The sequence below is a fragment of the Schistocerca serialis genome, chromosome 3 (genome assembly GCF_023864345.2).
Source record: "Schistocerca serialis cubense isolate TAMUIC-IGC-003099 chromosome 3, iqSchSeri2.2, whole genome shotgun sequence".
Classification (NCBI taxonomy): Eukaryota; Metazoa; Arthropoda; class Insecta; order Orthoptera; family Acrididae; genus Schistocerca; species Schistocerca serialis.
In genome coordinates, this window is record NC_064640.1 from 736,838,949 (window position 1) to 736,911,037 (window position 72,089).

The following is a 72,089-nucleotide window of genomic DNA, read 5'->3' on the forward strand; positions in this document are numbered from 1 at the left end:
ATTGATCGGGTGTTCGGTAGAAATTGTCGGTTGTTCCGTAGTAACAGGCAGTTGTCCCTTAGCGAGTGTCAGTTGTTTCTTAGCAGTTGTCAAGCAATGTGGAAAACAATAAATCAGAAATGACTGATTGTGCTTAATATGTGATATATCATTATTATTATATTGTACAAACAGAAATATTATTATACATCACGTTTTTGAACAGAACATTTCGAGACAAACATTTTCTGAATTTCACTTCCCACGTAACATGGTACTTTTGCAACACAGTTTCGTTGTAAAGAACATGGTGGAGGTCTCTAGTCATATTGGATTACAGATTACTTACCTACTTAGATCTTAGATAGATAATAGATTGCTTAACTTTATTTCAAACTTTACTCCTATTAGTTAACAATCCACAATTTGGTAACATGATTACAAGGCTACGTTACCGAGAGATCACTAAAAACAAAATTTGCAGTTTTCCAAGAATAAACTGAAATACCTAGATGGATAATTAGGACTTACGTACCTCCATTATTCTTATATCTTATGTATTCGTTTGTGTTCGGCAATGACGTGAGGTTGGTGGTAAGAGACTTTTGTGTTTTCGTATGCGAACGGTGTGAAGGATTAGTTATTAATAATTGTGTGAGGTTTTGAACCAGTGAGCATAATTGTTTATGGCATAGTAAGTCACTTACAAACTGCGAAATTACCGACTGATATCGCTCTGTTCTGACAGCAGCAGTTTGGTGTTTGTATCTTGCATCAGGCACTGACAAGCTGACCTCAGAGTGGTTCTGTGTTGAGTTTGGTAACTTTGTGTGTTCATAGTCAGCCATCTGCCACGATTTGAGAAATTAATTTTTGATCACTTGCGAGTGTTTCCGCAACGACTTGTAGTTGGTTCTGTTTTCCTCGCATGCAAACCGAGTGGAGGAACAGTTACTGATAATTCGTCTATCTGTTTTTTTGTGTTAGCTATTCTCTTTTGAGACTGTTGACCTTGTGGAATCCGATGGAAATATTATATTGATGATATGACCGGTGAATTTACTGATGGGAGAAATGAATTTTGCACGTCTTACGGGAGAAAATAACCAGTAAGTCAGCCTCCTGTATAGAGTTGCATCTTGACCATCTGTAGTTAAACGTGGTTTGTCATAAGCGGATGCAACACTGTTGTCTGAATGGTCACTCAGTCGGGTGTGTCCATGTTTGGACTGCCCGAGAACTTGTGGTTTGCGAGTGCTGGCAGTTCGTGTGTTGAAGGAACACATGCGAATCCATTTTTGTTGCATTGTACAGCTGTTTGCATTGAGTATCCTCATCGTGTGTTTTTTCTTTTTTTAATATTATTGGTTGTGTTTATTGAACACACGACTGCGTATACATCTTAAGTGGTTACCTTGTTGACTAGCGTCTGCTTTGGGTTGATTATTCTCAAATGGTTCTAAGGAAAGAAGTATGTGCGTTGTCGCTGATCATCCACTTGCTAAGGCCGTATTACGAGACGTCAACAGCAAAATTCTACAAAGGTAGCTGTTCTGATTCTAGCAATGATAAATCAGTGTAGGGCGCTGAACACTAGCAAAGCTAATGCTGTATACTTGTGTTCTAATGTCAGTGTGACCACGCCAGTGTTTGTCTGGCACACAACCCCACAACCCACTTTCTGTTCTATTTTTTGGTCAGGATGTGGTGTCCCAAGGCAGGTGAATACTATTTTCAGCTCCTGACCTACTTATTTCCTCATACCCTTCTTTTTTTAAGCTAATGATAACTTATCTCCTGGGACACATACAGGATTCAGTTCTATTTTTAACCCATGACCTACTTGTTTCCTCAGACAATTCCCTTTTTTTTAAATAATGACTACTTATCTCTTGGGACACATCAAGGATTCTGTTCTGTTTTTAGTCCATGACCTACTTACTTCCTGGGTGACACATCCAGATCATATATCAGTTTTATTTTTAGCCCTTGATCTATGTGTTTCAGGGTACACACTGTTTTCAGCCCATTGGAGTCATAAAATAGGGAGAAAAACGTGTTGTTTTCAAGTTTGATTACGGCCACCGGAGAGGCAGCAGCTCCGAAAAATTAGTGTGATACCACGTATCCACTGGGTGGCGGTTATAAAATCAAGCATTAGGGCGCACCCAAACCAGTCTAGCAATCAAAAATGGTGGTAGCTCTGCAATTAGCGCTGGAGAGTTGCTCCAGCCAGTTTGAAAGAGTAGCTGATCAACAGACGTTTCGGAATTATTTTCCTTTGTCGTCATTTCATTTTCCATCACCCCACATAGACTGGGGGGGGGGGGGGGGACGTAGGCTGTCAGTGGTACTTGAAACCCACTCTACAGCCAAGCGACAAGTGAAGACTAACTAAAAAGAAAATAAATACCAACATACAGGTGAGATATTCAAAATCAGTTAAAATATTTTAAAAGTTAAAAATGGATGTTTTCACATATAAGAGATATGACTTCCATTGTTTTTGGTTAAAAAGAGCAATAATAAAAGATATAAACGACACACAATGAGAATATATTTAAAACCATGACTCAGAACACTGATGGTTCAAATGGCTCTTAGCACTATGGGACTTAACTGCTGAGGTCATCAGTCCCCTAGACTTAGAACTACTTAAACCTAACTAACCTAAGGACATAACACACATCCAGTCCCAAGGCAGGATTCGAACCTGCGACCATAGCAGCAGCGTGGTTTCGGACTGAAGCGCCTAGAACTGCTCCTCCACAGCGGCCGGCAACACCGATGGTAAAAGCAAGCATTGCACTACTGTCACTAAAACTGGAACGACCTGCTCTGTCATGTTTACTGTTGAGTAAGTTCAAAACTTTCTATATTTGAAGTCTTTACTTAATAATCGTTGGGTGCATTTGTACTCAGGTTTTTACAGCATTTCTTGACTGATTTGAATTGGTATGGTTTGAATGTTGTCAGCCAGTGGTGATGGTTGGAAGGAGATCACTCTTGTGTAAAATAATTTTTTATTGTATACATTTAATTTTTTTTTTAAAGTTCTGCCGGGCGAGTTCAGCACAGAGCGGACTACCTGTGGGCTGGTGTGCCAATATGAATGTCAACAAGGCATACTACCGACGTAACAGAAAACAGGGTATGAAATTAGCATTGCCACACAAACCCTGAGCGAAGAAGGCAGGAACGCAAACATTGCAGTGCCACATAACAAGATAGTGTGAAGGGCGCCACTGCAAAATCAAATGTAGGAAGAAATACCCGAGCTCAATGACCCAGAATAGTTATTGAATTACTAAAGCAAGACAAGGAGAGCTGATGGGACCGATAAACGAGGGCAAATGCGCTCAGACACCCAAAGCGAATCTGAGTCCTTTAAAAAATAAGGCTTTCGGAGCTGAAAGACACATTCAATTGTGGCGCCAATCTGTTCGCATCGCTAGAACCAGAGAGAAAGTCAGTTTCAGAGAAACTGGGACAAGATGATCGACGATGGTCTTCCTGCTACCTGCCTGGTGACTTGAACACCGAGATGCAACCAACATGATGTACACTATAGCTGTGGTGTTTTTAGATTAGATTAGATTAGATGCAGTTTTAGTTCCATAGACCCAAAATATGAGATGATTCTCGTAGGTGTTGAACATGTCAAAGTATGACACAAAGACATAAAACATTTGATTATTATACTTACTACCCTGATCATTTGTCACGAGATAGTGGAAGTAGGCTAATACAATGCAGTAAACTGGAACAGCCAATACTTACAGAATTAACACGCTGTCAGAATGAAACACTGTTATGCACTATTAATAAATTTATCATACACAAAATACCTAATGTTGACTGCTGTGACCAAGTGTTGTCAAAACTGAAATCTAACATATTTTTATTTAGGCTGACTTTACAGTGTCTGTTAAGATATTCATCTACGGAGAAGAAGGAGTTGCCTATCAAAAAGTCTTTCAAACTCTGCTTAAACTGTGCTTTATCTGAAAGCAAGTTTTTAATGGTTTCAGGAAATTTATTGAAAATGTGTGTTCCTGAATAATGGACCTCTTTCTGGACCAAGGTAAGTGATTTAAGTCTTTGTGTAGACTGTTCTTATTCCTAGTATTGATACTATGTATTGGGCTATTGGTTGGAAATAGAGATGTATTACTTGCAACAAAATTTCATTAAGGAATAAATACACTTAGAAGCAGTGGTTAGAACAACAGATTTCTACAAGATGTTCTTTAATTTACACCACAAATGATTCTTATCACACACTTTTGCACCATAAAAACTTTTGCTCGGTTTGTTGGGTTGGAGCAGAATGTCATCCCATATGACATAATAGAATGAAAGTAACAAGAGTGGGCAAGTTTTTTTATATTTATATCTCCTATATCTGTCATCATTCTCATGGCAAATACAGACTTGTTTAGGCGCTTAAGGAGTTCTTTGGTATGCTCTTCTCATTGGAATTTGTTATAGAGTTGTAATCCCAGAAATTTAACACTGTTAACCTCTTCGATATGCATGTCTTCATATGTTATACTCATGCTGGAAGAAATCTGTTACAGGTTCTGAACTGCATATAGTGGGTCTTCTCAAAGGTTAATGACAATGAAACAGCTTTGAACCACTTCTTAATGTCAGTGAAAATTTGAATAGGATCTGTTTCTAAATTTGTACTTGACTTGCTACTTATTGCAATATTTGTATCATCTGAAAACAAAACAAACTTAGCATCTTGCAATGTAACAGAGGAGAGATCATTAATGTACACAAGAAAAAGCAGTGGACCCAAGATGGAACATTGAGGGACATCACATGTAGTTAATTCTCAGTCAGATGACGACTGACTGCTTACTGCACAGGTATTTCGCAACGATACCCTTTGTTTCCTGTTAGATAGATAAGACTCAAACCATTTCGCAGCATTGCCACTGACACCATAATATTCTAATTTACTCAAGAGAATGCTGTAGTTCACCAGTCAAAGGGTTTTGACAGGTCACAGAAAATGCCAATAGCGTCTAATTTATTATCTAATGAATGAAGTACATTCTCACTGTAAGTTTAAATAGCTTTCTTTACATCAGAATTGTTCAGAAATCCAAACTGTGACTTGGACAATACATTATCTGCAGTCAGATGCTTAAGGAGATGCTTGAACACAACCTTTTCAAATAATTTTGAGAAAGCTGGCAAAAGTGAGATTTGTCGATATTTTGATGGTCTCTCTTTATCTCCCTTCTTGTAAAGAGACTTAACTTCAGCATATTTTAGCCAGTTTGTAAATGTTCCACTGATAAGAGATTGATTACACAAATAACTTAAGATAGGACTCAACTCACATGAGCACTCTTTGATTAACTTTGTAGATATGTTATCATACCCACTGGAATACTTAGATTTTAAAGATTTTATAATGAATGCTACTTCTTTAGCACACATGAGTGTCATTTCCATTTTACTGAAGTTATTTTTAAAGGCTGGTCTCAGACACTCCATTGCACTGTTCACCGAACCTCATAATACCAAGCTGTCAGTAACAGAAATGAAGTACTTATTTAAGAGATCTGCAACGCTAGATGTACTTGTTAGCAAGGTCTCATTTATTTTTAGAGCAATGTCTCATACAGTTTTTATTTGGTTACCTGATGTAATTACCTTTTTCTCATAATAAAGCTGCTTCGTTTTCTGGATCACTTGGTTCAATATTTTGCAGTATTCTTTGTAATACATTACAATTCTAACATCAGAGCTGTTCCTAGATAGTGCATACAGTCTCCTTTTTGTCCTACATGATATATTTATTCCTTGTGTAATCAACAGTTTAATTTTTGACTTATGTGTGATTTGAGCTACCCTTAGGGAAAACAATTTTCAAAAGTGGATGCAACTTTATTAATGAATGCTTTGCATTTTCCATTTCAGTGAGACGTATTGTAAACATCTATTCAGTCCATGTCTTTGAGCAATTTCCTCAATTTCTCAATTTTTTACTTATTTATTAACCTCCTCTACTATGCTTTAATAAACTCCTGGAAATGGAAAAAAGAACACATTGACACCGGTGCGTCAGACCCACCATACTTGCTCCGGACACTGCGAGAGGGCTGTACAAGCAATGATCACACGCACGGCACAGCGGACACACCAGGAACCGCGGTGTTGGCCGTCGAATGGCGCTAGCTGCGCAGCATTTGTGCACCTCCGCCGTCAGTGTCAGCCAGTTTGCCGTGGCATACGGAGCTCCATCGCAGTCTTTAACACTGGTAGCATGCCGCGACAGCGTGGACGTGAACCGTATGTGCAGTTGACGGACTTTGAGCAAGGGCGTATAGTGGGCATGCGGGAGGCCGGGTGGACGTACCGCCGAATTGCTCAACACGTGGGGCGTGTGGTCTCCACAGTACATCGATGTTGTCGCCAGTGGTCGGCGGAAGGTGCACGTGCCCGTCGACCTGGGACCGGACCGCAGCGACGCACGGATGCACGCCAAGACCGTAGGATCCTACGCAGTGCCGTAGGGGACCGCACCGCCACTTCCCAGCAAATTAGGGACACTGTTGCTCCTGGGGTATCGGCGAGGACCATTCGCAACCGTCTCCATGAAGCTGGGCTACGGTCCCGCACACCGTTAGGCCGTCTTCCGCTCACGCCCCAACATCGTGTAGCCCGCCTCCAGTGGTGTCGCGACAGGCGTGAATGGAGGGACGAATGGAGACGTGTCGTCTTCAGCGATGAATGTCGCTTCTGCCTTGCTGCCAATGATGGTCGTATGCGTGTTTGGCGCCGTGCAGGTGAGCGCCACAATCAGGACTGCATACGACCGAGGCACACAGGGCCAACACCCGGCATCATGGAGTGGGGAGCGATCTCCTACACTGGCCGTACACCACTGGTGATCGTCGAGGGGACACTGAACAGTGCACGGTACATCCAAACCGTCATCGAACACATCGTTCTACCATTCCTAGACCGGCACGGGAACTTGCTGTTCCAACAGGACAATGCACGTCCGCATGTATCCCGTGCCACCCAACGTGCTCTAGAAGGTGTAAGTCAACTACCCTGGCCAGCAAGATCTCCGGATCTGTCCCCCATTGAGCATGTTTGGGACTGGATGAAGCGTCGTCTCACGCGGTCTGCACGTCCAGCACGAACGCTGGTCCAACTGAGGCGCCAGGTGGAAATGGCATGGCAAGCCGTTCCACAGGACTACATCCAGCATCTCTACGATCCTCTCCATGGGAGAATAGCAGCCTGCATTGCTGCGAAAGGTGGATATACACTGTACTAGTGCCGACATTGTGCATGCTCTGTTGCCTGTGTCTATGTGCCTGTGGTTCTGTCAGTGTGATCATGTGATGTATCTGACCGCAGGAATGTGTCAATAAAGTTTCCCCTTCCTGGGACAATGAATTCACGGTGTTCTTATTTCAATTTCCAGGAGTGTAGGTTGGAAATGCTCACAAATTTGTGTTTTTACGTCATTACAGACTTTTTGACATTTCGATTCGATTTTATGTAACTCAGTAGTAAAATCTTCACGTGTTTGTTCAAGCGTGGTGTCTAACCTTCGAAGTTTTTGTTCCATTGTGTCTAACTTTTGAAGATTTTGTTCCATTGTGTCTAACTTTCGAAGATTATGTTGCGTTGTGTCTAACTTTTGAAGCTTTTGCTGTGTTTGTCCCATTTGTTATATTAATTGTAATAACAATGCACTGGTGTCTGAAACATGTTCCTCAGTGCTAGTCGGCAGTGAATTTGCCCCGGCAACATTTACATTTTGACAAGCAGAAAATGTGTCATGACTTATTTGAGAAAACGGTGAGGACCCAAAACCTGAATCTACAGTATTTGCGACATTGAGTCCTGTCATTTCGGATTCCTGAGGCGAGCTGTTGCCGACCGATCGATCGATAATGCTTCCCTGTTCATTAATTGTTTCACTGTCTACACCATTATTTGTCGCCCGCTCCATTTCCTTATGCACAATTACCAAATTACCACTCTGAATATATGTTAATTCATTACACAGTGGTGCTGATAAGCTACGCTCGTCGTCACTATTATTTCTCAGTTTACTTTGGAGCCTAGTGTTACGTTTTTCACACGCCATTATTGTCACAATATTTCACACGATAACACAGAAAAGCACAATTTGAAGAGCAAGATAAGAAAACACATTAACACAGCACTGAAAATAATATCTAGTTAATTGCAAACGCAGCTGCGACATACTTGGTGCAAATCTACATGCATGCCACAACTGTTTTACTGTACAACAATGAAAAACTACAACCACAAAGGAAATTCTCTCTATGATTACGCGCTAGCAATAAACAATAGCTACACTAATTACACAAACTACAGCAAAAAAATCAGAAGATTCCAGTGAGGTATCCTCGGCTAAGGGTCGACATGTGAAACATCCCCTTAGTAAAATTATACATAACTGTGCTTAAACTGACACACAATATTTTTAGCGCAACGCAATCTGATTTTCAATAATCCCTACAAAAGAATGGTCCTGACTAACATTAACCTATTCCTTTCACAAATCACTTACCTCACAAAAATCTTCGTTACTCGAACTACTGCAATACAGCGAGCGCCAATACTGCTAGCTAAATAAAAGATTCAAACTACTGAAGGCACTAACTACTGATAGGCATAGTTAGCAAATGAAAGATTTTGATAGAGAACAAACAATGTATTTACCTTAATAGTGTTCAAAAGTCATAATATATATAGCAGTTCATGACATCCAGTCTTACAAATTTCAAAACTCCTCCATTTCTCTCCCCACATCCACCACTGCTGGCGGCTCACCTCCAACTGCGCAACGCTACGCGCTGTTAACAGCCAACTGCCCAACACTACAGTGGCAATTTCCAACAACGCCACCCAGTCACAGACTGCACACAGCACAGCCAGTGATTTTCATACAGAGCGCTACGTGGCGTTACCATTAAAAAAACCTAAACAGCCTACTTACATGGTATACAGCGTGGAACCACTAGGGATCGTTCAAAAGCATTCGATGAAGCTTTTTCAACCCTCCTGTGTGGCGTTTTCCTTTTGCGTGATCACGGGTCTGCAACATTAACTTGTCCGTAAATAAAACGGCAAGGGGTCCGTCTAAAACCCGCAGTTCGGCTTCAGGTACTCACATTTGTTGAACACGTTAAAAATATACCTGTCAAAATCTTCCACACCAACTGAGCGTCATGGTGTTTCTTGCACTTGAAGGTAGGCAAACCGCTCCTAAGGATGGACGAAGGGGTTTCCTAACCCTAAGGCTAAGATAAGGCCCATTTTTAACGTGTTCAACAATAGTGCGTGGGTGGCACCAAGGGTGTTGTCTTACTGGTGGAACTTATTGGGACACTATATCATTTAATTCGCGCACATGTTAATATTTCACTCCCTCATCATCGCACCACAGGACGGAGCGAAACAGGAGGGCTGAAAAGCATTAACACCCTTTGCTACTTCAGATTACATTCAAATTTTGTCCGATAGGTTTGGTCGTTCCCTGATAGTGCCATTTCTATACGAGAGTAAAAATTGTTTTCGCACTTTACGTCAAAGGTGTCAGGTCACGTTCAGTAGGGTTGCATCTCAATGTTGTCCTTAGAGCAGGCTTTAAATTGCAAGGGGTAACAGCAAAAAATGGCTCTGAGCGCTATGGGACTCAACTGCTGAGGTCATTAGTCCCCTAGAACTTAGAACTAGTTAAACCTAACTAACCTAAGGACATCACAAACATCCATGCCCGAGGCAGGATTCGAACCTGCGACCGTAGCGATCTTGCGGTTCCAGACTGCAGCGCCTTTAACCGCACGGCCACTTCGGCCGGCCGGGGTAACAGCAGTGTCGAATGTTATCAAGAACGTCGTCCGAATGTTTATCGCATTGCGAACTTTCATTTTCGACCGAGAAATGTGTGGGAATCAGCTCTCAAAGGGATGGGGTCATTACACTGATGCCCATTACACCACCTCCTCTGGACTTCTCGTGTCGATCGTGAGCGACAGTATACATAAGGAAACCAAGTGATTTCAACCACGGGTGCCGCCGCTCTGACCTCCACAGCAGCGGCGCCAAAAGAGGGGTGAAATGTCGGCAAGACGAGGCGTGACGACCTTCCCGTCATGTGACACGTCCAAGGTGGCGTTGGGCAGAATTATGGTGAAATTTGGTGCCAATGTGACATCATGAACCCACATTACAGCTTACATAAGCTTCTGTACCACGGCCTTTCTTCGTTTGTGTCGACTTCTTGCTGTTTAAAGCGTCACCGAGCCCGAGGGTGATTTCGCAGTGCACCACGCTTTTACACTATTATAGGACAAGATAGGAGCCACGTTTGAGCTGAAGCCCAAAGTTCTGCGTCGCAATGGGACAAGATTATTGGTTATCGAAAACGTGATCCTTTAATTTTGTTGCCCAATGTAGTTCAAAATGTCGCGTCCGACAGGTGATTATGAGTAAAACGTGGCAGATACTACACTCCTGGAAATGGAAAAAAGAACACATTGACACCGGTGTGTCAGACCCACCATACTTGCTCCGGACACTGCGAGAGGGCTGTACAAGCAATGATCACACGCACGGCACAGCGGACATACCAGGAACCGCGGTGTTGGCCGTCGAATGGCGCTAGCTGCGCAGCATTTGTGCACCGCCGCCGTCAGTGTCAGCCAGTTTGCCGTGGCATACGGAGCTCCATCGCAGTCTGTAACACTGATAGCATGCCGCGACAGGGTGGACGTGAACCGTATGTGCAGTTGACGGACTTTGAGCGAGGGCGTATAGTGGACATGCGGGAGGCCGGGTGGACGTACCGCCGAATTGCTCAACACGTGGGGCGTGAGGTCTCCACAGTACATCGATGTTGTCGCCAGTGGTCGGCGGAAGGTGCACGTGCCCGTCGACCTGGGACCGGACCGCAGCGACGCACGGATGCACGCCAAGGCCGTAGGATCCTACGCAGTGCCGTAGGGGACCGCACCGCCACTTCCCAGCAAATTAGGGACACTGTTGCTCCTGGGGTATCGGCGAGGACCATTCGCAACCGTCTCCATGAAGCTGGGCTACGGTCCCGCACACCGTTAGGCCGTCTTCCGCTCACGCCCCAACATCGTGCAGCCCACCTCCAGTGGTGTCGCGACAGGCGTGAATGGAGGGACGAATGGAGACGTGTCGTCTTCAGCGATGAGAGTCGCTTCTGCCTTGGTGCCAATGATGGTCGTATGCGTGTTTGGCGCCGTGCAGGTGAGCGCCACAATCAGGACTGCATACGACCGAGGCACACAGGGCCAACACCCGGCATCATGGTGTGGGGAGCGATCTCCTACACTGGCCGTACACCACTGGTGATCGTCGAGGGTACACTGAATAGTGCACGGTACATCCAAACCGTCATCGAACCCATCGTTCTACCATTCCTAGACCGGCAAGGGAACTTTCTGTTCCAACAGGACAATGCACGTCCGCATGTATCCCGTGCCACCCAACATGCTCTAGAAGGTGTAAGTCAACTACCCTGGCCAGCAAGATCTCCGGATCTGTCCCCCATTGAGCATGTTTGGGACTGGATGAAGCGTCGTCTCACGCGGTCTGCACGTCCAGCACGAACGCTGGTCCAACTGAGGCGCCAGGTGGAAATGGCATGGCAAGCCGTGCCACAGGACTACATCCAGCATCTCTGCGATCGTCTCCATGGGAGAATAGCAGCCTGCATTGCTGCGAAAGGTGGATATACACTGTACTAGTGCCGACATTGTGCATGCTCTGTTGCCTGTGTCTATGTGCCTGTGGTTCTGTCAGTGTGATCATGTGATGTATCTGACCCCAGGAATGTGTCAATAAAGTTTCCTCTTCCTGGGACAATGATTTCACGGTGTTCTTATTTCAATTTCCAGGAGTGTACATATAAAGAGATGACGTTGGAATTTAATTCAAAAAAAATTTGTTTCCAGGAGAATGAAACATACATTGTTCTGTAACTCATCATCCGTCTGCTTCACCACGTTTCTGCGTCCTTCAGTGACCGTTATTGACAGTTATATTACTATACCAACTTCAGAGTTCAAGAATCAGATACACAGGCACTCCTATACCGAAGTGAAAAAATCTGTTGGCTGATAATTTAACTTTACACGTTTTGCTCAAACCTAACCTTATGATGCAGTTTTTCTATCGCATTTTTGACAAACATGTAAATGGCAGCCGCTGTGACCGATCGGTTCTAGGCGCTTTAGTCAGGAACGGCGCTGCTGCTACGGTCGCAGGTTCGAATCTTGCCTCGGGCATGGATATGTGTGATGTTCTTAGGTTAGTTAGGTTTAATTAGTTCTAGGGGAGTGATGACCTCAGACGTTAAGTCCCATAGTGCTTAGAGCCGTTTGAACAATTTGAAACATGTAAATTTCGAAAAACACTTTACCACATGCAATGTAGGAAGCACATTTTCTTTCAAAATAGTGAATCAATATTTAAATACTTGAGGAATTACAAGTTTTGTGCACTAAATTTTACTTTACGGTAACGAAAAACCCTTAGTAAACATTTACTGAGTCAGTGCTCCAGCTACATTTTGCTTTTAGGTACACCTATATAAATACTACACAGTATTAAACTATTTGGTACACTACTGAATCGATAGTTTTCGCTCTCCGTTGTACTATAGTGCAGCCGTTAAATCGATAATACTTAATACTTGGTAAGACACAAGGTACTTTTGTAACTGTATTTGGACTAGACACTTTCGTCCTCTGTAAAGCACTGAGTAACGACCAAAAAGTGCAACACAGGAACCCTAGTGAATCTTATTCACTCTCTAATCCAAAGAGTACAGCAGGCTGCTTGAACTTTAGTCTTCTATGGAGTCTCGGTTCATTTTATCCAAGTACTAGGCTAGTTCGTACTAAGTTAGAGCAGTTTCAAATTGGAAATAAGTGGGAAGCTTTTACCAGTTCCGCCATTTGCCTTACAACCAACGGAAAACTCTCTAAAACATTAATTGCAGCTGGAGGATTGGGACCATTTTCAGTTTATTTCTGGGCAATGTTGTTCACTGACTTAACAATACAAAACAAAAAATGTGTGTGTGTTTGTGTGTGTGTGTGTGTGTGTGTGTGTGTGTGATAGGGACAGGGAGAGGGAGAGAGAGAGAGAGAGAGAGAGAGAGAGAGAGAGAATGTATGTATGTGTATGTTTGTGTGTTTTTCCACATGACAACGTGTCTCCGTGTGAGTGTAAGTGCACTGCGTGCACAACATGAACACGAATTTGCCTAGTTTTAGAAAAATGAATGGAAATGGTGCAGCACTGTGCTAAATGCACGTGGCTGCATAGTGTAATTCGTTAACAAGGGCGAACGGGACATTCTGTAACACACTGTGTCATTCCTATATATTCCTTTCATTCTTGAAACAGGGATTTACATCAATAGTGAGAGGAGTAAAGGAGAGGTAGCTTCCATTAGTGAACTAAGAAAATCGCTAATGAGACAGAGCGAGGTTATTGCCTCCAGATAGACCATTGTGGATTTTCTGTGGATACTTTCATACTACCTTATTTATTGTATGTCACAACACGGTTTTAAGAACTGATGTCGCTGTTAGCTGCCTATTTTCAGTGCTTTTTCTGTTGCCATTTTCCTCGACGTACATCATGTCATCTGCAACTGTTTGAGCGGCAGTTAATAAACAAATACTAAAAAGTGAACTTACGTATGTCAGCGTTATACAGTTGGGATTGCCGTAGTGTTGTGAATCCTGTTTTGGTGTGTACTAGGTTGTTATGTAGTATGTCGTGTACTCACGTTCGTTGGGCGGCTTGCAGCTAATTTTATACACAGAAAAACAAAACTTTCGCATTTCATTTACGATGCAAAACATTACGCCATCTTGCTGTTGGCGTGTGTGGCGAGAAATGTATCGCATGTTGCGAGAAGGCTATGAAAACTGTAGCTGGAGTTCGGACGATTTCTGTTCCTTATTTATGTCTCTGTGCGTAATGGGGAAGTGGTTCTTTTGCTTGTGTGTCCTGGGCCAGTTCTCTGAGAGCAATAAAGAGTGTGTTGTTGCAAAGTGTTGTGTTTTCGTTTATTACGTTTTTGCCTTCCGCTATAGCAACTGTATGTAGTAATTTTCTTCTATTGTGGACACAGAACAGAAAGCAAACACTGGCAAACAATCACTCCATCACATACAGGGCCATAAACAAGGAACGGAAGTCGTCAGAACAGTTTTCATAGCCTCCTCGCAATGCGCGAACAGCAAGATGGCATAATGTTTTGCATCATAAATGAAATGTGAAAGTTTCGTTTTTCTGTGGATAAAATTAGCTGCAAGCCGCCCAGCGAACTTGAGTACACGACAACCTAAGTAAGGGCTTAGTACTCACCAATAGTGGATCCACAACACTACCGCAATCCCAACTGTATATCGCTGACATACGCAAGTTCACGTTTCAGTATTTGCTTACAAACAGCCGCTCGCACAGTTGCAGATGACATGATGTACGCCGAGAGAAACGGTAACTTAAAAATCACTGAAAATATTCGGTGACAGTGGCAACAATTGTCAAAACCATGTTGTGATTTATAATAAATAAGGTAGTATGAAAGTATCCATAGAAAACAATATTTAAAAACCAAACAGTGCAAATGTAATAACGTATTACAGTGTTTTAGAACTACGCTATTTTCTCCATGTTTTAGATTTAAAGAACTCACTGATGATGCCCATATTTGTCGCTGAAATTAGTTTGGGGAATAAATAAGAAAATAAATAACAAAAAGTGTTTTCCATATAGACGGATTCACAATTCCCATATTGTTATTATATCTGAGGAAAACACTGTAGAGGTCCTGGACAGTTTTAATGTGAAAAGATTTGTCTTTGCAATTATAATACCATACCTTGCAGGTCAGTCAGGTACTCGTCCATCTGCACTTCCATAGGGGCGCTTTCTACAGAAGTGGCAAACGGTCTCGGAAACAGCTCGTAAACAGATGTAAGACTGACAGTGTCCTCAAAACCTTTGTAAAACTGTCCTTGTAACTCATCCAAGTCCACAATGAATTCTTGAGGGCTCGAGCTTTATTTAACTTCAGTGAGCTTAGGGAACTGGACAGTCTGTCTTAGAATTTGCCCCTTCTACAACGCGATTTACTTTTTTAACGCATCCCTAATAATCACAAGGAAGTTAATTTGCAGTGTATCACTGTGGTCAGCCCACAGACAAGTCCCCTTAAAACACGAAATCTCCATTCCATTCTGGGTACTGTAATTTTCGTTTTTGCACTCCTTTTTGCTTCATAAATTCAACAATAGCAAGATTTAAATCGAAAAATCGTTTCAGGTATGCGCCTTGATTTAACCAAAATACTTTGTAGTAATGTATGAAGTCTCCATGCTCTTCGTTCATTTTCTCTGAAAGCCCGCATCTCGTGGTCGTGCGGTAGCGTTCTCGCTTCCCACGCCCGGGTTCCCGGGTTCGATTCCCGGCGGGGATAGGGATTTTCTCTGCCTCGTGATGGCTGGGTGTTGTGTGCTGTCCTTAGGTTAGTTAGGTTTAAGTAGTTCTAAGTTCTAGGGGACTGATAACCATAGCTGTTAAGTCCCATAGTGCTCCGAGCCATTTCAACCATTTTCTCTCAAAACTGTTGCAACTGACAGTAGAACAATAGATAGACTGAAAGAATTTTATTTATTGTAAGACCAATTTCTTCAAGCGTTGCATGCCTGCAAGTTTAGCACATACTGCTTTTTGATGTACAGAACAATGAATCTTGTCTGTCAAATGGCTCAAATTGCTCTAAGCACTATGGGACTTAACATCTGAGGTCATCAGTCTCCTAGACTTAGAACTACTTAAACCTACCTAACCTAAGGACATCACACACATCCATTCCCGAGGCAAGATTCGAACCTGCGACCATAGCAGCAGCAGCGTGGTTCCGGACTGAAGCGCCTAGAACCGCTCGGCCACAGTGGCCGGCTCTTGATTATCGATCGCAGTAATTTTTTGCTGTCTCATTGTCACCTAAACGTTTCAATTCTTTCTGATGGTACTTTAATGTTATTTCATAGCATATAAGCAGTACCCATCGCTTATGCGAATTGAGAATTCTCATCTTTCTCTTCTCTCATTCCCATACATTATAAATGACTGAGACCATAGATCGCTAGGTTTCCTCTTTTTGTGCACGTTGCCACTGGACTCGTGAACGTCCTTCATATCACGAACAAATAGTGAAAGGTAAACACCGCCGATACCACGATAGTTGAACTCAGAGAGTTGTGGCGAACGAAAAATGCCGTACTGCAGTGTTAAATAACGGTGGCGCTGCTCCAGGTACTTCCGAGAAGGACCGAGCAAAGCCGAGGGACATGCCGGTCTTTGGTTCCCACGCGGCTCGCATTCACTGCACGCGTGATGTTTGGAAGTCCGTGACCGGCCCTGTTTCAGGAATTACACCAGGTTCAGGCAGCAGAAGAGGTTACTCAATGCAGTCAACACGCTGTAGTGAACGAGCAAGTTCCGGTGACGCCACAGCTACCGCTGTCAGTTTCCGCCACGAAATGCGTACAACACAAGCGACCAAGCCGCCCCTCGTTTCCAAGAAGGGGCACTCTACTCGCTCGGCTTGGCTGCATTCCTCATAACCAACAGCATACACGTCCATAACTGTTTCTGCTGGCTCACACTTATACGTCTACCGACTTCGCACCGGAGCTTTGTCGTATACAATGGTTGTCATTAACATTTGATCGCTTCACTCTTTCTGATAGAATGTTTTTATTTGCACATATACATTTAATAAGCAAATAAGATTTCAATAAACTAAAAATTCGTTCCATTAATACATGGAAACTACGGTATATAATTTCTTAAGTAACACAACAAGAATATTTTATTTGATAATATTTCAGAGTTTAGCACAACAGTGTATTTAACATTCGGCCAAAACCTTAATTATTTTTGATTACAGGATAATATTGGAGCTCAATTCTTCGTGGGATTTATCTTCTGCTTTATAAACGCATTCAACTGGTCCTTCATGTTATCGGCTTTGGTGTGTAGTCAGGTCCAAATGGTTTTCATTATTCCTCAAGAATCTTTTTAAACCTTCTTTCGATTTGGTTGTGGTTTTCCTGACCCTTCTATCCTTTTTACTCCATTAGTCTGTAATGAAGTCAAGTCTAGTGATTGAAGTGGTATCTCAAAAACAATGGAACGTCTGTAACAGAATAACTTCTTTGTAAGCTACGATGTGGGCATTATGTCATCATTATCTTCGAAACATTCTCAGCGTTTCTGCACGCCTGTATTAATTTTTCTTCACAATGTAGAGATGTGTCTGCTTGTTTAACATCATGCCGTCAATGAAAGCAAATTCCTTCTCACAACATGACGAAACACTGCCCCATACCAAAACAGTCCCTCCCCTCTACGCCCCCCCCCCTCCCACGTCTGTGTTTTACAGTAGTTTGGGGGTGTTTAGCCTGCAACTCTTCAGTTCACTTACGCCATAGGTTTCCTTCTCTTGGAAAGACGTTGGATTTGCTCAAATCAGCAAATGTGACTTTATTAACGTACCTGGATAACCCAGCGCGTAAACGAGTTCCGTGCCCCTGATTAAATTCGCCTCGTGGATTAAAGCTACGAGATGATGAGCCAACCACACTGAATGTTGTTTTTAGACGGCTTTCCGCATCCCAGTATGTAAATACGCGGTGGGTACTCCTCTCCAGCCTCAGGTACACGCAAAGCAAACATGTAGGAAAGTTTCCACACTTCAACATGGGTTTTGTTCTAGACGCATACAAATGGGGTACACTGCATCCGTCCCAGGGGGGAGAGATGGCATTTGGAAGAGCGTCTGTCACTAACAGTGCCAAAACCCATATAATGATGCCGATCCCGTGGAGAAACGGGAGTAGATAAGGAAGGGGAAGAAGATAAAGAGCAAATGTAACGTCTTTTCAGCACTCTTACCTTTCATATACGTGGTCCCTTGCGATCTGGAGTCTTTCGTTTCAATTCAGTTTGTCCACACGTGCCATTCTTCCGTAGTACCCTACTTCTCTTATAACACTCAGTATAGCTGAATCACTCACTTGCTTACCACATTCTTGCGGGAGATGTTTTGTAGCTGCAGAGGAATTTAATCGAGAATTGCGCTTAATATTTCTCATGATTACCATCCATTCTCTTTCACTAAGCTTCCTTGGCAGCCTTTTTTGAGGTACATAATCTATGCTATTCTCCTACTCAGATCGTCTTGTAATATCCGTAACCGTACTTCTGCGTGTATTTCACCAATTAGCAATATCTTTGTGAATATGATGCTTACACATTTAGCGGTTTTAGAACATCGTGTTAGTTCCCTTGTGTCCCACTGCGACTTTGTAGACCACTCTGTATGATGGAACAATATCAAGTGGGCGGAAAAGGAGAAGCACACCGTATTATACCACCCACAACGTGTATCTACACAAGTGCTCTCAAGTCACTGTAATACTCGTACGTGACCGGATGTTAAAGCGTCATTCTTTTACGACCCATCCCAATCAATTACTTTCAAAACTCGTATATTAAAATGTTCACCGGGATTCGATGAATCTTTGTTTTTTATAATCTCGCTTTCTCTACTGAAAGAAAGTCTTTATGTCTCAAATGTACCGTCGACATTGTGGGAGAAAGACACAAGAGAACGACGGAAAAAAGGAGAAGGATTACTTGTTTCTAGTGCAGCCTTGCGCGTAAGTGAAATGTGGATAATGACTGTAGAGACAAGAAGACAATAGAACAGGTGCTATCCACCTTTTCATATCTAAGGAAATGATGGCAAAGTAAATTAGAGATGAACCGGAACTCGAACACGGATTTTCCACTTCATGCGAGCGGTCGCATTAACCGCTTTGGCTATACGTGCTGAACTCACGGGCCAGACCCAAACTTTTGTATGTCATCTTTCCTGCTGCAAAACATGTACTCGCGAGCACATTATGTAATTCCCATACAGGGGAGGACATTTTAATGGAAAGTCGCTGCCTGGTTACAATGAATAAGTACGATATTTCAGTGTCTGTTTTGTCATAAAGAACGATGTAAAGTTCTCTCGGACATGCATGCATGTCCAGAGGAACGTTGTATCGTTCTTCTTAACAACAAAGGCGTTGCAGTATAGTACTTTCATACCTACGGCCCACTTTTGCATCTCTGTCACCAGTATAATTTTCTGATCGCCTGTCGGTTCCACAGGAATGGTGTTTTTTAAATAGGGAAATAACTTGACTTTGTAAAATTTATACAGCAGAGTTACACCATGTTAAAGCGCATAACAATAATTACTTACCAAATACTTTATGTCGAGCTCTATCTATGTACGACAGAATAAATATTTATGAGACAACTTAAATGTCAGAATAAATCTTTATGAAACAACTTACTATAGTTACATTTACTAGATTTATCTTCTTATTTATATTCTGCATAGGTACTTGTAGAATCATAAAGTCCATGAAATTACATTAAGGTTCTTAATTAGTTATGGGATCCCTGAGGCGGATGCTGTGATGCCAAATACTGGATATGTGGCACAAATCTTTTAAGGAAAAATCGAAGAAATGCCCAGGTTGTTTATTTTTTTGGTCTTAATATGGTTGGCAGCACTAAAGTCTGATTGCACAAGATATGACGTAGGGAAAAGTGTCAATAAGCTGAATATAGTTTTCCACATGTCTGGATATATGGCAGACATTCTATTATTTTTCCATAGGTTCCCATATCTACCACTATCAAATTTATCTTTACTTTCTTCGCCCTGAACAATTTCTGTCAGTTCTTATTGGAAAGTTGTATCAGCGTCTTCAGTATTTGCGATAAAAGAGTTTTTCATCCAGTCGTTTACGTTCAATTTCAAACCGTCCAAATACTGTTTCCCAGTGCCCAGTTTAAGTTCATTGAAGTGGCTACTGAATCTGTCTATATCCTCTGAAGTTACACCAACTTTTATACATGGTGAGTCACGAGGAAAGGTACATGCTTTGAAGGGTGCCAATGTTATTGATTCTGAACAGAAAATTTCATATGAACGAATATCTTGTTCTTAACAGTTTCCGCGGAAACTAATGAAACAATGGGGGACAGAAAAAATGCAGATGATAGTAAATGAAACATTGTGACCTGATTTTTTGTTCAATTGAGTTCATTTCCTCACAAAAGATATTCAAAAAGTTCACCATCAACTACAATGTATTTAGCAGCTCTAGTAGATGGCTGCTGTGTTGCTGATCTGAGCTCATTCGTACGGGCGTTTACTTGAGCGCAAGACTGTAAAAGACGAACAAGAAGTATTTTCTTTGTGTCCATTCTGCGCTGGTAGACTTCGCTCTTGTGGCCAACGCCACACACAGTGATCTGACGGGGTAATATCGGGTAACCTCGGTGGCCAAGAAATGACCCCACAGCTACTGATCCAACGTCCAGGATATGTTCCAGTAAGGTACTGTGTGAAGAGCGAATTGAATTGGTCAGTAAAAACAACACTACGTAGCCAAATGTCGCTTTGGTTTTATTCGCATATGAATGCTGATGAAGAAGGACATACGACTGATACCCCTGATTTTTAAACAGCTGTATGTCGGATACAGCACTCACAGAGGCTGGGTTTTCTGGTAGTTGGGAGCTCCAACGTTAGGGGCGTAATAGGACCCCTTAGGAACATGGCTGCCAAGGAGGGGAAGGAACCCAGTGTGCACTCCATGTACATACTGAGGGAGTCATTACAGATGTGGAAAGAGTGCTTCCGGATGCCACGAAGAGTACAGGGTACAGCCAACTGCAGGTGGTGACTCATTTAGGTAGCAATTATGTGCGTCGCCTTGGATCGGAGGAGATTCTCCCTGGTTTTGGCCGGCTAACGGAAATGGTAAAGACCGCCAGTCTTGCTTCCGAGATTAAGGTTGAGCTCACAATCTGCAGCATCGTTGATAGAACCGACTATGGTCTTTCGGTGCAGAGCCGAATGGAGAGATAGTATCGACAGTAATTGAGGAATATATACTACATAAATTAATAAGTGATGGTACTGATCCCTCATGGTACACAAAATGCGTGAGATCGCTTTTGCAGAAGCAGCAAAGAAAGCATGTCAAATTTAAAAGGACGTAACATCACCAACAGTGGAAAAGTTTTGTAGAAGTTCGAAATATAGTGCGTACTTCAATGCGAGATGCTTTTAATAATTTCCACAACGAAATTCTGTCTCGAAATCTGGCAGAAAACGCAAAGAGATTCTGGTCGTACATAAAGCACACCAATGGCAAAACGCAATCAATATCTTTACTGCGCGATAACAACGGCGAAGTCACTGATGACAGTGCCACTAAAGTAGAGTTATTAAACACGGTATTCCGAAAATCCTTCACGGAAGAAGACGAAGAAAATATTCCTGAATTCCAATCAAGAACAACTGCCACGCTGAGTAACATAGGAGTAGATATCCTCGGTGTAACAAAGCAACTTAGGTTAGGTTAGTGGTGTTTAACGTCCCGTCGACAACGAGGTCATTAGAGACGGAGCGCAAGCTCGGGTTAGTGAAGGATGGGGAAGGAAATCGGCCGTGCCCTTTCAAAGGAACCATCCCGGCATTTGCCTGAAACGATTTAGGGAAATCACGGAAAACCTAAATCAGGATGGCCGGAGACGGGATTGAACCGTCGTCCTCCCGAATGCGAGTCCAGTGAAAGCAACTTAAATCACTTAGTAAGGCCAATGCCTCCGTTCCAGATTGTATACCACTCAGGTCCCTCTCAGAGTATGCTGATTCAATAGCTCCATATTTAGCAATTATATACAACCGCTCGCTCACAGAAAGATCCGTACCTAACGACTGGAAAATTGCTCAAGTCACACCAATACCCAATAAGAGTTCAAAAATGGCTCTGAGCACTATGGGACTCAACTGCTGTGGTCATCAGTCCCCTAGAACTTAGAACTACTTAAACCTAACTAACCTAAGGACATCACACACACCCATGCCTGAGGCAGGATTCGAACCTACGACCGTAGCAGCAGCGCGGCACCGGACTGGAGCGCCTAGAACCGCATGGCCACCGCGGCCGGCCCCAATAAGGGAAGTAGGAGTAATCCGTGGCATTACAGGCCCATATCACTAACGTCGATTTGCAGTAAGGTTTTGGAACATATACTGTATTCGAACATTATGAAGTACCTCGAAGAAAACGATTTATTGACACATACTCAGCATGGATTCAGAAAATATCGTCCTTGCGAAACACAACTTGCTCTTTATTCTGATGAAATAATGAGTGCCATCGATAGGGGATGTCAAATTGATATTTTTAGATTTGCAGAAGGCTTTCGACACCGTTCCTCACAAGCGTCTTCTAAACAAACTGCGTGCATATGGAATGTCGCCTCAGTTGTGCGACTGGGTTCGTGATTTCCTGTCAGAAAGGTCACAGTTCGAAGTAACAGGCGGAAAGTCATCGAGTAAAACAGAAGTAATATCCGGCGTTCCCCACGGAAGTGTTATAGGCCCAGTGTTGTTCCTGATCTATAATAACGACATAGGAAACAATCTGAGTAGGCCTCTTAGATTGTTTGCAGATGATGCTGTCATTACCGTCTTCTTAAGTCATCAGATGACCAAAACGAATTGCAAAATGATTTAGATAAGACATCTGTATGGTGCGAGCAGTGGCAATTGACCCCGAATAAAGAACATTGTGAATTTATTCACCTGAGTACTAAAAGTTGCCGTCCGGGGTGGCCGAGCGGTTGTAGGCGCTGCAGTCTGGAACCGCGCGACCGCTACGGCCGCAGGTTCGAATCCTGCCTCGGGAATGGATGTGTGTGATGTCCTTCGGTTAGTTAGGTTTAAGTAGTGTTAAATTCTAGGGGACTGATGACCTCAGAAGTTAAGTCCCATAGTGCTCAGAGCCATTTGCATTAAAAGAAATCCGCAGAATTTCGATTACGGGACAAGTCACACAAATCTTAAGGCTCTAAATTCAACTAAATACTTAGGGATTACAATTACAAATAACGTAAATTTGAACGATCACATCGATAATATTGTGGGTAGAGCAAACCAAAGACTGCGATTCATTTTCAGAGCACTTGAAGGTGGTACAGGCCTACGAAAGAGATTGATTACACCATTCGTGAGTATTGCTGTGCGATGTGGGATCCGCATCAGGTGGGACTGACGGATGACATCGAAAAAGTACAAAGAAGGGCGGTTCGTTTCTTACTATCGCGAAATAGGGGACATAGTGCCCCAGACATGAAACGTGAATTGGAGTCGCAATCATTAAAACAAAGGAGTTTTTCGTTATGACGGGATCTTCTGATGAGATTGCAATCGCCAGTTTTCTCCTCCGATTGCGAAAACATTCTGTTGGCCCCAACTTATATAGGGAGAAATGATCTTCACGGTAAAATAAGAGAAGTCACGGCTCGCACAGAAAAATTTAAGTGACAGCTTGAACGTGGTTTATTGAACCCTCTGCCAGACACTTTATTGTGAATAGCAGAGTAACCACGTAGATGTAGACGTCGATGAACGGTGAAGAAAAGGGCATATGTTCATTTGAAGGTTTTTTAAGAATCACCAGTAGCATAACCTCTCAAAGCATGTACCCTTCCTCCTGACTCATCCTGGAGATGATAATTTAGAAAAATGGTAAAAATCTCATTTCAAAGAACTGTTACAAAGTAGTTCAAGTTTGTCAATAAATAACGACACAATACTTCGGTAGTCTGTAAAAGTTTTATTAGCTCCTTGAAGCTGGAAAGAGTCATTATTAAATCTCTTGAAATTACCTGTCAAATGAAAAGCATAAGTGTTTGCTGCTAGTAACTGTTGATACAGATTGGTATCATTATGTATTTCAACAAAAGACATTATATAATCGCCACCGTAATTAGGCAAAGTTGTACCAAGTACTAACATGGTGATAAAGAAGGTTAGCTATTGGGACTGACTTTATGATGAAGCAATATTAACTTGGGGAAGAGGTGCATTTATCAGCTTAATATTTGGAAATTACTGTAACTGAAAAGGTTTTCAGGTGATCAGGTGATCTTCTCTATTGCGATTATTATTTGAATTCTGACGGAGTGTTCACTTTCTAACGCTGTTGGCTCAGATGGAACATGCAGTACCTGGATCTAGTACAGTTTGAATATTTGTAGCCCGTTGATTGTTTTAGTACACAAATGTTAGTGAATTGGCAAATACACTTCATTAATGCTGTAGTTGTAGTATGAAACTCAAATCTAGCTCAACAGTTAGCATGAGGACGCAGAAACTAATCTATCAGTAGACTCAGATCAAGCCCGAGCATCTTAGCCAAAACACAATATGAGAAACAATATATACACATGGAATTGTAAACACTGTTACTTCCAGTCCGCTAAGGTCGCAGGTTCGAATCCTGCCTCGGGCATGGACGTGTGTGATGTCCATAGGTTAGTTAGGTTTAAGTAGTTCTAAGTTCTAGGGGACTGATGACCTCAGCAGTGAAGTCCCATAGTGCTCAGAGCCATTTGAGCCACTTCCAGTCACGCACAAAAATTAATCCTTATGCTGGCTCCTCAAAGTCTACTAGTTAGTAACACTCATGAAGCATCACGGTTTTTCCAGGTAACTGTAATACTGTACTGAGGTATCAATGCGAACGATCTTCAAGCTGACTACTTTAAATCTTTCTTAAGCAGTTGTAAATTGGTGAAACTTTAACTATTGCCGGCCGGAGTGGCCGAGCGGTTAAAGGCGCTACAGTCTGAAACCGCACGACCGCTGCGGTCGCAGATTCGAATCCTGTCTCGGGCATGGATGTGTGTGATGTCCTTAGGTTAGTTAGGTTTAAGTAGTTCTAAGTTCTAGGGGACTTATGACCACAGCAGTTGAGTCCCATAGTGCTCAGAGCCATTTGAAACTTTAACTATTCTTTTATGAAAAATACGTGAAGTACTTCCAAACTTATGCTCACTGAATAATAACGAAACTTACTACTCCACAAAGTTTATTAATCGTCGTGAAAGTTTTCTGAAACGACTTTTCAGGTCAATAAAACAGGTTACTCGCAAACATCGTAGCACTTGGGATATGACCCTGTCCAGGTAAATGACTAAAGATTAAATACAGATGCCCAGCACGAAATTTAAAGACCACGAACGTATTAATGAAAAATAAACTGCATAAGTGGTCTACGCAGCTATACAGTACTCAACTAATAATCTCAGACGTAGGTGGTAACTGTCGATCTCCAGCAGCTATTGAAGAAAGGTGGCAAAAATATCTTACTTCCACATCCAAGTTTATATTATATAATCTTGCTGTTCTCTTTGCCTCGTTCAGTTCACAAAATGTGAACACTTTGCCTACTAGCCACCAACTAACTCTTGCCACAAAAGAGCCTAGCAGATCAACCATCAAATCCACCTTTTTTATTCACGCCATGCCAGTTTCGTTGTAGATGATCTTCCCTCCAAGTTTCACTTGATGACAAACCGACTTTTCCTATGCATGAACCAGTATTTCAAGTACAGTTTTAACATTTACATTCGTTTATATAATATTATTTTTAAACTTACATCCATAGACCAACGCAGTTGACGTAAATAATGAATAAAGCATTTACACAGATGTCACGTCAAAGTGCTTGTTGATACGGAAGTCACATTAGGTAAAACCGAACAACGAAGTTAAATAAGACAAGTGTAGATGATATCGATAATAGTGTTACGAGGTGAACGCTCTTATCGTCTCCGTGATGAGAGTCCCGAGAGCAATAATTGTGAGCGGAATGTTAGCTGCTCTCCGCTTTCTGTGACCGCTGCGTGCTTTATGAATACGTTCACAATGGCAGAATCAACAAGCTCTCCGCTGCGTGCTTTATGAATACATTCACAACGGCAGAATCAAGTCGAAAATTAAAAAAAAAATCGGTGTCATCTTTTTAGACGTCGCCACCCAGTTTCATACAGTTCGCTTCTGATCAAAGAGATACACGCTATCCATTCCTCTGTTGTGCAGATTTATGGCACTTGGATAGGCTGAGATACAGAGCGTATGATCTTTTCGATTTCGGGACACAAATGTTACGTCCTTAGGAGATATGACTGCAGACAGAACAATTACTGATCTTGAGTCTTACCACTTTACCGCAGCGATAGAATCTCTTATTTGAGCCTTGAACTCATCTCCCTAAAGTTTGTAGTTTTTCTTCCTAATGTCTGGAAGGCCGTTTTTGTTGACTGTGGTAGTACCTACAGTATATATTCCAGCATCCAGAATCGTTTTAATTAGGGACTCCTAAATTAAACAGTTGTCGTCTGCTGCAATACATTTTATATATAGTAGAGGTAAAAACAATTCTAGTAAAACCCTTACACAAAGATGGTAATCGGCATTGTTGTGTTCCCCTTTCACACAGTAGGTATGAACCTTAATAGATGTCTATATTTCAGCGTCTGTGGGATTCACCCTCTTCTTCGTTGTTGTAGGTATTTCAGGACTAAATCGAAAATTTGGCTACTCTTGGGATGCTTACAAGTCTGTTTGTTCACCAATATTCTGAACGATCTTAACATTTAGCCTAGTCAATGGAGGCCAAAAAAGATCAGTCGGTTGAAAAATTTCCTGTAGTCGCATGTTTTTGTGCAGTGGAAGGGGAAGTATGCCATAACAAGACATTAATTATACTGACCAGTGAGATATGAGCGTTGTGTTTGTGGAGCGTTTGAAGATAACTTTTTTGTATTTCTGGAATGAATCGAAAACCACAGACTCTAACGAAAATGTTTCCCCACAAAAAATTGAACTACATTAAATTCACCACAAACAGATGCTACCCATTTTTTCTCCACCACTATACAATTTCCGCCTCGCAGAGAATGGCTAAATATCAGGTGATTGACCCTTTCAGGCCTGTATTTTTCAGGAAGAAAGAAAATACACTCCTGGAAATGGAAAAAAGAACACATTGACACCGGTGTGTCAGCCCACCATACTTGCTCTGGACACTGCGAGAGGGCTGTACAAGCAATGATCACACGCACGGCACAGCGGACACACCAGGAACCGCGGTGTTGGCCAACGAATGGCGCTAGCTGCGCAGCATTTGTGCACCGCCGCCGTCAGTGTCAGCCAGTTTGCCGTGGCATACGGAGCTCCATCGCAGTCTTTAACACTGGTAGCATGCCGCGACAGCGTGGACGTGAACCGTATGTGCAGCTGACGGACTTTGAGCGAGGGCGTATAGTGGGCATGTGGGAGGCCGGGTGGACGTACCGCCGAATTGCTCAACACGTGGGGCGTGAGGTCTCCACAGTACATCGATGTTGTCGCCAGTGGTCGGCGGAAGGTGCACGTGCCCGTCGACCTGGGACTGGACCGCAGCGACGCACGGATGCACGCCAAGACCGTAGGATCCTACGCAGTGCCGTAGGGGACCGCACCGCCACTTCCCAGCAAATTAGGGACACTGTTGCTCCTGGGGTATCGGCGAGGACCATTCGCAACCGTCTCCATGAAGCTGGGCTACGGTCCCGCACACCGTTAGGCCGTCTTCCGCTCACGCCCCAACATCGTGCAGCCCGCCTCCAGTGGTGTCGCGACAGGCGTGAATGGAGGGACGAATGGAGACGTGTCGTCTTCAGCGATGAGAGTCGCTTCTGCCTTGGTGCCAATGATGGTCGTATGCGTGTTTGGCGCCGTGCAGGTGAGCGCCACAATCAGGACTGCATACGACCGAGGCACACAGGGCCAACACCCGGCATCATGGTGTGGGGAGCGATCTCCTACACTGGCCGTACACCACTGGTGATCGTCGAGGGCACAGTGAATAGTGCACGGTACATCCAAACCGTCATCGAACCCATCGTTCTACCATTCCTAGACCGGCAAGGGAACTTGCTGTTCCAACAGGACAATGCACGTCCGCATGTATCCCGTGCCACCCAACGTGCTCTAGAAGGTGTAAGTCAACTACCCTGGCCAGCAAGATCTCCGGATCTGTCCCCCATTGAGCATGTTTGGGACTGGATGAAGCGTCGTCTCACGCGGTCTGCACGTCCAGCACGAACGCTGGTCCAACTGAGGCGCCAGGTGGAAATGGCATGGCAAGCCGTTCCACAGGACTACATCCAGCATCTCTACGATCGTCTCCATGGGAGAATAGCAGCCTGCATTGCTGCGAAAGGTGGATATACACTGTACTAGTGCCGACATTGTGCATGCTCTGTTGCCTGTGTCTATGTGCATGTGGTTCTGTCAGTGTGATCATGTGATGTATCTGACCCCAGGAATGTGTCAATAAAGTTTCCCCTTCCTGGGACAATGAATTCACGGTGTTCTTATTTCAATTTCCAGGAGTGTATTTCCTTACGTGGTAATGTTGTGAGTGATTTTTTAATGACTTTAGATGTCAGATTTATACAAAAGTATGTACCCGTTTCCAATACATGCTTTGTCCACTTGGCTTCATTTTATGGACTAAAATAACTAATTACGAAATATTCTTTGTTGTAATAAATAATAAAATGAACATTCAATAACTATAATTCAAAATAACAATAACAATATTCAATATTATTCTAGAATATAGCGAACCAACCACACCGTGTACTCTGGTGGTCACGAGCTGGTGTACACTGTTGCGCATTACTGCGCACTGCTTCGTTGACTTGCTGATTTTCATACTGATGCCCAGCAGTGGCAGTACTTGCGCGTGATGAAAAGGGTTAACATTCACAAATGCGTATCTCCATTTTCCATTAGGAAAAAAATACTTTTGTTGCAGCTAAGACACAGTAAAAGTTAATGTTCACAATTGTAGCCGAAGGGCCGGAAAGTATTAAAAACAGTGTATTAATGATATAAAATCACTATTTGTTATTACATGAAATTGGATAAGGAGAACTATGAAATGTGTACCATGTCTCAGTGTGGCAGAGCCGTATTAAGGTATAAATTGTGTCCTGACGGTGTAAGAAGGTGGAGGGTAGACGCAGTAGAGAATGTAGATCACCAGATTGTGGTCATGCACTTCCCTCCTCCACAGGTATGCAAACTGAAGAGCGAACAGGTCATTCTCCTATCTTTCCACTCAAATACGTAACGAGAAGCTACTTCTCTTCCTATTAGCCATGGACGATTATAACTTTGAAATAAATACGAGTGTCATACCATAGTATCCATCTTTGGTGAATGTTAGCGAACAGTGCGAAAACTAATATTAACTGCTGCTGAAACTATTTTCATAAGCTGTTCATAAATATGTAACTTAAAGTTACAGGGTGGTAGAAAGTATTCCATATTCTGTGAGGCGGTAGTGTGGACCGAAGCAGGACAAAATTTATCAGCAAACATGAGCTCTAAAATCCGTATCTTATGAACTGTGAGCACTTGTTCATCTTTGCTACTGTGAAACACATCTCCTTTACTACAAGCACTTTGCTGTTACGAGCTGCCTACAGAATGCAGAGAACACTGCTACTGTGAAACAGCAGCGCTTCTAATTTCATCTGCTTGCTGTTACATACGAACTGCACTTATGCTCCATCGCTAAAGCAAGTGTTCAGTGTTGTGTCCACTCATCCACTCGCTTCTGTCCGGAATCTTAGGCAACCACGTACTCTCTGAAAGACTCCAGGCTTATCACGGATGCGATGGGAGGCATTGATGACTTAGTATTTTATGTAATTAGTGGGAATTGCATACGCCAAAGATTTCAGGTGATCCCAGAACGAAAACTTTAAGGCACTAAGATCGGGGGAACAAGCTAACCAACGTACTGCACCTCCCCGAACAATCCACTAACCATTAAATGTCTGTGTGACGGGTTCTCGGACATTTCCGAGGATGTGAGTTTGTGCTCCATTATTCATGAATCACACCTCTTGTTGTTGGAACAATACCTTCCAAGCAGGACGGGCAGTTCGTTGGAATGGAGCTGGGGAACTTGTCCTTATTTGTATTCTGCTTTCTGTAAGTCGTTTGTGAAAGCAGAGCGCTTGCAGTGGAAGAGATGTGTTTCACAGTGGCGAAGACGAATAAGTGCTCATGGCTTTTAAGCTACGCATTTTAGAGCCCATGTTTACTGTTTCTTCCTTGTTCTGGTACATAACAACCCTCTCAATATATGGAATTTTTCTTTTAACAACCTTTTTAGTTTGTCACGCTAGGACAGTAATGGTGCGTGTAATGCCTCTACGATCTCTCAAAAGCTCTTCCACAAAATCGTGTCCTCATGGGTCTGAAAGTGAAAGCTGCAATGCGCTTCCCAATGCATACTCTTTGAAGGTGCCAAAATAAATAACGTTGTTTGTTGAGTGTTAAGGGGGATGACACCGGTACTTGAAGATATCCGTAAGTGGTAGTAGGGCTGACCTGGTTGCAGTTGCAGACGAGCTGTTCAATCAGGAGGACGATATCAATATACCCCACTATAAAAGAAAGAGAAAAGGATCGCCGACCGGAATGGCCGTGCGGTTCTAGGCGCTACAGTCTGGAACCGAGCGACCGCTACGGTTGCAGGTTCGAATCCTGCCTCGGGCATGGATGTGTGTGATGTCCTTAGGTTGGTTCGGTTTAATTAGTTCTAAGTTCTAGGCGACTGATGACCTCAGAAGTTAAGTCGCATAGTGCTCAGAGCCATTTGAACCATTTTAGAAAAGGATCTCGGAAGCATCAAAGACGAAACTGAAACTTCCTAGTGAATGACCAGCTGTTAGATAAGTCTATAATTATGAAACAATCTGCAGACATGTGCGCCAAAAATTGTAATGCCTCCTGGAGCTTATATTTTTCAAAAGGATTTTTAATATCCAGAAATTTAGTTGATTTATAGTGGAAAGTATTTTCCATAGGTTATAACCTATCCCGATAGAGTAAGTAAAAGTCCATACCAACCAGAGTTGGAAAAATTTGCAAGAGAGATACATGAGCATCCGCTCAAAAAGGATGCTGAGGAAATCAGCCGTGGCATTGTTGAATGAATCATTCATCCACTATTCTGTAAATATTTATGGAAAACATGAAACACTAAATCATAATGACTGGACGTGAATATTAAATTTGGTCCTTCGAATGACAGTGAAGTTCTACAGTCACCGCACCAACTCTTTTGGTTAAATTCAGATTAGCATAATGTGTCTGTCATTACTTGGGTCGAAAGTACAGTAGTCAGAGAAGGCCATTCCTAGGAACAGGTAAATTCTATACTTACGATACATTTTTAAGTCTATGCCTCATCTCCTTCTCAACTGTTTAATAGTGTCCAACTACGAGACAAATCGCATGTGATTGAGAGGTGGCATGAGCCCCCTCTCATATTTCTATCTTACGATTTTCTTCTCTAATTGCATGCGGTGGAAAGTTACTATTCCTTCACACGCGGACTTCCCACGCAGCGTCTCTCGTCACCCGGGTGGTCCGGTGACAGGCGGGCTGTGCTGATTTTGAAAGGGTGTGAGGGAGTCGAGTGAATGCTTTCTAGACGCCGACGTTGTCAAAAGACACGCCCGGAGGGCCCTTAAGTAGCGGCTGGGCTAGAGGTTCCGTTACTTCGCAGAAACTTGGCGAAAACACTTTCTGGCGGGCTACCAGCGAGGCGTGGGAATGACTTGTGTACCCAGGCAGTTGTGGCGGGAAAATTCCCGCGCTTTCTGCAAAATAGTAACTGTGATTGGCTTGCTCAGGGCATAGCTCCGTGACGTAGCAAAATCAGCGCAGAAATTGGCGCCAAGAATCTCCATTAGTGGAATGGTAGTGCTCCGGCAATGGAGTGGAATTTTCCACCGGTTTTCGAGTTGCTGATTGGAACGTTTAACCACGGCCACTGTCGTGGGGGCGGGAATGTTCGGTGTTCGGCATGTACAGGTACTCTAGAGAGTAGTCGGCTCCCGCTTTTCGGTCGAGGACGTCAAAGCAATCAGCCATCGCCTCCGGTACGCCAGATCGTGTTCTGGCAGTTAAGAAGACAGTTTGGTAATGTATGTCCACAGCACCGGCAGATAGGGATTTTCCTAGGTGATCATCAGAGATCAGCAGGGCGCGCCTGTTCGTCTTTTTCTAATTTTGTTCTGTCTTGGGTAGCAGCAATTAATGTGGGGTTAGCTGTGTGTCTCTCTAAAGATTTGAGTGGCAAGGAATTGGCTCCACATACCACTTCGTCATAAACCTCACAATCTAGTTTAGGGACAACTTCACCTTCACAGCGTTTGTTTGAGTATCCAATTTGAGCCAATTCGATGTATTATAAATGTTTCATGTGTTTTTGTTTATTATTTTGTGTTTAGTCTTAATAAATCATATTGTTATTTTGGACAGAACTTTCATTCTGTTAAACGGTAGAGCAACCCATCATTTCTCACTACGTTAATGAAACCTTCCTTTATTTAACTTATTTATCAAATTAAGTTATTGCAGGTGCCAAACTCTTTTCTACTCCACTTGCAGGGTTGATTACAGTCAGTTAGCGTACATTTTTTAATCCATGTGCAACAGCAAAAGTCGTAGTTAGAATAGGAGGGGGGGGGGGGGCTTAGAGCATCATTTACATATGTAGATTCTAGAAGAATTTAGTGTTAAATACACTGCTTGCCCCGGCACCTCGCATTATTACTTTGAAATTTCCTGTCGCCATATTTTCAAATGAATATACAAAATAGTTTTTGAGCGTATATCTTACATTTGAAATGATATTTATTAATTTTATCCTTGAAATGAAAGTTTATTTACTGGAAATAATACATTTGAATCATTCTCGACTATTAGATATCTGCAGATATTTGTCAATGATTGCTTTAAGCAACAGTCAATGATGTGACAAATTGTAGCGTTGACTCATTCGCGACCGGGTGCTCGGTCTTGTTATTGGAAGGTCTAAGGGAAGAAATTTAACGTTGGTTGCTGACTCATGAGCTGCTTGACTATTATCAGTGACTCAATGTACGGCAGACGCAAGGCGCTGTCGTCAGCATAGGAAAAGGGTGGGGTAGGGTGGAGCTTCTGGAAGGCGTTCCATAGTTCTTGTGCCCGTCACAGTCAGTTGTCGGCAGTCGTTTGGACGAGACGGAGCCCAGATCAGACGGCGGGTGCTTCCTATATTGGTAAGAACAATTCTGTGGAAAATAGTGCATCTGCATACTTGTATCTATAAATACGTTTGTAGCACAGCTGAAACTGCTATATTGCTGCTGCTATAAAAGCGATCTTTTACAAAATAGCTATGCGTGATGTTCAGTTAACATCTAAGTTCGTCTATAGTGTTCAAACATATTACGCTGGACTTTTATTGAAGTGAATTTCAGGCAGTTCACAGACATGCTCATATGAAAGGCGTTTTTTTTTTTTTTTTTCAAATATTAATTCATAGTTTTGGCGAACAAGTTAGATTCAACTTATGTGCACCAGCTAGGTCAGTCAGCGTGTGACCTCTGTTGGCTTCAAGAACAATACACAACGGTATCAAACTGTCAAAATGGAAAACCATATGTTTTCAAATATTGTGTATATAATTTCCAGTGATCTACGAAGGCTATGAGAATTTGGGACTTTTCTCTTACCCAGTGATTAGATTGCTAGATATTTCGTTAGCTGTAAGTTACTGTTACTGTTATTTCGGTCTTTCCACAGTTTCAGATTTATCGTTTTGTTCAGTAAGCCAAAGAGATAAAAATTACCTCTTCCTTACGCCTGTCGAAAAATAAGTAAATAATAGAAAATGGCTCTGAGCACTATGGGACTTAGCTGCTGAGGTCCTCAGTCCTCTAGAACTTAGAACTATTTAAACCTAACTAACCTAAGGACATGACACACATCCATGCCCGAGGCAGGATTCGAACTTGCAACCGTTGCGGTCGCGTGGTTCCAGACTGAAGCGCCTAGAAACACTCGGCCACCCCGGCCGGCACAAATAATAGAAGAAAGTAAATCTAATACAAGTATTAATTACTCTCAGCGATACTTTAAGCGTTAAGTCAAGATTTTACTTCCATGACGATTTACAGGGCCAGAGATACAGTGCGCGATACACAAGTCTGCAGAGTAGTGTCCTCGAAATTAAGCCTGTGATGAAGACTGTAGATACTGGGAAAAGGGAATTTATAGTCATTTTCCCTATAATGTCATTCTTGTACTTGTTGATACAAAGTAGATCGAGGATATGGACACATAGTAGCTACATTCGCACACTGACTAAATACACTCCTGGAAATGGAAAAAAGAACACATTGACACCGGTGTGTCAGACCCACCATACTTGCTCCGGACACTGCGAGAGGGCTGTACAAGCAATGATCACACGCACGGCACAGCGGACACACCAGGAACCGCGGTGTTGGCTGTCGAATGGCGCTAGCTGCGCAGCATTTGTGCACTGCCGCCGTCAGTGTCAGCCAGTTTGCCGTGGCATACGGAGCTCCGTCGCAGTCTTTAACACTGGTAGCATGCCGCGACAGCGTGGACGTGAACCGTATGTGCAGTTGACGGACTTTGAGCGAGGGCGTATAGTGGGCATGCGGGAGGCCGGGTGGACGTACCGCCGAATTGCTCAACACGTGGGGCGTGAGGTCTCCACAGTACATCGATGTTGTCGCCAGTGGTCGGCGGAAGGTGCACGTGCCCGTCGACCTGGGACCGGACCGCAGCGACGCACGGATGCACGCCAAGACCGTAGGATCCAACGCAGTGCCGTAGGGGACTGCACCGCCACTTCCCAGCAAAGTAGGGACACTGTTGCTCCTGGGGTATCGGCGAGGACCATTCGCAACCGTCTCCATGAAGCTGGGCTACGGTCCCGCACACCGTTAGGCCGTCTTCCGCTCACACCCCAACATCGTGCAGCCCGCCTCCAGTGGTGTCGCGACAGGCGTGAATGGACGGATGAATGGAGACGTGTCGTCTTCAGCGATGAGAGTCGCTTCTGCCTTGGTGCCAATGATGGTCGTATGCGTGTTTGGCGCCGTGCAGGTGAGCGCCACAATCAGGACTGCATACGACCGAGGCACACAGGGCCAACACCCGGCATCATGGTGTGGGGAGCGATCTCCTACACTGGCCGTACACCACTGGTGATCGTCGAGGGGACACTGAATAGTGCACGGTACATCCAAACCGTCATCGAACCCATCGTTCTACCATTCCTAGACCGGCAAGAGAACTTGCTGTTCCAACAGGACAATGCACGTCCGCATGTATCCAGTGCCACCCAACGTGCTCTAGAAGGTGTAAGTCAACTACCCTGGCCAGCAAGATCTCCGGATCTGTCCCCCATTGAGCATGTTTGGGACTGGATGAAGCGTCGTCTCGCCGGCCGATGTGGCCGAGCGGTTCTAGGCGCTACAGTCTGGAACTGCGCGACCCCTACGGTCGCAGGTTCGAATCCTGCCTCGGGCATGGATGTGTGTGATGTCCTTAGAATAGTTAGGTTTAAGTAGTTCTAAGTTCTAGGGGACTGATGACCTCAGAAGTTAAGTCCCATAGTGCTCAGAGCCATTTGAACCATTTTTGAAGCGTCGTCTCACGCGGTCTGCACGTCCAGCACGAACGCTGGTCCAACTGAGGCGCCAGGTGGAAATGGCATGGCAAGCCGTTCCACAGGACTACATCCAGCATCTCTACGATCGTTTCCATGGGAGAATAGCAGCCTGCATTGCTGCGAAAGGTGGATATACACTGTACTAGTGCCGACATTGTGCATGCTCTGTTGCCTGTGTCTATGTGCCTGTGGTTCTGTCAGTGTGATCATGTGATGTATCTGACCGCAGGAATGTGTCAATAAAGTTTCCCCTTCCTGGGACAATGAATTCACGGTGTTCTTATTTCAATTTCCAGGAGTGTATATTAAGGAATGACTGTATATTTACCACGAGTAAACAACCGAGAATTATTTTCTTAATGAAGAGCTGTTAGGTAAAGTGTTGAATTACCACTACGTTTCTACGAGTTTCATAGTAATCATATCCTGGCGAAGTATCGAAATATTGCGAACGTCCCCCTTCTTTTCACGCTCGACAGACGGTTGCTGTTTCTCCCTGCGTGCAGGCAACAGGTTCTTGCTCTGTGGGCAGCAAGTCTGGTGTAGTGGCCGTGGGTCTGGGAGGAGTGGGACGTGGGTGGGTACAGGAGGCGCCTTAAAGTCACTACGTGGCCATTGTTGAGGCTCGAACGCAGCCTCCAGCCCCACCCACCCCTCTACGGCACATGACCACGGCGAACTGTGCTTTGGGGTATGTGCAGCCATGTGCCGTATATGAACAGGGTGGCTTCTGTCACTTCTCTACACTTCTCCTGAAGATTATCTCTGCTACACGCTTTGAAACGTCGCGTACTGCAACAGCACCACCCGGCTGGAAAAACGAGAGCTTCTCACTAGCAGTATACACCGGAGAAATCTATAATCACATATCGTAATCTCATTGCTAAAACGGCAGCAAAAGCTAATAATTATTGTGTGGTTATGAAAACAAAAGAACTTGGTTGTGACAATGAATCTGAGCGAAATAACGTGCTTTGCGGCCAGTAGTATACCAGCCACAAACAAATTTTCTGTCTACATCTCGATTCATTTTCATTCATCCTAAACATTATCTCACATAATCTGGCAAAAACTTTAAATTAAAAATGTAACAGCGCCGGTAAAAGAAAGGAGAACAACAGAGTAACGGATCTTTAAACGTAGAATTTTGTGAAAGATTGATCACGTCACCTTTGCTCAGGTAAAGAAATTAAATTTCCATCTGTCACACACACTCGATTTTAATATGAAGGAGCTGTCTACAGCCACCACTACCAGAAAGTTACTCAAAATCAGGCGAAACGTTTTCCTATATTCACGAAATCTAATGACCACTTTAATACCTTATATAAAAAAGCAGGGAGACCCAAGTAATTGTCAAGAAGACTGGATCAGAGACAAAGGGAGTTTTATTCTGCCATCGTAGCTTCCTAAGCAGTGAACGAGCGACGAGTGTTCATACTAAGTTGCGCAGAGCACAGTTTTCGTTTTGCCACCCGAGATTAATGTTCGTGATTCTGCATATAGGCGCCCTACACCTCGCCAAGGACGTTCCGAAGCCCCACCACACCTCCACTGCCCCCCCTCCCACTGCAGTCTTATCGTCTTGCTGTAAGAAGGTCTGAGTGGGAGGGAGGATGTTAGCGTTTCACAGCTGCTGACTCACAAGCTGCTTGACGGCACTCAGTGGACGGCAGAAACGAGGCCCTGCCATTGGCATAGCGAGAGGGTGTGGTAGGGATGGGGCCTTTTGAAGGCGTTCCGTAGCTCTTGGATACGCAACACTCCCTTGTCCCTTGGATGAGACATAGTCGAGAGTGGAAGTCGACGTGGCAACTACGAATATACGGCTGCCTATTCTGTTTGTCGGTATATCTCAAGATAAAATAGTGCTTACTTGTAACATGCGTAAATACTTTTGCAACACACTGTAGTTTACAGTAGTTTGAAACTTAAGTGGTAAACTGATTGTTACCATTAAATTCTTAGACTCAAGGTCCTGTGAGTGCCAAAAGAAAGTTGTCATCTTCAGACAAAGTGCACAGTATGCACCTAAATCGTTTTCGTTTTATTATTTCTGTTCTAAAAGAGCTGTTCTATGAAGCTACATCGCAAGCTTAAACTTTCATCTGTGTGAAGCTGTAGTGTTTAAATATGTCTCTGTACTTCTATCGAAGACAATTTCAAACAATGCATAGAACCTAACAATGAAACCTCTATCTTTAAGCATTCGTGAGTCTTGGCAAGTTAGTCACTTTCGACATCTATCGGCCATATTGCTAAGGGGTAACCTCTTTTTCCGTCAATCTAGATAAATGAGAATGTGGAACTGTCTAAATTGGGTAAAATATGTTTCTAGACAATCATTTACCGATATATTGTAGATGTAGTAATAAAACGAACTTTGGGTTATCTATATAGGACATTATGACATTCTGTCTTTCGCAGTGAACACGATGTTAGACATTTTACTCGCTGTAAATTACTCTCATAGTGGTTTTTTTCTTTAATTGTGAAAGATTCGCCCCGCGTTAACTTATTTTCATAAATATCATTTGAAGGTGCGAAGCGAAGTGCTAAAACATAAATTTTTAGTTGTGCTGGCCGATATGTAATTCAGTAATAGAAAAATGTTATTGTTCTAAGAATATTTATTTTTCTCAGCGATGTACTGAGAATAACGAAGTTACTCAAGTGTCAGTGTATGGACACGTATTGCTTAAATCAAAATTTATAAATTATAGAGTGCTGCAATCGGTCGTCCTTTTTTAGATTATATTACGCAAATCCAGATTTCGGCTAGTAGCTAGTCATTCTCAAAGCACTATTGTCTATTGTCAATGCATGTAAGTCCCTGTTGTTCGGGCGTCAGTCACAGTTCTTTGAATACTATGCAATTTCGTGAACCAGATTTTGAAAGTTGTAAAAAAGACTAAGTATTCAAAATTTTAGTGTTTAGAACAGATAAAAAGAAACACTTTCTACGCAGCACAAATGTCACAGTTGCGCCACATCCCCACTAGGGCTTCAGAGACCATGTTCAAGCTTCCGTGTGATGAATATCGTTTAATTTATTTACTGAGAATGCCAGCCGTTTACATTAGTGTACAACTGGTATCTGCGCGTTAATGATTGTCTAATAATCTTAAAGCAACCAGATGTTTCACGCATAATGACTACAGCTTCAGTGAAACGGCAAACAGCTCGCCTGGAGCGTCTGTTGGTGTATCGTACACGAAATACTTCATCTTCCACCACAAAATGGAATTCATAGCTCAGCAACACCTCTAAAAGAATATACATCACACGGCAATTTGAACAGCGTCTTTGATCTTCACTAGCGTCAAAGCCACCACGGACCCCTAGAAGGGAAACGGACCATGTATGTGATAATTGTGTCACTTAAGAAAAGCCTCTTTCCATTTCTTCTAAACACTCTCATACTCTGTTTACATGAATTTTTATGCCGTATACATTTTGCGAGTGGAAAACGCAGGAACGATTTCGTGACGAAAGGCTGCGTGGTTTCGAATAGAGACGATGAGAGGAATTATCACGACGTTTCAACGAGCGTCAAGTTGATCACCTTTCGGCGCAGTGTCAAGATTTGCGGATCTCTCCCTATTGAAGGCGGCGAGAGGTGGCTACTGCCTCACTCTGGATGAGGGCGATTGGGCGTTGTGCTGTTGACAGCCTTGCTGGCGGGATTATGTTAGGATCTGGGTGGGCCACTATTGAGATCCATATTGGGCCCCGCGTTGCCGCCCCCTCCGCCACACTGTCAGCCAGCCTTACAAGGCCCTGGCAGAAGCTTCGTTTTGGTGGGGAATCGCCCTTCGCGTCTGCACACGTGGAGGTGTCACTAGAACCAAGTTTTAAACAAGAAACTATCTCAACAGCACTATACGCCAGGAAAGCGTACTTTCACACATTGTAATCTTATCTTCAGAAGTCAAATTATTTCGGAAATCGGCAGCAAGATGTAGTACAAGTATCACACTGCAGTAAAAAGACTAACTGTTGCGTACAATAAACCTGAAGAAAAAATCTCTGGTGGAACCCAGGTATATCGTTCAGTTTTAATGTGGATTAAATTTCCTTCATACTGGAAATACACTGATGTGCAAAGCTTAAAGACCCACGTAACTTTGGCATTATATGCGAAGTAACGTAGCTCGATGAAACTTTGACCATACAAAACATAACTGCTACAGTATTGTACAGAAGGTAATTGGAAGAACTACATCTACATCTACATCTACATTGATACTCCGCAAGCCACCCAACGGTGTGTGGTGGAGGGCACATTACGTGCCACTGTCATTACCTCCCTTTCCTGTTCCAGTCGCGTATGGTTCGCGGGAAGAACGACTGTCTGAAAGGCTCCGTGCGCGCTCTAATCTCTCTAATTTTACATTCGTGATCTCCTCGGGAGGTATAAGTAGGGGGAAGCAATATATTCGATACCTCATCCAGAGACGCACCCTCTCGAAACCTGGCGAGCAAGCTACACCGCGATGCAGAGCGCCTCTCTTGCAGAGTCTGCCACTTGAGTTTATTAAACATCTCCGTAACGCTATCACGGTTACCAAATAACCCGGTGACGAAACGCGCAGCTCTTCTTTGGATCTTCTCTATCTCCTCCGTCAACCCGACCTGGTACGGATCCCACACTGATGAGCAATACCCAAGTATAGGTCGAACGAGTGTTTTGTAAGCCACCTCCTTTGTTGATGGACTACATTTTCTAAGCACTCTCCCAATGAATCTCAACCTGGTACCCGCCTTACCAACAATTAATTTTATATGATCATTCCACTTCAAATCGTTCCGTACGCATACTCCCAGATATTTTACAGAAGTAACTGCTACCAGTGTTTGTTCCGGTATCATATAATCATACAATAAAGGATCCTTCTTTCTTTGTATTCGCAATACATTACATTTGTCTATGTTAAGGGTCAGTTGCCACTCCCTGCACCAAGTGCCTATCCGCTGCAGATCTTCCTGCATTTCGCTACAATTTTCTAATGCAGCAACTTCTCTGTATACTACAGCATCATCCGCGAAAAGCCGCATGGAACTTCCGACACTATCTACTAAGTCATTTATATATATTGTGAAAAGCAATGGTCCCATAACACTCCCCTGTGGCACGCCAGAGGTTACTTTAACGTCTGTAGACGTCTCTCCATTGATAACAACATGCTGTGTTCTGTTTGCTAAAAACTCTTCAATCCAGCCACACAGCTGGTCTGATATTCCGTAGGCTCTTACTTTGTTTATCAGGCGACAGTGCGGAACTGTATCGAACGCCTTCCGGAAGTCAAGAAAAATAGCATCTACCTGGGAGCCTGTATCTAATATTTTCTGGGTCTCATGAACAAATAAGGCGAGTTGGGTCTCACACGATCGCTCTTTCCGGAATCCATGTTGATTCCTACGTAGTAGATTCTGGGTTTCCAGAAATGACATGATACGCGAGCAAAAAACATGTTCTAAAATTCTACAGGACATCGACGTAAGAGATATAGGTCTATAGTTTTGCGCATCTGCTCGACGACCCTTCTTGAAGACTGGGACTATCTGTGCTCTTTTCCAAACATTTGGAACCCTCCGTTCCTCTAGAGACTTGCGGTACACGGCTGTTAGAAGGGGGGCAAGTTCTTTCGCGTACTCTGTGTAGAATCGAATTGGTATCCCGTCAGGTCCAGTGGACTTTCCTCTATTGAGTGATTCCAGTTGCTTTTCTATTCCTTGGACACTTATTTCGATGTCAGCCATTTTTTCGTTTGTGCGAGGATTTAGAGAAGGAACTGCAGTGCGGTCTTCCTCTGTGAAACAGAGAACTACACTGTGAGGTGACCAGAAATGACACTTTTATTCACAGAAAATAAATACACTGAAGTCGCCAGTATTCGTGATGGTCCTCTGTACATTAGAGATGGCGACACATGGTTCTTATAGATTTGTGATCATCTCAGATGGCACTGCGTACTCTGCCGATATGTATGAAGAAGGCCAGTAAAATCCGTGTTCGCTACGTCTTCAATGTCTGACTTATCACGCCTCGTGTGCAGGACATACCAGTACAGCCTGGTACTGTCATGCAGCAGCGTTATTGGTTCAAAAGTCTCTGAGCACTATAGGACTTAACTTCTGAGGTCATCAGTCCCCTAGAACTTAGAACTACTTCAACCTAACGAACCTAAGGACATCACACACATCCATGCCTGAGACAGGATTCGAACCTGCGATCGTAGCCGTCGCGCGGTTCCAGACTGTAGCGCCTAGAACCGCTCAGCCACCCCGGCCGGCGCAGGGTTATTCAGTCGCCACATCAATACTGGTTATCCTTCATGCTTTACTGCCCCTTTTAATACATACTGCTAAATCTAATATCACACTAGACCAATTCGGGACCGCTCTATCTAATGGCACGTAAAATTCCCCTTTAGTAATAATTTTGTATGTAACTGGAAACAAACGTATGCTTTCCGTTGCCAGTAGGCACCACCTGAATCAGGCGATGAGAATATTTCTACACACCGAAAATGAAACTGAAATTATTTGCTGAAATACCAGACAATATATGACTCACTATTTTTAGGAGAAACGCTCGGTGTACGCAGAGTGAACCTTCGATGCACACGCCGGGCAGCAGAAAGTGCTTGTAATCCACGGGTGGTTATTCGTCTTTCATCTTTTTGTTTGGCTAACGGCTTAGTCAATAATTAACATAAAATGTTTTTTGTTTACTGGAGTTCTTCAAACTCTATCTGTTGCCGATACAGACAGTCGCGCAAGGATAACAGAACAAGCATGCTCGGGAGACATCTTACAAGGGAATGGTCCAATCCGAAATGCCGAAATCTGCCCTGAAATTTTTCACGCGGGAAGACTGAACCAAAAGAAAACCAGTGTCAAAATTTTAGCTGCTAAGGCACATTACAAGTATTTTTAAGAGATGTTAAAGTACCCATTTTTGCCCCACGAAGAATCACTTGTAACATCGGTTTGTACAGCCGTTCCTGCCCAGCGCGAAATCGGCGAATAAGTGGACGCAGCCGTAACAAGAGAACGTAGCGCAGCTTGGCACGAAGTCCAAAGGGCACACACGCGAATTTAAGAAATGAAACCATACTAAAAATGATTCAAATCACAAATTTTTTGGAAACTTATAGTTCACATCGACAGCTAAACTGTTGCAGTTGTAAGTCTTACACAGGTGACTAGCACAGCAAAGAAAATGAAGGCAGTGCTTGATTTTACATTACAAACCACTTCCAACAGTCTAGACTTTAATTTGTTGACATGGGATATTTTATAACAATTCCTGTAGCACGGTTCTTATTATGATTTTTAATCATGTATCTTCCACTAACTAATCGTCATAAAAATGTGGAATGTCTACTGGATGACGGAAACTAGCGTCATTCTTACACGAGGCACACATGTTAAAAGGCACTTCGCAGTAATTACTGGTTTTACTTAAACAGAAATGGGATGGGGTAAGAAATGGTCATGACCATTGTTCTGCCAATTGTGCTGTGTACCAGGCATACATGGTTAAATTCTTAAAACATGGTGAAGTAAACTGACAATGAACAAATGACCAAAGTTTAAAAATACTATTCCAAATGATAAGCCTGAAATGACAAACAAGTATTGGAAACTATATTGTCCAACTATTTTCTAAAGAATGCTTTGCACTGTTGAATTTTTTTATCGGGTGAATAACACTATTAGTTATGGATATATCAGAGTTATATTAAGTCTTTCCTTGTTCTCCTAAAGAGGTGTCTTATCAGCAGACGAAGAATCTAACAAAAGCAATGAATTATTTCCTGCAACTGGTACGAAGGTGTTTCAGACGCATTATTGAAAATTATTCTTTCCCGTTTTTTGCAGATTTTGCTACATTGATCAGGAGATTTTTGCAAATAAACAGTCCTTTGTTGGAAATTTTGGTTCTTTTTTACCTTAAGGTTCCTGAAGATAGATATAAAGCTATATTGTGCTTCTAGCTTGTGCTACAAACGTCACTTCTTGCAAGAAACAGGACTGGTTGGCTTTATACACATCATACTAGGGGATAACAAGAATCTTCGTCTTCACGTCAGCTACAAATTACTCTAGAGTATTACCTTATAATGACATGTTTTGTACACCATTACTTGAAGTAAACTTCGTAATTTTGTGACATTCTTTTCCATCTGATGGCCTGAATCCTTTTAACTGGGTCAAAGAAGCATGGGACTCAGCAGCGCTCATCTCATTTTCAATTCAGAGGGCCAGGTCTCTTACATCTCCCTCAGTAACGGTGGATTGACTCTCACGAGCAGTTCTAAATCTTTCGATTAGTTCTTTCTTTCATACTTTCATGAGCTTCATTTTGGCGCATATTTCGTACTTTGCGTGTATCTTTCTTACATTATACAGTTCACATTCAAATTTTACGTGACGATTCCGGCTTTGCACATCGCTTAACTTTTAAATATTTTATGCCTCCTGGGTTTAACCAAAAAATTTTATAGCCTTCACTAATAGCTAAAGTCAGCGTCATGTAGGAAGGGAGCCCAATTTTCAGCCGTTCTGCGCATCACACTCCACTAGCCACTGGCAGCCAATAATATTCATTCCAATTTGGAGTAGCTAGCAGCGAGTTACAGGTAGACAGCGAGAATGGTATCGGCAAGAGAACTGTAAAGAGCTGTAGGAACCGTAGAAAACGTTGGTTTCGTGTCGCCTGGAAAGCGTCGAAATCGCAAGCTACCTGTAACACAAATGGATGATTTTAACAACGATGCTTTAAAGTGCTCCATGTGAATTATGAATGCCCGACATCCCATAAACGTGTTACAGTTATGTAGGAGAAAACTGGCTTCAGTGATACGCGCTACGTTAGTATAAGTAATTTTAAAAGACGTTGGTCACAGATATGTTAAGAAGAGAGTTTTTAATTCAAGAAAGTGAGATAGTTGCAGTACGAACTACATCCCATATAAAGATTCACGATACAAGAGAAGGAGGTAGTTCAACAGTGTATTACCTCGATGAAAGAAGGGTCAGTTAGAATCACTCCAGAAAGACTTGCTGGAAAATGAATGATGGTATTAGCGGCTTTAAAGTTATCTTAGGAATAGGTTCTCGAATAATTATTCTGCCTGCTGACTGTTCTTCTGGTTTTGTTTCTGAGAATAAACTTGTATTTATGTGTATGAAAAACAGCAGTGACTACCAGTTATCGTTAGACAATTGTAAAATTGTACTTCACGTCTACATAAAGCTGTGTCAGGTGTTCTCGCCTCCCGACGTCACGCAGAGTAAATCTGTGGCGCAGTGGACATAACGTCAAGATGTGAATTAATATTTCTTTCATGAGGATTGATCGAAATTGCTTTTAATATCTACTATTCCACTCATAGATTTGAATGTATTATACGATATAGCGTAGGAAAATGACCCTGACTGTTGTCCGCAGCAACGCAGTTCAGGACTTTGCCCGCTCTCTGCTGCCGCGCATGCACAGTTCTCATCCCTCCACGCTTCCTTACCGCTCCACTTCTATGCGCTGGAGCGCCGTCTTACGTGATGTAGGCTATAATACTGAAAATGCTATCTTTGATCTGGATAGGTACTGGATTTTTGTTCTGGATTTCAGTGATCAGAAAAATCATCTTCAAACTGCGATTCATGGAATCGTCAGAGTTATTTCCTGTTTCTTCTAATTTTCTTCCAGATTTTGTAACCAAATTTCGACATCATTCAAACGAATATCAAAGACATAAATAAATATATTTCAAAAATCGCAAACTGTGAATTTAAATTTATTTCAGTCGTAGTATTTATTTTAGTTACGTAACTAATAAATAACAAATATGTAGGCCTCCAGGAAAGTAGGTGAGTTCGACTGGATACCACATTCTTCGTATTTTATTTTTGCAAAGTTGTAAACATTTATTGTATTCTCCATTGCTGTGAAACTCTGGAGTCTCCACAAAGACAGACGCTATTAACAAGCATATACGAAGGAAACACACAGAAAACTGTTTTAACATTATGGTTAACTCATAGCGATACGACAAAGGCAACTGAAAATTATTGTGGATATTAAATAGGTTGCAAATTCTAGTGAATAGCAGTTGTGAATAGTTGCCTCAGAGAGAACTGTCAGTGTAAACTGAAATTCACTTTACAAATTACGATCGCATAGGGCGTGTTATCTGTTTAACTATGCCTCATCTATCAAAGCTAGGCACCTGCCGTATTTAGCGTGTACTGTCTGTTGAAGCTACGGTAGGGGTGCACATTTCGGCAGCCATTTGGTGAGCTACGAATCTGGCAGTTTTCCGCATCTTTTTAATACCTATAGAGTGCCGTAACAGCTAAAGATGTGACATTCCGTTTCTTTCAGTGTATTTCGCTGCATAAAAAATTCAGAATAGCTTTCGACATGTTGGATTTCACTGTTTCCTTGTTAGTTAGTATTGGCTACACGTGGGGAGTACGCACAACACATTTTCGTTCGGAGAGAGCGGTCATGTAGCGCAGGCAGTCAAGCCTGCGGGAACTACAAGACTTCTATACTTCCGATCCTCTTTCTGTTGGTTTAATATTGAAAAGTTTCGTTTAGGCCAGGCACCTCCATGAATTCTGTATAATGTAATTATTTTACGTATGAATTAGATACTATTATGTTAATATGACTTGTCGTTTGAAAGTTGCGATGGCTCCATAATCTATAAATTGCAATAAAACTGTTCATAGCTTTCAATTTCTTTCAACGTCAACTGTAGTCGTATGCTGTTTGATTTTCCGCTCATACGCAGAAGACACCCCGTATACGGCAGTTAATTATTATGTCACCCTCTTGAGTGGGGTATGTATGGTGATAAGACGGTATCACCGTGAACTGTGTACACCGATAGCACCACGTGACACTGAGTTGTGGATTCAAGAAGCAGAATCTGATCCTGCCAGGAAGACGTGAGGGTTTCCGCGAATGTTTATTTTGTTGCGAGACCAGCGAGTATGTGGTGTGCTGCAGGCATTGGTAATGGAGAAGGTGCCGGGGCGCGAGATGAAGCAGGAGCAGCAGCAGTTGGGGTCAGAGCCGCGCAGGCCCCGCCCACCACCTCCGGGGTCTCCACGGCCGAACCCACCACCACCGCCACCACCTCCGCAGCCAGCACCAGGCGGTTCCCAGATGGCGGTTACCAGTACTCGGGTGGTCGGCCTAGGAAGGTCGGGGATAAAGTAAGTATTTGCTTTGGTTATGTTCACCAAAATTCGTTTGTAGACTACTATCATATAATTTCCTTATTAGAAACTACGCATCGTAACGTGACAGAATGTGACATGGATTCAGCTAGACACAGTTCCATTCAGGGACTGCTTCGCTGTCTCATTTATTTACCTTTCAAACTTTTCATAACTTACAGCAGTTCTTATAAGTGGCTCGGTGGTCTTAGATACTAACGTATAGCTTTGTGTTGACATTAAAAGCACAGATCGTTGCTAGTGACCAACTTGTGGGCTACATCTCTGTATAACAACACTGATGGAGCGAAAATACTAACACCAAGACGTGTACAAGTGCCTGGGATGTATTTTATGACGCAGATCAGGTATATATAGCAACATCCAGGCTATTAGGATTTCACAATCGTACTTGAAATCCTATTTCAAAATTCAAAATGATGTCATGGTTCCATATGCGGTAATAAGTGTCTATAAGGGAAGGAAGCCATAGTTTTCAAGACAGAGCCTGCAAGGCGTAGACGTGAGATGGACCAGAAAACAAAAAGTAAGTTGAATTAACAATCATTATTCTTGTGGACTGACTTCCATAACATCTTCCACTATGATTAGCAAGCTACCTGAAGGTGTGTGGCGGAGGGTACTTCTGGTACCACCACATGATCCCAAATTTCCATACGTGAATTGATCGTAGGAAGAATGATTACCGCTAGTTCTCACTATGAGCTTAAATTTCTCGAATTTCTCGTTGTGGGCATTGCCATAGACTCGCCGCTCATCGTTCGGTACTGCGGCGTCTACACAGTTTTCCGCGCTTCATTAACAAAACACACAAGAGGTTATCACAAGAATAGACACAGATCACGGTTCATACGATCCATAGATGACCCACACGAATTTCTTCCGTTTGAGTAAATGACGACAGTGATTGAAGGAAAATATCCGTACACACAACCCAAATGAAAATAATTGATTACGTGGAGAACATACATTGAATAACTGGCTGTCATTGCCTTGCCGAAATCAAGGAAGGATTGTGCTACGTTCTAATCACAATGGACTCTGTAGATATGGAACACAAGCTTGTACAGGGTATTTGAAAAAGGACTTGACAGCTTTGAAAATTCATATAAATTAATTCATAGGACCTACAGCGGTAATTGTAGTGTGAATTTGTAGGGAAATACATCATGTTTCGTCTCGTGTAGTTGGCTAGTGCCGAATCGCACCGTAAGGCGCGCTAGCGGCAGATGCGTTAAAGATGGCTGCCTTCGCTGGACCCAAGCGTGCTAGCTGTGCTTTGCTTTGAAAAATCGAAATCGACGATAACAGTTCAGCGTAATTTACGTACCAAGTACGCTAAATAAGCTCCAAGTAGGCCTACAATTTATGAGTGGCATAAATGTTTTGTAGAAACAGGATGTTCGATAAGACAGGGGAAATCGCCAGGTCGTCCAAGGACATCTGACGACGTCGTTGAGCTAGTGAGACAACGTTTTGTCAACAGCCCTACGAAATCGTCCCGGCGTGTATCTCGCGAACCGTAGATACCACATATGACTGTTTGTCGTGTGTTGGGAGACGGTTTGCATTTGAAACCGTACGGATTGACGATCGTACAAGCAATAATAGACACTGATAAAATTGCTTGCAAGAACTTCTGTTCAGATATGTTACATCGATTATATGAGGATGAACATTTCTTGGACAAAATCATCTTTTCTTACGAGTCGACTTTTCAATGAGGCAGTGAAAGTCCACATCAAACATTGCAAAATGTTCGTGATAGCCCTAAACTGAACTTTTTTTGTGCACTGAGCAAGAACAAAGTGTGCGGCCCCTGTTTTTCCGTGGGAGAACCATCAATGGGATTGTGTACATGAATATGTTACAACAATTTTTGATACCACAGATCGAAGAGGATGACCAAGAACGAAATGTTCACTCCATGCAAGACGGTGCACCGCCCCACTACCTGGCTGTCGTCTGGTATTTTCTCAGTGGCCCCTTTCCAGTTCAATGGATTGGCCGTGGTGCGCCAATTGCATGGCCCCCAGGTTCCCCAGACCCGACATCACTCGATTTTTTTTACGGAGATTCATAAAGGATGCCGTGTTTGTGCCTCCTGTGCCGGCTTCACTACCTGAACTTAGAGCAAGAATTTACGCCGCCACTGAGCGAGTTACACCTGCAATGCTACAGCGAGTTAGGGAAGAAATTGACTTCCGATGGGATGTGCGCAGGATAACCAACGGAAGCCATATACAACATCTTTAGTTGAAGGTAAGAAAACTTGACGTGTTCCCTACAAAATAACTCTAAACCCAGCTCTATATATTCTATCAATAAATTTATATGAATTTTTATAGTTGTAAAGTTCATTTTGATACACCCTGTGTTATACTAGCAGGTGGTGGGATATCAGCTGCATCCTCTTATAGCTACCGTTGCAACATTTGTCTGAAGGTATAATGGGAAACAGTGGAAAACCTAAAGTGGATCATCAGATTGGAATATGAGTCCCAAATATGGGTCCACTGTCTTAGCCACGGCGCCACATCAATCGCTTGTTCCAATCGATGAGCAGGCACTTACGGAAATAGTATCACTAGGAGACAAATCAGAGGTAGCAGTTTTCATCCGACCTGTTTCAGATTGTACCATAAATCGTCATGTCGTCACTACAGCGTATGTGGGTTTTCAGCCGGTAATAAGAAGAAATAATATTGATAATGATATGGTTAAGTGAGCTATGTTCAACCACACAGTTGAACAGGCTGCGTTAAATAACGACTAGAGAGGGCAAAATACTGGTGCCACTCATACCGAAGTGATAGTGGCATCAAGATATCATGCAGCCGCATAACGGACGAAACATGCTGGGATGTCAGAGTTTACCTTATTAGAAATGTTTATGGAATGTATCAGTCTTCCTGTTTCGAGTGTGGATGTGTGCGCTATTATCTAAAATATCACGTAGTTCCTGTTTACTGAACTCACCAGGATCAACTGACGTTAGTATGCAGCTACAATGAAAACGATTCTTGGAAGAAGTAGAGTCATCCCCGCATGGGACGTGAATGCTAACGCGTACGTGGAGCGTGACTCCATTTATAGCAACAGGAATGAATTTTCCTGTTGCCCAACATTTCCGTGAGTGAATGGGGTAACGAATCAATGAAAATTTTCAGTAGTGTGCTGCAGAACCCAGCGCCAGACGGGGCTGACTCCATACGTGAATATATCTCTGTGAAGTTCCACAGCATTTGATGATTATGGTACTATAATTTACACGCTGTGAAAAAATACCTTTACAAAGTATCATAGCATAGAGTATCTGTAAAATAAACATTGTTTTTCGTATGACTTGATACAACTCTACTGATGGTGACTAAAAGTGCTATTTTTCCTTCAAGTGCCAGGGTTCTTCTCTAGAACTTGACGGAAGTTTTACTCAAAAAGTTGCATCTGCGAAGAGTATGCAGAACGAAATCTTTGTCTGATATAAAGTTGGATGGTATGGATGGAACAATCAAGAGGAACTAATTAAAGTAAATTAGTGGTATTCACACCGATGCCAGTTGTGTTAGTGTTTTTCTCTATGTTTTTAGCTTCCCAGTCATGTAAATGACTTTTTGTTGTCACATATTTTTAAACTATTTAAAAGCTCAAATTTGCTAGCATATACATCTTTTGATGTAAATTACGGGATATTTTCTCGACTTAATTGCATTTTAATCTACTGATGTCCACGAAATCTCCTTCGGGTTTCTCTCAATCCATCTGCCACAACCTTTATTAAAGTTAACGCAGCACTTTCACACGCATACACTTCCAACAGCAATGACTGCCTGTTTGGGAACTACGCTAGAATGTGCTACGGTCGTGAAACATTTTGACGAACACTTACCGCATGGCCGATCCAGAGTCTACCAACGCATTCCTGTTAAAAATGCATACCAATACTCTACGTTGCACAGGTCAATGCCAATGGGAGGGGTCAGCGACTACTACCATTATATTTTCTCTATCTAGGATAAAGCATATGACTTAAGTATTTCCATATTTTTGTCAGACCAGAAGTTAAAAATTTAGATTATTATTACTGGGAGAGGGTTTCTGGGACTTGTTTCTACAAATAAAATTCTTTAGAAAAGTGTTTAAATAAATTATAAAAAATGATTTTACATTTATTTGTATTAATTTCACAATTTCAACAGTTACTCAGATTGACATCCAGAACACTTCACAATACGAACTACTGCTATTTTTAGGTGTGTGCAGGGCAGATATACTTCTAGCAGGAAGTGTAAGACATAATGTACTTACATTGTTTGCTTCTGGCGCATAAGTAACAGCATCCTTTCTTTGGCAGCTTGTCCACAGCGGCATGTGTTACTTTCCGTCGCGGCTCTGTAATGATAATATCTCTGCCTACAGCACCTTGATGTTGATTACACTCATACCCAAAAGTTGATAACACTGTCGCGTATTTTGAGTGTAGGCCTGCAGCATTTTGAGCGCGTCTTTTCATGTTGAGATCGCGAAGTTCCCGAGCAATATCTTTCAGGTACTGCTTTGTTCCAGAACTCTTTGACGGGTGATTCTTTGACCGCTCCTTGTGTGTATCTTGATATACAATATACGAGTTGTATGCTACAACGTCAATTAAGTTGAAAAACACCGCCATTGGCTATCGACGCGTTGCTCGACGGCAGCTGTACATTCATACAGATTTACTGAATGTATCCATTCCAGACTTTGTACAGTTGCAGAATAGGACAATGTCTGGCTTCACTTCCGCCACATTCATGTCGTGATGTTGAATTGACAATAATGTAACAACCTTTCCTTTCTTAGGCACATAAATGATTACAGTGGCATCATCACGAAAGGCCAACCGGATTGTTCACTGTGTAAATTTTTTTAGAGAAACAGGACGGAGTTCTGTAGGAACATGGCGTTTGTCACTTCGATTAGTACCAACTGTAGTTATTTTCTCTTTCAGAAGATCAGATGCGAGTGGAACGGTAGTGAACTTTCTGTCCATGGTAACATTTCTTGCAGATTGCTTCAAGTTAGACATTTCATTCAATCTTCTAACTATTTCAGGGTCATTGTTATGGCTCTTCTCATTAGCGTGCTTTCCAGCGTAGGGATCCGCAGCGAAGCAGTATTTCGTATCTGAATCACATAACAGGTTCACCTCTATTCCATACTTTCCTGGTTTTGTTGGAATATATAGCCTGAATGGGCATCGCCCATGGAAGGCCACAAGTTCTTCATCCACTGTGACTGACTCACTAGGATTATAAAACTCAGGAAATTTACTATCATGTTCCATATATCCCTGATAGTAGCAAATTTGTCGGTCTGTCTTCTAGCTGCTCGAGTTAGAGCATCATCAAAGGGTAGGCACTTTAGTAAGATTCAAATGTTCAAATGTGTGTGAATTCCTAAGGGACAAAACTGCTGGGGTCATCAGTCCCTAGACTTACACACTGCTTAAACTAACTATTGCTAAGAAAAACACACACACCCACGCCCGAGGGAGGACTCGAACCTCCGGCGGGAGTGACCACGCAATCCGAGACATGGCGCCTCTAACGGTGCGACTCTTTAGTAAGAGCCTCAGCCTATGCTCCGAAAATGAAGCTCGGTTCATCGGAAAGTTTTCTTTACTAAATATGTTAGGTACGCTGTCCTTGTTCTGTCTGTGGACTCCACAGTTGAAAAGAATTCCAATTGCTGACACAATTTCTTTTCGAATGCTATCGAAGTTTTCACGAAAATATCGTCAGATGATTGGTTGGTATAAATCAAAATGTTATCCAAGATGTAATCATCAAGGTACATGAAAAAGCATTACCTGGTCTATCAGATTTTCTCCCCGCATTAGTTCCTTTTGGGGTCCTCATTACGTTAGCAGCAGACCTCCTCCCTTGACCTACATAAGGATCTCTTTTCCATATCGTACCTGATAGGGCCACCATATTCCTTTCAAGGTGATCAATTTATGCCTTCGGCCTGGCTCGCCTTCTTGTTGCTTCAATATCTATAAAAATGTGAAAGCAGAACCGAACACTAGCACACAAAACACTCATCTACCGAGACAGACATCGCAATATACTCCAAAATATCTACAAAAAGTAATAAAAATCAATAGTGACCCTGTTAATTTTCATCCAACTCGGTGCTGTCAGAAACAACTCGATCTGGAATTTCCACGACCATACCTTCAGTTTCACTGCGTGAACTTTCGGATAGTTCCTCACTAAATTCATTGTTTGAATTCTCAATCGACTTTTTTATTTTTTCATCTGTCAATTTATCGATTTGTACATTCTGTTAATGTGCCACAGAGATAATAGCTTCTACTCATCACACTGTTAATTAGTTGACTGCGGGTGGTGATTGTTGAGGTGCTACACCTTCAGTTACAACAATCGCTAAAACTCAACAATGAATGTAAACGAAAAGCTCTTCTTTTTATCAATTGTAGCAATAATAATTACGATAAATATAATGTATGTATTAAATAAAATACTGAACACAACAGCAGCTGTAGCCCAAAAACTACGTTGGGGTCAGCTACTGAACCCCTCCCCTCCCCCCCCCCCCCCCGCCCCATTGGTACGCAACTGTTAAGGCATGTGAGAGCAAGAGTTAACTCCCTGAGAGACCATATTTCTTGCCCACTTTATCTGTAAGCATGTGACTTATGTGGGCTGCGTAAACACAGCGGGCGTCGCCCAGACTTACTAAGCGCCATGTCAGACCAACAGGAGAGGCGTACTTCAGAGCCCATCTGTAATCGCTCCTCTTCCTGCTCCTCCTGTGACATGTATAGGAATAGAACTGTTCTAAGTTGCTATGTTCAGGGAAGTTTTTATTTTTGATTTTTTGAATTATTATCATGTAATACAATTATTCGTGTCTCCTCTACGGCTACAGTAACAAGATAACAACGTAATCATGAACCAAACGCGTTTATCACCGTAGCCTGAATTCCTTCTCATGGTACACAGCCTACTCATGTTCTTATTCTTTTTCGTATGGAGGATAAGCGTAACATTACATTACAAGCTAACGTTAGAAACGTGACTCTATTATTTATCAAATTTTGTTTTATTTAACTTTGTAGCTGGCTGACTTTCCTGACACCACAGTCATCAAGGTAACGTAAGGGAGAAAGTCATGTGCACAATCTGTCTATGCATCTTGGAAACGTTGTTCCAAGTTTTATCGTATTTATAACTGTTTGCGTATCGTATTCTCTCAGGCGGAATTTGTGGATTAGCCTAGTAACTTCCTAAACGAATATGGGAAACAGCTTAATAGCTACACTAAGTTTGGCCCGTGTACCAGCCTACCGACGTTAATCTACCACGTGGAATCGATCCGTGTCTGCATCACTTCCCTGTCTTTGCACTGTACGAGCAGATGGTAGCAACATAATATAATTTCTAATCTTCCTCATAGACTGCAAAAACTGAACAATAGCCTGAAAGAGATTTACTGACATCGAGCCGAGTTAGCCACACAGCCAACATGTGTTATATGTTGCAGCCACACAGCAATATTGAATTATTCCTAAGTATTCTCATTATGTGTAATATGAAGAGGTCCTACTTGTAGTATATCCAGAACATTAAATTAGCGTTTAAATGTTCCTAATAATATAAAAATAACCAATGAAGACTACAAACATCTCTTAAAAACAAATACTCAACCTGGGACTCAGACCTACATTTTCGTTCTGTGGCGTTATATATGACGTATATAAAAAATTGCACAATAATTAAACATTTCGGTAATAGGGTCGAAGTACAGCAATATTTGATCAGTTTTTGGTTGCATTCACTGAACACAAATACCCAAAACATAAATTTCTCTCTAATCTCGGAACAAATTACGTTGAAGCTCTCTGAACTCCCAGAGAAGTAAATTATGGGTTAGAAACAGAAAGTAGTTAATAAAATCCGTTGGCTTTATTATCAGATGTATTAAACATTTGATAGTTACAAATTGAATCAGGCTTTATTACCAGTTGTATTAAACATTTGATAGTTACAAACAGTGCCAGTACTTAATGAAATCCGTGTATTAGTAGCATCTGTAGTTATTAGATGGAGTTTCTCTGCTGATATGACAGTACCAAGTAATAGAATATGTATAAAAAATGTACTCAAATGTCGTTCTCCACACTGGCCGGCAGGGGGAGGAGAGTTGGTAGTTCAAATGGCTCTGAGCACTATGGGACTTAACATCTGAGGTCATCAGTCCCCTTGAATCTAACTAACCTAAGGACATCACACACATCCATGCCCGAGGCAGGATTCGAACCTGCGTCCGTAGCGGTCGCGCCGTTCCAGAATGAAGAGCCTACAACCGCTCGGCTACACTGGCCGGCCAGTTGGTGGTGTAAAGCTTCTGATCACCAATATTTGTGCCAACGTCCTGGATTAAATTCAATACCTCTCTGTAGTGTTTCATGGTGTCATTGTATATGACACTGTTGATGTTGATCCGTCCATCGGGTAGGGACGTTAAGCTCGACGGTCTCTTTAGTGCTTTTCGGTGCAGGGTGTGTTCCGGCACCTGGTTCCACCCTCTCCCTTCCGTTATGCCAAAACTACACAAGTAGCTGCGTGGTCAGCGCGGCGGACTGCTAAGCGAAAGCGCCTGGGTGCTATTCCAGGCCAGGTAGGAGATTTTCTCCGCTCGGGTACTTTGTGTTGTGTTGTCCTTATGTTCGTATCGTCATAATTGACATGACTGTTGAGATGGCTGAATGGGCACGGCCCGAAAGCCAATAAATTGAATAAATAAATAACACTACACTGTACAAGCACTCATCGCCGTCATCGAGGCACAGCACAGATAGTCACTTGAAACTTCATAACAGGTCACAGGAAGGCAACGGTAAGGCTCCACTAGGACCTTGCCAGAAGCAGTGGTGCAGGATTCCTACATCTGTTCCCCCTACACTGATTCTCTGAGTATGGGTTTATTTATTATTATTAGATGCATAGTATTATATAACTGATAGATTAAAATGTGTAGATTTATCTAAGGAAGGTAAAGTAATTCATGATAGTATCACGCTGGCGGCGTAGTTCGCGTTACTTGAATAGCCCACTTTCAATAGTGACAACGATTTTCATACCGTAATTTTAGAGCAAGAATCTTCACATTAGTACTGAAAAAAGGAAGTTTATAGTGACATGGGCATCGATATTGGAAATGAATGAAGAAGGAACTCTTCCTTTATGTTGTTGGAGAAACCATCCGAACATTCATCTGAAGTGATTTAGGGAAACCGAAGAAGTAGAGTAGCAGTGGGCATACTGAATACAAAGGGATGCTAATATCAAGATATGATAAGACTTTTGGGAACATCCACTCCATCCCCACGTGGCATTACCGCATCTTGAGCAACTGAGTGTGTAACCTGATTCCCCTGTGGCGTGCCGCCGACGCCTCTGGGGCAATTGCACGAATGAGATGGCTGAATGGGCATGACACGAAAGCCAATAAATTGAATAAATAAATAACACTACACTGTAAAGGCACTCATCGCACTCATCAACACACACCACAAATAGACACTTGACACTTCACAACAGGTCATAGACCAGAATCAGGTCTCCTTTGTCCTCCTACCCTTTCAATTTAGACAGTCGTGTTCTAGGTTTGTTCAGCATAGTGAAAAGTACATCAGCATCAGAGCTGTCCTAGTTAAAAGTGGCAGTAAATATCGCCTTAGTATAACATTTTGTAAGTACCTATATCCGATTGTCAAGTATTTGAAGAAAAGCATTTTGGTATTATGATGTGGGACTATGGCCTGGCTGAGATCCATGCGCACTATATAAAAAATTATGTGTTGTTCCACTTCTCCTCCTACCCACTTACCCCACTAGAGCGATTTTAACAAAACTTGGTAAACGTATCACTTGCTGTCTGGAACGAATAGCTGTGGGAGTAGGAACCACCTACCTATAAAAGGTGTTGGGATGGGGGTGAAAAGTAGTGTAGCCCACGACGTTCAAATACACATAACTTAATCGTGAAGTTTTTGATAATGAGAGCACTTACTGATTTTCAACAGACTTTACACTTAATTTCAAACCTTTACGAAACTTTTTCTCGCTCACATCCCCCACAAAAGGATGAAAGGTAAAAAGTTTATCACTTACGACATTTTTCGATTTCTATGCAGTAAACCTGCAGCATGAGGAATGGCGATTTAATTTATCACTTCTTCATTACTAACCGCATTCGTGACACATTTTGGAAAGAGTATTCACGTATAGCACTGACTGTACCAGCAAAATTACGTAATACTGCGACACATAGTTCAGGATGTCAAATACTGATTTTGGTAACACATGTGGCAGACCGTATCCCCGTCTGCCTCTGAATGAACCTAGAGAAATATATCACTGTGTGCTACATAGATCAGGTGATACGACTTCAAAAATACTGAGATGCGCGAAAGTCTGCCACATCATGCATGTCGCTTTAAGTCTCACAGTACCAACGTATATTTTATAACTCGCCGCACCAAGGGGGGGAGGGGGGGGGGGGAGTACTTTGTGGCCACTCAACAAAATTCTCTAATTCATATTTCTTCATTTTTATTGACCTCTACTAACAAAATATTGTATAAAGAGCTACTGATGTGTAAGAAAGGACCAGAAACCAAATTTGTTTTAGCACTCTCTACAAAAACGTATTTAGTATTTTTAACTTTTTTCGTCATTTAACTTTACTTAGCCTTACGTTCTTGAGCAGTATGTCTTTACATTGGTAGTAAAAGTCATTACAGATATCTTGAAGAAAACTTCATTATAATTCAAAAATATTACAGATGTTTTAAATTAAATGTAGCCGTTTACTTTACATATTTTCTGGGATCACCTATTCATCATTTTCTTCGGAAACTTCTTCGCACTTGGAACATATAGCAATTTTCTTGCTGTGTACACTGCATGTATATCTCTCACATTTGTTAGAGATCATAGCTGGTTTGTTCACTTTATTATACTGCACTGCTTTTGGCTTACTTTCACGACAGCACAAGTGACATCTTCTCTTCCTCCTTCAGCTTTATTTGCAGCGAACTTCTGCTTGATATTCCCTCCGAGAATACCTTCCATGGCTGAAACCACACACTTCCGAAGTCCTGTAATATTCCTAGCCATTTCTTCAGTGTATGGTTTCATAAACTGTCGTCCCATGTCTTGAAGAAAAAGCCATCCCTTATGAGATTTTGTCTTACTCCAATATGTGAAGTTGAGCAGAAACAATATATTACCATTGACGTCTGCTATGTCCACAAGAGTATAAAAAATAGATAGCGGCCACCTTCTTGTTGCCCTCTTCGTTGAAAATTTCCTCATCATTTTATCTATTTTGTCACCGCCGCCTTTCGTCTAATTATAATATAAATTTATGACTTTTTCCTTCATAGTGTCACTAGGTGAACTGGATGCAGGGTCATAATGTTGAGTTGACAGCTACAGATGGTTCTTTTTTCTAGTTTTTCACGAGGGATATAGGAAACAATTGTGATTGGGATGTTTCCAGTACTACAATAATTGAAGGTAAATTTCTGGGAATACGATTCTCTTCCTGAGATGTCTTTCAGTTCTTCAGGTATGTGCTTCCTATTAACTTGTAATGTTCCCACGAGACTCAGCTTGTTATCTCTCCACAAATTTTCAGATATATTAGCTGAAGTGTAATATCTGTCTGTGGTGACATTGCACTCTGAATTATGTTTAATAACAACCAGGCGTTTCACTACAGCTGCAGCTGAATTTGATTGTTACGGACTATCGTTTTCTTCCGCGTATACGACTCCATGCTGATGACATAACTGGTTTTGGACTCTATGATCATTTGTATAATATACCATACTTTCCAGGATTTCCCTTCATAAAGATCGTGAAGGTCACTTGGCGCAGAACAGTTACAACACTTCATCAATAACTGTGGGCATCCCAGTAGAATAATACAGTATCTTGGCTGTAATTCATTCACTTTATCAACTGCTTCTCGTATAGCAGCAAACTTGTAATGTCCCCCGCTCTTATTTCATATCTCTGTGTCAACAAATCTTACTATTTTAGTAAACTGACGGAATCTAGTTCTACTCATAGTAGCAGTATAAACGAAACTTCCTGAAGTGTTGGACCTTAAATCGGCAATAGGTAACTTACTATTGCCCCCCTTCCCCATAACAATAAGTAGCCCTATATAAGTCACAAATTCCAGTCCATCTCTTTCGGGTGAATTGTGTCTCAATGCTTCCTCAATGGTATGCTTTATTATAATGTTAACAATTTATTTTCAAACGATTCTTTTATTATTCCTAGTTTAAATTCATTTCTTATACCTTCTCACTCTTTCACTATATTTTGTGCTACCCGTCTTGTGATACGAGAGGTTTCGAATAAATCTTTTTCAGTGTTTGTAAAATAGTTTAAAATAATTTTCACTGACCTCACCAGCTGTGTCATTATCCACTGCAGGTGCCCAGATTTCGTCTTCCAAGTCTGATTGTCCACCATTGTGGGGCGGCGGTTAAGTTTGTAAAAATAAATGAATTGCTGTATAAATGCTTGCATGTTGAATCCGTTTCAGGCTTTTAGAATGTTGTTAATGCTGTCTTTCGCCATTCTCAACACTGGCTCTCTATTTACTTTTTTAGCACCCAGAAAGTGATCTAACAAAACGTGAAGCCTGTAAATAGAGTTCCTAGTGCCCACTTCATCTGAGAATACCATTATAGCTGCAGCTTATAGCTCTGAGGAATTAGGAGATTGTCCAGGATTTCTAATCAAAAACGATTTTCCAAAATAGTTGAGTATATTCTGAAATTCACTGATAAAAAAACACAAGTATCCCTACAACCTAACTAACAGAGCAGTTCAGAGTCTAATGCGCTGATGCAACTATAAATGTCCGAATTAAATGTTAAAAAGAATGCTCGCCATAATTTGATGAGAATATTTCATCAAACGCCACGCTAAATAATTGGTAGAATGTCTGTCCCGCGACGGCACGTGAAAATACGACAATACGCAAACTGAAGCTAGATAATGAAAATCATCCCAGAATTAACACTTCACTTGAAATGTTTTCATGGTTCCGCGTATCTCTAGTAACTTAATACGGCACCTGAGGCTGTTTGTAGCAGTGATACCGATGCGACGCGACTCCCGACACAGATTGCGTGTCATTCAGCGTCTGGAGAGAACTGGGGCCTTCCTTCCTCGCGCAACGTTCTTATATATAAAGCCGCGGTGCGGACGGCTAAGGGAACGCCTGATCAAATCGGATCTCCCGACTAGCCGCTGGGCTAGTAACGCACCACTTCAAGTTACATAATAATTTATAGCTTCTTTTGCTGATGGCCGATGAAGCTCTTAATTTAAACGTGCATTCAGCACGCAGGTAAATATTGATAATAAAATTTTGACGTGGCTAAGTTAAATATTTTGGGCGAGAGAATTAATTAAAGTACACTGCACGCAGTAGATGAGCTCTGAACTGGCCCTTTTGAGATCCGCTATCGCTATAATTTTATAGGTATTCGAAAGAAACTTTTCACATCTTCATAGTCATAGTGGACCTCCAACCTATTTAAATCTAAACATCCTAGCCTTATTTATTAGCCTACTTAATCTATCTTGCTTCCTTCAGTTTTGAGATGAAAACCAGAAAATCATGAATTTCCACTAAAATCTTAATTTGTGAAATCCAAAGTACTGTTTTTATTAAATCATTATGAAAGATGAATCTAAATATAAATTTTGAAGTCTCTAGCTCTTTTCTGTTGCGCCAATGATTTTTTCAGAAAAACGTCCAAATTTCGAAAATGGCTGAAGTTATCGAACTGATATTTAACACACATTAATTTAGTATTATTCCTGACATGCTAGAAAAGTTTTAGGTCATTTGCTTGATTTTTAAGGTATTGCGCAACATTTATGACGTCAGAGCTAGTTACAGCAGACTGGCTGGCACACAATGGAAACTGATGTGAATTTACTACAGCGTGAGTAGGCTGCTTCCCTACATCACCCTCTACTTAAATTTTTTTGTTTATGAATGTTAATGAATGAAAAAAAAATTTAATTACTAAAAGGGAAGCAAGAGTACAATTTAACTGCCTATGAAAAATCAAAATTGAAATATAAACCAGCAGAAACATTAAAGAAAACTGATTAACTACATTAATTATTTAAATTGTAGGCATGTTCACTGCCTTTTAAACAATGTCATTACTCAAAATTTTAAGCAAAGCCAATGAAATATTTTGGCATACATATTGCCTTAGACAAACAAACACATACAAATTGAAAAATTATGAAAATCTTAGATCCATTAAATACATTAAATACATTTTTATATACACAAATTCAAAGAAAATAACATGATACATAAACAGATGATTTTCTCTTAGCAGTCTTTTCTAAACCTGAAAGAAAATTTCACAAATAATTTTTTACACACGTGGTTGTAGCCGCTTTGGCTGGCGTTCTACACTTCCATTCACAAGGGTAGAGGAGGGGAAGTTGCTATGGTGTGCGTCCTTCACGTTCTCTCTAAATTACATGGGGGAAAGGGGAGGGGTCACTGTGAGTTGTGTCCAAGTCACTCCACGCTTTCACGCAGCTACCAGGCTGCCATTATCTGGTTTGTCCTGTAGAACAAACAAAAAGTGTGTCTCAGACTCTGTTCACTTAATATCTATGGGTGGGTCACAATGAAATGGGGGATATATACATTTTATCCTTCAATATTTTGCTGGAACAAAGTTAACAGATCTTTTTAAATTTTACTCTTACGGTTAATTAACTGTCATAAAATCGTTAAACAAATGGCTCAAAACGCCTTTAGTCATGTACTAGAGAAAATTTATGCTCCTAAGGCATACAATCGTAAATCATATTTAATCTGAATTTGTTATTTCTGTGCCGGAACACTGAACCAATGCTCGGTACATTCCTGATACATTTGTATTTTAAGCACTTAACTGACTCATCTTTGATTACCTTATTCTTAGAGATAGTATGAGTATGATTAGTGGTTGTTTTCTCAGCTTCTTTGTACATGTGAGTAACTTTTGCTAATAGTACAGTTGTGAGTGTTCAAAACACACTACGTTTAGTTGACTACTAAATCCACTTATTGGTCCTCTGCTCTTGTCAGTTCCACATCTGCAATTAGGTACTTACTTACTTTGAAGTGTATTCATGCTGAGCTAAAATAATGTTTCACGTCTGTCAGTATGTTATTTATTTATTTTGCTAGTGTATGTACTTATTTAACACTCACTCTATTAATATTTAAAGCATAGTATAGCACATTTATTTCATATCTCTAGTGTACTGCAGCTTATTAGTTTGCTCACGTGGCAATCCATTTCCACTCGATCGGTCGCTGAAACCTCAGGTAGTCTCTCTCAGACCTACCACTAAAGTGCATCAAGTAATTGTGGACGAGCGTAATGCTAAATTCCTTAAACCTATAGGACACCATGAGCTGCTCTGTCTCATCTAACATAAGGGTACCTATGGTCGCATTCACGCCTCCAACTCATAACCTCAATACGTGTAGGTGTACCCTGTCACACACTACACTAAAATAATGGCCAGCTCCAACCTTATATATACTTCAGGGACGTGTCCTTCACGTCTCAACCACAAACACTGCTCAATTCTATTACACTGCCTTTCCTTGCTACACCAGGTGAGTTTAATGTTACAACTTATCTGCATATTTTTCCTAACACTAAGCAATCTCTTTAACTATTTCTTAGTTAGCTCCAATGCATACACTAGGTTTCACTACCACTTCAGATCCTGCTTGAACACGAATTTGTACATCTTTTTTAAATATTATTGTGGGACCATTTCCAATAAAACAACACTGTACTATAATATTACCAGGATTCTATACATAATTGTTACTCAAATACATTTTATCTTAATTATATCATACTTCTCTGTTGTTTATGTCACTGTTAGGTATGTCACATTAGGTATTTTTCTTCACTAATCGGTGGATAGAATGGTTACAGAACTCATGGCTTGATAGCCATGACGGAAAATTTTCGTATTGGAAAGTAGAGATAAAAATTTTTGAGGATGGGAAAGATGAAGAATGAGTGAGACCTGAAATGGGAAAGAAGATCTCACACAGCTGGGACTGCACAGCTGCCACACTGTGTAGAGGTTACAGAACAACCTCCTCCCTACAGCATTCATTAGCTTATTACTGGCTTGATAGTCATAACGGAAAATTTTAGTATTTGGAAAGAAAAGGTCGAAATTTTTGAGGACAGGAAAGATGAAGAGTGAGTGAGACCTGAAATGGAAAGAAGATCTCACACCGCTGGGACTGCACAGCTGCCACACTGTGTAGAGGTTATAGAACAACCTCCTCCCTACAGCATTCATTGGTTTAATGCTGGATTGATAGTCATAACGGAAAATTTTAATATTTGGAAAGAAAAGGTCGAAATTTTTGAGGACAGGAAAGAGGAAGAATGAGTGAGATCTGAAATGGGAAAGAAGATCTGACACAGCTGGGACTGCACAGCTGCCACACTGTGTAGAGGTTACAGAACAACCTCCTCCCTACAGCATTCATTGGTTTAATGCTATATTGATAACCATACCGGAAAATTTAATGTATGAAAGAAGAGGTCGAAATTTTTGAGGGCAGGAAAGAGGAAGAATGAGTGAGATCTGAAATGGGAAAGAAGATCTCACACAGCTGGGACTGCACAGCTGCCACACTGTGTAGAGGTTACAGAACAACCTCCTCCCTACAGCATTCATTCATAACCTTTGACCACGCCACGTCGATCTGAAAATACTTTATGATGCCTTTTTAGAACCTGTCTCAGTTCTTCCTTTTGATTGTCTGAAATCTTATAGATATCCTGCAATTTAGCTTTTATTTTGTCTAAAATAATTGCTTCTTCTTCTTCTTCTGTGTTCAGCTTACTGTTACTAAGATTAACACCTTCGTCCCAATACCTCCTATTTTTCAGAACTCGTATAGGCAGCTCCCAAGTTCCATCATCAGTTACTACATGTTTATCACTAAAATGGACTGTAATTACTCCGGTTATTGGCAAGACCATTTTTAACTGGCTTCTTTCAAAGTCAACAACACTCTGATATTTTGACAAGAAATCTATGCCAATTAAAACCTCAATACTGAGATTGTTTACAATTAAACATGGATGATCAATTAAATTACCATTAATGTTAAAGGGCAGCAAAGCTTCTTGCTTTATCGTTTTTGACACCTTGCCCGTAGCACCAATTATTCTTAGTCCTGATACCCTCATTACTGTAAGCTTGTCTTTACCAGGTAATGCATCAAAGAAGGACTGAGATACTGCACTCACCTCACTTCCACTGTCTAAGAGACAACGTACATTGATACCCAACATATTCACTATTATTATAGGGTGGCTTATTCTAGGTTGTACAGGTGGTTCCTCAAATTCATCTAATAGTTCCTTTTGGATTTGTCTCCAACTAAAGTGATCGACATCTGTCTTCATTATATTTAGGTCACAGTGTGTAGGGGTTTCCTGAATTACATTTTCAGCTATTAATTTCAAATCGAAACACTGCACGACTTCATTACATTTAGTTTGCTGAACATGACCCAAATTACTGTAGTCTGAGCGATTCTGCGCCTCCAGACCGGGCATAATACTAGTTACAGCTAAACCACTTTCACCATTATCGTCGGTTTCCTTCTCAAGTGACAACTGGTCACAGCTACTGGGTTCATCGACCCTCAACAGCCAACCCTCTACATTCTCACTTATCTCCTGTCCTAAATCTATTAGTACATTATCAACATCCTGCACAGGCACTTTAGATAAGAGCACATCATCTTCATCGTAAATATAAGCATGAATTTCTTCTGCTTCTTCACCTGTCAATTCAGTATTTTGTAGCTCCTCCCTATCGTTACACTGCTGCGCCTTCTCTTTCTCTTCCCACTTAGAAAGCGTCTCTAACACGGTATCTATCAAATACTGTGAGTGATCTAATATTTCTGTTGTATCCTTAGATGCTACCGACACTTCATCCACCTGTTCAGTTTGAGTATTCTGATTTGTCTTACCAATTCCCGTAACTACTGGGTAAGGAAAAGTAACCGCCTGGTGAGCGCCAGTATCCTCATAGACGGGAACTAGTTTTCCTGCCTCGGCCAACTACTGTTTCCTTTATTTTCATTATAGTTAGCTGGCATAGCATTGCTTCCCGCGCTGTTGTTTACCTGCATATTTCTATTTGGAACCAAATTATTATCCCTTGGACGCCATTGTTGGTTCTGATAATTATTTCCCCAATTCCTACCTCTCTTAGGATGGCGAATACCTACTGTTCTGATGTTTACATTGCCATTTTGCTCGTTCCTAAAATTACTACTATTATTATTAGAATTTCTGTTATTACGTGATTGCTCCTCATTGGCCGCAACACTTTCTACACGTTCCAGATACTCAATGAAACGATCCAGATTGTCTCTAGGGGCAGATATAATTCTAGTTTGCCAGTGCCATGGCAGTTTGGCTTCAAGACCCAGTATTATCATTTCAGGTTTTAGCTTTTCGTCCAAATGTGATAAACGTGAAATCCATGACCTAGCAAACTCTTTATTAGATTCCTTGCCTGCATTGAAGCGTTTTCCACTCCAAAATTCTCTCAACACTTCATTTTGCTTATTGCTAGACCAATACTCATTAATAAAAGCTGTTCTAATTCCGCTAATGTTTTACACTTTAACATAACATCAGCTGACCAACGCATGGCGTCACCTGCTAAATGGCTTTTAATAAATGAGATTTTCTCTCGTTCAGACCAAGTCGGTGGAATCACATCTTCAAAATCGTTCCTGAAATCTAGCGGGTGGATATTTTTATCTGGATCGAACCGCAAGAACTGCCGACACCCGATAAAAGCGGCGTTTGCAGCTACAACTTGTTGTATACTACCATTACCAGAAGTTACTGAAGCTACTTTACTCTCAATGTTAGCAATGTTAGTACTGATATTTTCTACTTTCATTTCAACATTATCTACTCTTTGTACAATATGAGTAGTGTCAGTTTTGATTGCTTCTACTTCTGCTTGACATATGTTTACTTTTATATTAACATCTTTAAATCTATCTGAGCACAGTTCAGATTCCGCCTCGATCTTTTCTGTTAACTTGTGCTCCAGCTTCGCATCTTCCATTTGGAAGTCTTTGCGAACCTCAGCAACTTCGGATTTAACTGTTTTATACATTTCAGAAAACTGTTGAGCAACCTTTTTCTTAATATCCTCATGATTGTAATCAATTTTATAATTCAAACTGTCTAGATCCTCTTTCAACTTATTGCAACCAGCCTTGAAGGTATCGTCCATTACCTCCAATCGTTTATAAAATTTAGTTTGGCTGGCCATAATCTCGTACTTTAATTCAGCATTATTGGATTCTAATTTATTGTCCATTGCCTCAAACCGTTTATTAAAATTTGTTTGACTGGCCACCATTTCAGACTTTAGTTCAGCTGACATTTGTGCATTACTGGCAGCTATTGCTTGTAATATAACATTTAAATCAATAGCCCCAGCATCTTTGGGTTGCTCACTAGCTGGCTTTTTATCACACTCAGGTGACAAAAAACTAGCTCCAATACCAGAATCATCAAAACTAAATGAAACTTCTGATTGATTAGTCATATCTAACTTCTCCTTCTTAAACTCTAACATCTCTGATGACTGTTTCATTTTTAATTCATCAGAGAAACTATCATCCAATAAATTTACAATTTCTACTTTCTGCTTTACTACAGGGGTCTCTATTATTGAATCATTGCCCCTTCACACACTACTGTCATGAGACAATACTTCATATTTCACTTTAACATTACTACTTTCATGCATGTTTACACTTGAACCGTTGTCTGGATTTACAGTTCCCTCAACAGACATAGGTTCTGATTTAAGTTTAACCTCAGCTTCTTTTGGCGGTTCCATCGCCAACAGTCTTTTAGTGCAGGTTAGTAAAATTTTTAACAGCTTTTCACTTAACTTAGTTCCTTCTGCACGACGTATGGCGTTGCCGGCGCGGCGTACCAGGATTCCTTATGCGACGTGGCACGTTGAACTGCAGACGGCTCTCCGACGGCTGTTGTGTGTTTGCGTGGCCCGCAATTGCAGGCGCTGCGCCGGCTGCTCCAGCGGCGAGAATGGCTTCTCGCGATGCCGGCAGCACCGCTAGACTCAGTGCCAGCTCCGTCAATCCGGATGTGTTGTTAATCCAATTGCGTTGTCCACATGCACACGTAACACTTTCACTGTTCTATTACTCAGCTGCGTGTCGCATTCCACTCGCGAAACCGAATAGTAAAGAAAAAAATCACTTTCACTTAGTTGATTTCCCGGCCGATGCCCCATATGTGGGGCGGCGGTTAAGTTTGTAAAAATAAATGAATTGCTGTATAAATGCTTGCATGTTGAATCCGTTTCAGGCTTTTAGAATGTTGTTAATGCTGTCTTTCGCCGTTCTCAACACTGAGAACTTTTTTAGCACCCAGAAAGTGATTTAACAAAACGTGAAGCCTGTAAATAGAGTTCCTAGTGCCCACTCCATCTGAGAATACCATTATAGCTGCAGCTTATAGCTCTGAGGAATTAGGAGATTGTCCGGGATTTCTAATCAAAAACGATTTTCCAAAATAGTTGAGTATATTCAGAAATTCACTGATAAAAAAACACAAGTATCCCTACAACCTAACTAACAGAGCAGTTCAGAGTCTAATGCGCTGATGCAACTATAAATGTCCGAATTAAATGTTAAAAAGAATGCTCGCCATAATTTGATGAAAATATTTCATCAAACGCCACACTAATAATTGGTAGAATGTCTGTCCCGCGACGGCACGTGAAAATACGACAATACGCAAACTGAAGCTGGATAATGAAAATCATCCCAGAATTAACACTTCACTTGAAATGTTTTCATGGTTCCGCATATCTCTAGTAACTTAATACGGCACCCGAGGCTGTTTGTAGCAGTGATACCGATGCCACGCGACTCCCGACACAGACTGCGTGTCATTCAGCGTCTGGAGAGAACTGGGGCCTTCCTTCCTCGCGCAACGTTCTTATATATAAAGCCGCGGTGCGGACGGCTAAGGGAACGCCTGATCAAATCGGATCTCCCGACTAGCCGCTGGGCTAGTAACGCACCACTTCAAGTTACATAATAATTTATAGCTTCTTTTGCTGATGGCCGATGAAGCTCTTAATTTAAACGTGCATTCAGCACGCAGGTAAATATTGATAATAAAATTTTGACGTGGCTAAGTTAAATATTTTGGGCGAGAGAATTAATTAAAGTACACTGCACGCAGTAGATGAGCTCTGAACTGGCCCTTTTGAGATCCGCTATCGCTATAATTTTATAGGTATTCAAGAGAAACTTTTCACATCTTCATAGTCATAGCGGACCTCCAACCTATTTAAATCTAAACATCCTAGCCTTATTTATTAGCCTACTTAATCTATCTTGCTTCCTTCAGTTTTGAGATGAAAACCAGAAAATCATGAATTTCCACTAAAATCTTAATTTGTGAAATCCAAAGTACTGTTTTTATTAAATCATTATGAAAGATGAATCTAAATATAAATTTTGAAGTCTCTAGCTCTTTTCTGTTGCGCCAATGATTTTTTCAGAAAAACGTCCAAATTTCGAAAATGGCTGAAGTTATCGAACTGATATTTAACACACATTAATTTAGTATTATTCCTGACATGCTAGAAAAGTTTTAGGTCATTTGCTTGATTTTTAAGGTATTGCGCAACATTTATGACGTCAGAGCTAGTTACAGCAGACTGGCTGGCACACAATGGAAACTGATGTGAATTTACTACAGCGTGAGTAGGCTGCTTCCCTACACCATCACTGTCCATAGCCTCGCGCACAACATATTCCTCTTCAGTTTCACTCACTACTTCATCACTATCACCCATCACAATTTCAGAACCTCCAGAATCTTCTAAAATATCTTATACTTCTCTCTCAGTAAGAGAGCGACGGGACAATTTCAATCATAGTTTTCCGTAACATTGTACAAAATGGGACTGAATAAGATGGAACAAGAAAAAATTAAAAACCGAAGAGAAATTGAATCGTTGTTGAGATCATTGTTGCTATCGACACAGAGAAATTCAATGCCCAGAGGGTCTACACTGCCAAAATGTTATAATTTACGGAATAAGATATTCGTTATCAAATCACATCCACCATTAAGAAGGTAGACTTTATGACAACAGCATTTAAACTTAAGTTAACGATTTATATTCAGCTGAAAATAATAAAAGAAACTAAATGTTTTCATTAGACTTTGAAAGTAAGAAATACCAATTTGAATTATAAATTTTACAAAAGGTGAGCACAAAGTACCCTCCCTCTTGGTACCATATGGGCTAATTTATTACGTCTTCAGAACTAACTGGATTCGCAACGCATTTAGCAGACAGTAGTCACATATACCAGTGGATGCATCTGCAAAATCATGTCATCATGCGACACATAGTTCAGATACGATCCCATGAACGTTGAGATGCATGAAAATAAAACTACAGAGCGAAATTCAAGAGAGATACAGATGTGATATGTATACAAATAGGTGTGAAATATGTCAAATAAATGTGAAATATATTTGACATGTGCACACATGGGCTAAACCACGGGTAAAAAGCTCACCCCAAACCTCTGGAACGATTTCAACCAAATTTGGTACACATATTCGTTACAGTCAGGAAAGAAATACTGTGGGTGTAAGAACCACCAGCCTCCTGTTGTGGTTGAGGTGATAACGTGGAAAGAGAAGAGCGAGGAGGATATGGACACACAGAGAGGAGAAGGACGATATGGAAGAAGATCGAGGAAATAAGAGATTTACAGAGAGAGGAAGAGGGGGAAAAGGACAGAAAAAAGGACGAGGAGGGAAAGCTCAGAGGTAGGGGAGAGGAGTTGATGGACAGAGGAAGGAAACAGGAGGAGGCTGATAGTGAGAGGAGAAAGGAGGAGATGAATGGCGAGAGGGAGGAGGAGATGGACAAAGAAAGGCGGGAGAAGGAGATGAAGTTAGAGAGGCAGAAGAGAAGATGGACACAGGGGGAAGGAGCTGATGGACAGAGAGAGCGGTAGGAGCAAGTGAGCAGAGGGAAGTGTATGAGCAGGTGAGTAGAGAGAGGGGCAGTAAGAGATGTACTAACAGAAGATTGTAATAAATACACACCCGGGCAACGTCAGGTACTCAGCTAATACTATAATAAAATTACGCTAACACAATTTCGGCAAAATTGTGGCGTAATATACAACGTATTACACAGTGACAATACAGTATGTTGCTCGATTATTGTAAAATAATGACAGCACGAAAATTACCGTATGCACCCCCACCTCTCATAGCTGTTTGCAAACATATTAACGATTATCCCTAAATACTCACGCTTCGATTCTAAAATACGTGTAAATTCGGTGACCTAACGACGAGCACAGTGTGATATTCACTACGGTAAAAAAGACTGCACCTAACGGACTTGCAAGTAACCACTTACCACGCTAAATGTACACCGTAAACAATCTATTACACTTGTGCTATTATTACGACCTCGTGGACAGAAAGAATAGAGAAGTATTTATTCTAAAAAGAATCACAGCGTCCAGCGAACGCAGTGCGTCATGAGGCGTCTGTAGGGTAGGCAACACTACAACCCGCACTAGGCCGCATGCCACCGCCCCAGCTGCGAATAAAGCTGCTGCGAACACAAGCGGCAGTTCACAAAAACAATTTAACACGTGCTGAGGCCACCGCCCACACATTAAAGATGGTGGCTAACAGGTCACAGCCGACAAAGATTAATGCGCCACCACTGATTGCGAAAAACCAAGCAGCCTGTCTTAAAACTATATAAGTCTCTAATATCTGAGAATAACCCCAGTAACGACGTGTTATTAACACTCAGCCGCCTTGACATCCTGCTAATGCTAGTGAAGTTCTCTTTTACAGCAAGAATTTATTAAATCGACTGTCCTAAGAAATATTCTGGGATAATCGTACAATGAGATGTGTGGTGGTGGAAGCCTCGCCACCGTGATGAAGTCATTAAATATGCGATCTGTTTACATATACAGTGGTAAACTATGGCATCAGTGTCGCATATCACCAAGCAATACGTACCCACACTTTGGTTCCTGAGATTTATTTCCAAATATTGTTACCATCCCGACTTACCTCTAGCTCGCATTTTTCTACTTTTGTTAACAATGTACATGCTGATAATGATGAAAAGCAGTAAATAAGTATCTTACGTCAAAATTATTACGAATTTTTTTCCGGTGACACGTTTCGCCTCATGTGTGTTTCAGAACTTGAAATATCTTCCCTGACTAATTGAAGTAGCTCGTTAAAAGAATTTATTGACATTCTCACATAGTCAAAGAATTTTTCTTCATACATTCTTAATGTAGGATACAACGTTACCAATTGGCCACGTAAGAGCCGATCACTTAGTATAGAATGCACCCAATACTGATTTTTTTTTACTCTCGCTCTCTTTTTTTGAGAAACCAGAGTAAACACAATATTTCTTCTTCGACTTCCATTTTGACATTGTCAATTCCCGCTACACATTGCGAACGCCAACCGCTTACTAACCGCGGCCTGTCTGAACACGCAGGCCGTCATTTTGGGGTCCAAACCGCGCTATTTAAACTGCGGGATTCCCGCATGTCCGAACGCAGCCTTAAAATCATGTTTATTGTAATGGTACACAACCCATTATGCCCCTCCTAATCTGCATCTAACACTGTATTTTATTGTATGCCTCCTCTGTTCCGAGTTAATCCCTACTAGAACTAAAAACGTATTTGGTTATTTTACCTTGATTGAATCTTCCTGTGACCTTGAATAATGTACGATTCTATACGTAAGATCAGCACTATTTTCAAATCTTGAATCAAATATTAGGGATCCCATATTATTAAAATTCACTGTAACCTCCAATTCACCTTGAAAATCACGTTCAAGCACGGCCATTAGCAGAAATGCATAACCCTCTTTGCCACCAACAACTTCTATGGTTCAAATGGCTCTGAGCACTATGGGACTTAACATCTGTGGTCATGAGTCCCCTAGAA